General features: G+C 43.4%; 1 protein-coding gene across 3 annotated transcripts; it reads left to right on the top strand.

The window, feature by feature from the left end:
- Positions 1-13,539: 13,539 nt before the first annotated feature.
- LOC119651677 lies at positions 13,540-66,824 on the top strand. Of its 3 annotated transcripts, none has more exons than XM_038055374.1 (2): positions 13,540-13,616; positions 65,984-66,822. In XM_038055374.1, exon 2 carries the CDS (start codon positions 66,002-66,004, stop codon positions 66,473-66,475), a length of 474 nt encoding a protein of 157 aa, XP_037911302.1. In that variant the 5' UTR covers positions 13,540-13,616; positions 65,984-66,001; the 3' UTR covers positions 66,476-66,822. The 3 variants fall into 3 exon arrangements, with proteins under 3 accessions (XP_037911302.1, XP_037911301.1, XP_037911300.1); XM_038055373.1 differs by lacking the exon at positions 13,540-13,616 and adding an exon at positions 47,490-47,655 and having other exon boundaries at positions 65,984-66,814; XM_038055372.1 differs by lacking the exon at positions 13,540-13,616 and adding an exon at positions 47,687-47,891 and having other exon boundaries at positions 65,984-66,824.
- The last annotated feature ends 5,265 nt before the right edge of the window (positions 66,825-72,089 follow it).

Here is a 72,089-nt window from a genome sequence, read left to right as displayed (position 1 = left end):
GCTTCAGGGTAACTACATATCTTCTACCAAACAGATGTATGGGGACACGAGAATCGGAAGGCATTGTAAGAACTGGATTCAGTCCTCCCAGTAACTCTTCCAATGCTCTGTGCCCCCCACATCCGTTGTTTTCCCATAGATCTAATCGAATTAGCCTATGAGCTGCTCTCATTGCAGCGCTTTGAATAAATATATCCAGGGGCTGCAAATTGAGTAGTGCATTCAGAGCTGCGCCGGATGTCGTGCTCATGGCACCAGTGATACCCAAACAAACAGTTCTTTGCAGTGCGTCTAGTTTACGGTGAAAACCTTTTTGTCTCACCTTAACCCACCACACTACGGCCTAATGATGGCAACATATATCCACATTACCACATGAGGCCTGAGTCCCCATGTCGAGGCAAAGGTCCGTTTGCACAGCCCATAAGCTGTGAGAGCTCGTTTCATCTTTACCTCTACATGTTTGTTCCAAAGAAGTTTTTTATCTACAGTGACCCCCAGATAATTCACTTCTTCGGAGAGTTGAAAGGTAGTACCCCTCATCTCAGGGAGACAAAGTCCATCCAGTTTTCTCCTATTTGTGAATAAAACCATTGTGGTTTTATTTGGATTAACTGACAAACCATGTCTAAGGCACCAGCTGTCTATCAAATCAACGGCACGCTGTATATTCCTACACACCGTTCCAAGATCCCGCTCAACAGCAAGTACAGCCACGTCATCAGCATAAGCTTGAGCGTGTATTGGAAAATTTTGCAGTTCGCATAGCAGTGAGTCGATCAGCATACTCCACAGAAGCGGCGAAAGCACACCTCCTTGGGGGCAGCCCTTCGTTGCTTCCGTAGTCAGGTAGCGATCGACCCCTACCTCAGCGCACAGCAATCTTTCCGTTAGCATAGTATGGATCCACTTAATTAAAACATCATCAGCACCATGCGCTCTGGCGGCATCACAAAGTTTTTGACAAGGCGCACAGTCAAAAGCCCCTTCAATGTCCACGAACACTCCCATCGCGTACTCACCATTCAAAGTTGCATCCTCTATCTTTGTGACCAAAGAATGAAGAGCAGACTCACAGGACTTTCCACGTTGGTAAGCATGTTGGTTTTCACTAAGTGGGTGTGACCTAAGTGCGTTTCCACGAATGTGACGCTCCACCAGTCTCTCCAAACCTTTCAGCAAGAATGAAGTCAAGCTGATCTGTCTGAAGTTCTTTGGATTAGAATAGTCATCTTTCCCAGGTTTCGGTATGAAATCTACCTTAACCTGTTGCCAAGAAGAAGGTGCGTAGCCCAGAGCAAGACATCCTCGAAAAATATTTCTTAGAGGTCGCTCTAAATGCTCCATGCCCTCCTTTAGCATTGTCGGATAGCTGCCATCCATGCCAAGTGCTTTGAAATGTTCAAAGGACAGTATGGCAGCGCTTACCTTTTCATGGGTGACAACCGCTTTCGCAGTGTTCCAGTTCCCCTTGCAACGCTTGCGTGTTGAAGGGGTTGCAAGAACCGTCAACTCTCCCGCTACCACTTCCCTCACCCGTTCTCCCTGGTGGTGTACTGCCAGGAGGGTCTGTACTGAGTCCTGTCTGGAGCTCGCGAAAGTACCGTCGGGTTTTCTAAGAGAATCCAACTTGGCCGACTCATCCCTTTTGAGGACTCTGACAGCCTTGAAGTCTCCCTTTCGCCTTCCAGTTCCTCACAGTACGCTCTAAAGGAGTCTCGTTTCGAACACCTCACGAGCCTCTTATATTCACGTTGTGAGTTCCTGAAATTTAACCAGTCTTCGTTTTTATTACTTTTGCAAGCACGATTTAGAAGTCGCCTGGTTGATTTCCTGAGTTTTTGCAGTTCTCGGTTCCACCAAGGAACCGTTTTACCGCTTTGGCCTCGGGAAATAGAACAAGCCTCTTCATAGCACTCTAAAAGTGTGCAATTCAGAGTTTTCAATTCATCTTCCAGCACCAAAGGGGTCCTTAGTCGCCTAGGGAACTGTACTTTATTTCCATGAAGTTCATTGAACTTTGCCCAATCCGTTTTCCTAGGGTTCCGTCTTTGTACTGCAGACTGTTCGCCCGCAATAGTCAGATTGAATTCTAGATATCGGTGATCTGACAGTGAGACCTCGTCTAGTACTCGTCAGTGTGTAATCAACTCTAACAATTTTGGGGTACAGATTGTTAGGTGAATTACTTCGCTTCTTCTCGGTCCCACGAACGTAGGGGCGCACCCTACGTTTGCAGTTATAAGAACAGCTGAAGTGATGAAATCAAATAGCTTCTTTCCTCTTGGATTGCATTTGCTATTGCCCCAACAAATATGTAGAGCATTCGCATCGCAACCTATTAAGAGTTCGAGACCACTTGATTCTGCATACGCCACCAGATCCCTAAGTTCTTGCGTCGGTGGAGGATACAAAGAATCATAGGGTAAATAAGCGGAAGCAACTATGATGTTTTCCTTCTCGCCATTTATCTGGTATTGTATGATGACCGTAGCTAAGTCCTGGGAACAATATTGTCCCAGCATAGTTGCCTCTAACCGTCTTGACATCAGGACGCAAGCTCTCGGTCTTATGGATCTTTCGTCGTAGAAGATCCTAGCCCCCTTTACTGATCCAATGCTACAGATTCTGTTAAATCGAACCCACGGTTCTTGCACCAGAAAGATATAGGGGAAACCCTGTAGCTTTGTCATTCTCGCTGCCAACAGGTAGGAGGAAGCTTTGGCATGCTGCAGGTTGATCTGACTTATCTTTATGTTTTTCGACATAAACTTAGTCTATTGTCTTATGGAAAACAGTTAGAAGCGTATGCGGCAGTCCGCGTATGACGGGGTTTCCCCCACACCGTACCGCCAGAGACTCGATCCCCTCGTGATTGATTTCTCTGAGAAAAGCCGTACTTGGAAGTACCGCAATTCCCATGTTCTCATCCACGAAAGATCTCATCTCATCCCGCAGAGCATTCGTCTGTTTTCCACTTAGCACCTTACTCACTCGAATTGGCATCAAGTCAGTTCCGTTCACGTCTCTGGCTTCCCTTACTTCCGCCTGTTCCTTGGAAGGTGTAGGAGAAGTTACAAGCAGTTAGGATTCACTCTGTAGTCCCTTCCCCAGTGCGAGCCCCCATACGGGGGGCTTCTTGCGCGCATTACCGCTGACAGAAGAGTCTGGTGCGTTCAGTGTGGATCTTACCGGGGTTTCCAGTTTATCCCCACCTTCCGCTGGAGGTTCCGCTTCTTTGCGTCTGATTTCTCTGGGCGTTTTCGCGCCTAGTGGTACAGCCACGTCCATGTCCTCATTCCCAAAGTGCTTCATCCTCCTTCGCAGTGCTCTCTTCTGCCGTCGGCTTAGGGCCTTTCCAGGTTCACGGTGTCCGGACCGCTTGGATCCATTTCCACACATCGGCGTTAAACCAGTAGCGTCCACGCCACCAGCTTCCCGTTCTTCCGCTCTTCCCGGTAAGGATGAAGAAGAAGGTTCTGACGGGCAGGATTCAGCCTGTAGTCCCCCCTCCTTAGTGGCCGAAGTTCCCTTCCGCCGGGCCTTCCTCTTCCGCTTGCGGGTAGATTTGGGCTGTAGTATTGCGGACGAGCCGGCCGTAGTCGGATTTCCAGTTTCTCCCAATTTGAGAGTTTCCGTACTTTCCTTTTTGGCTAACTTCGCCGTAGGCACTAAGTGCAAACTTTCCACTGAGTCTTAAAGCCTGCCTTCTACAGATTGATCTGTAGGCGAATATGAATGTGGTGAGGCCTCCAAAATCCGCGCCTCGGCCGCGACATGATTGCTCATGGTCGCGGGTGGATTCGAAGTCTGTGATTTCCTACCACTTGGAGAATTTAAATGCATCGTTTCCATATTCATATTTTTGGACACCCGGACCACGACAAGGTGGTGTCCGAGGGGGAGCACATTACATCTACTCAAAAGTGAAAACCCACCACCCTTACTATAGCAATTAGGTAGGGTAGTAGACATTATAAAGGGACAAGATCACAAGGTTGGGGTTGTGAACGTCAAAACATCTGGTGGCATCTTTCGAAGAGCGACTCCCATAGTTAGTCTTCGAGCAGCAGCACAGTCACCAGCAATTCATAAAATAGACGATGACGAAATCACATCGGAAGCAAATTCTTATGGAGAAATTGTGCCTGTGGATCCACAACTACTATTAGCCGGAATAAAAAACTCCAACCAGTCAGAGAGAGGTATTTAGGAGCCTCCAACAAAACGTGGAAGAACGAATTTCTTGCAAACACTGTTTTGTATTCTTCTAATTCTATTAGGTTTCAAAGAGTCAAAGGCGCAAGGGATACCTCTATTGAACCAGTCGAAATTAATCCCTTCAGAACTAACCCTGGGATCCTTTTTGAAGAAGTTGTACAAATTAAATTAACATACACAAAGCTGGAATATAATCTCGTACTATGACCTCCCAACCTGCATCAATAAATTAATGAGGGTCTGTTCAATGCAAGAAAAGTTACTACACGTAAATCAATATTGTAATGCATTGACAGCACAATTCCACCACTTACCTAGGAATATTCAATAGAAAAACGAATTATTTGATCAACATGATCTAAGAACAAGCAGATCACCACGTAATATCTTTAGATCGGTTGCTCATTTTCTATTTGGAACATTTGATGATGAATCCGCACAAAAATATGAAAGTGATATCAGGAAGATTTTCAAGAAAGATCACATCAATCATCAGTTTGCATTCGCTGAAAGTCAGTTCAACAGATTGTAAAATACAACAAAAGTAGGCTAGACTTCTTCAGATTCAGAAATTAAACCATGAATCTAACGGAATAAATAAACTGACGTGCCTAGATTGCGAGTAGAGCTATATAGGACAAACGAAAAGACTGGTTTCGATACGCTGGGGAGAATACGAGAGAGAAGCAGAAAGAGCTGGGAAAAAGAAGAAGAAGAGTGCAACGCTGAAGTCCATGATAGCATGGCACATTATACAGAAAGGACGTAGCATCACATGGGACCACGTACAAGTCATCACGTGCAATCAAAGTGGCTAACGAGCAGCAAATTTCGAAATTTTATTGCTACCGAAACACTCGCTTCAGATGGGCTTATGATTTGTTTGTGAAATGTGTGCCCGACGGTTCCGGTTAAGGAGCATCACAGCGCTGTTCAGAATTGTATAGCGCATCTCGAAAGAATTTGCATGTGGTCGCAAATCTTTCGACGGCCTTTTGATGAGCAGAAGAGGTGAAAGGATCACTTCACCACGGTTCTTAACCGTATCACATCCGGTGAAGTTTCCCTTCTTGTGGATGAAACGACTAATAGTCGTAACTGGCGAATACGGACGACTCTACCAAACAGAAGAAAAATCATCCCGGTGAACAATGGATTCAATTGGAGTAAAGCCGCTGGCTTGATGGTCCCACCCGCAGAATAATTCATCGCTACACATCCAGTTCCTGAAAATCTACTACTTTCACTCAAATGGAAATCCCGAAATTGCGTGATTTTTCCGGCGGAATGCAAGAAGGGAATGATCGGTTACATTTCAAAGAAGGGCACCCGTTTTGAATTCGAAATTGGAGGCGTATCTGCGTATACCCTGCACCGCAATGATAGATAATCCTGGAACAAAACTTTTACCGACAGAAAATAGGCAATTGACCACATCAACACGTATGTGGAGTTTAGGTTTTCACTTCACCTGGTCTTCATTGATCTCGAGAAACCTTTCGCCAGGGAGTGTATTTGGCTGGCAACACCATGCAGTGGAACGCACCCTTCCAAAATGGCCGACGAGTACGTCGCCCCAAGAGCACTTGGCGCAGAACAGTAGAGCAGCAGTGGAAGGAGTACAAGCGTGGTCCTGGGAGGAGTGGAAGCGCATTTGAGTGGAATGTGTAAAGTCTTCCACATTAATACTGAAGTCTCTCTGGTTCATCTTTTCATCCTTCGTAAGGGCTAGGAGTATTAGAGTTCAGAGAAATACGGTCTAATCGGGAGTTACCTCGACCAAGCCTGAACATAATTAATTCAACGGTGACATGGGATACTTTATGATTCATAAGACTGTGCCCTTCATATGCTCCTAACCCGTCGTTGTATTCTATGCCGTTATCAGGCTGTTCGCTCCAACGTTGTTATTATAAGGAAACAAGGGGTAGTTTAAACGGCGCTTGGTCGCTCAACGCATAAATTTCTTAGGACTTTTGATAGTGTTTAATCCGCATTCCTTACTTATGTCTCTTTAGGGCGGGGTTGGTTATTCTATATTCGCAGCTATACATACTAATAACACAGGCGGTCTTTTCGATCTTCTGGGGACGTTTCAAATCTCAAACTCAAAGTGTGACAAACCAGGGGGCAAACCAGAACTAGAATACGAGATGTGGTTCCAAGTTGATTTGGGCTGTTCTTTGCGATTTGTTTGCAGGTGGGTAGTTTGATTCATATTCCGCTTCTTGGGGTTGCCTAAGTTCGGTAGCGAATAAGCCACAGCCTAGAAGCCGAAAAGCCGGTATGGTTCAATTTGTATTGAGCGATGTTAGGATCGTTGGCTGTTGCGTTTTCACCCTATTTTCCGCTTATTAACCTCTCGCACAATAAGGCAGGTTACAGCATCTGGTGGCAGCATCGAAACGGGTGCCTAGAAGCGCACGTTCTCTGTTTGTCCTGTGTTTCTTCGTGAGGAGCTATCTTTATTTTGTTTTCGACTGCTCTCTCTTCTTATGTGGTAACCAGTATCTATTGTGGGGCTTGATCTTGAGGATAAGCGAGGATATCCTTATAAGGAAAGAACATGCAAGAGCATTTTTTTCTCCTTTAAATCTTTAGATCGATTTTGATTTGGAAGCGCTACTTCCGGTTTAATTGCGTTAAACAAAAATTCCAGGTGTTCGTGCTAGACGATATTTGAAATAGTGCATGGACCGGAAACAAGGCAAGCTATGTTGTCTTCAGAAGATCCATTGGAAATGGTTGTCATTGGAGATGGTGGCCTGGCGTTATTGGAGCAGTTATTTCCGCTGCATTATTGTTTTATCCCTCCCATTTGGATTCTTATTGGCTCAGACAGATAGACAGGCAGCCGATAGCGGATTGATTTAAATATTTTTTTTTCACAAAATTGTTGATATTGATATAGTTGACACCTGTGCTGTCAGACATAGTTAAATGTATTTTCGCATAATATTGGCATGTTTTGCCCAGTCTAGTTAGCTTAGAACATTTTCAGATTATTGCACCTGCACCACATATAGCAAAGATAGGTTAGAATATCTATCCCAGCGCCTAGATCTGCTTTTCCCGCATAGGAACATCTTAAACGCTATCATATTCGCTAGACGTTTGTACTATATCATTGTGTTTCCGACAGGTGTACTTTATGATAAGCTGCTGCTCCCTTCGCTTGTATGACTTAGATATATTTCACTAGATACACCTTCACGTATCTAATGTACATGTCATGCACACAGCAATGGCTGGGTAATAGTTAGAGTCTTTACTCAAATTAGGAGTCATTAGACAATAATAATTGCGTTGGAAGGTAGATATTATTGCATGGCAAAAGGAAATGCCACAACACATTACCCATGCATTAAGCAGGTAATAAATTTAGAGCGTGGATTTTACGGACAACTATTCAACCTAAATCATGGAATTATGTGTAGATAACAAAGTTGTTTATCGTCTTAATCGTCCACAAATGCTATAAGAAATTATGGCTGTGGTTAGGTGCTATTTGATGTGAAAAAGCTGAATAATGGCTTCGCAGGATATTATATCTGGAATTTAGTTATGCTTACCGAGTGGGCCACTAGAGATGATGATTTAAACCGGAAAACAGGAAATGAGACGATGCTTGATACTATACTTGCATTGGAACACGATCATGTTGTTTACTTGTTTTCTTGATTCTTGTTTTCATTGCTATGAATCAGCAAATAAGATAGCGTAGATTCTGTTAATCAGATGCACCATAAATTATTACAGAAGCTGCTGATTTTCAAGATTTGTTTGCTAAGTAGGTGTTAAGACAATGTTTACAAAGAAACGTGTTGAATATATTTGGTATTTGCTAATTTTGAATATATTTGGTATTTGAATTTTGAGATTGGATGTAGCGGAAGGCTACTTCGAACATTTCCAGATAATCTTCGCGGTTTTGGCAATTAACAAATATAATAACAATAACGTTTACCAGACGAGTGGAAAGGTCTTGTGTAAATAGCACAGTTTGAAAAGTAGTTAGTAACCCTTAAGTACGAAACTCCGCCATGCTATTAACATAGTATGCTGGTCCAAAGCCCAGGAAAAGGAGGAGGGTTTGAGACAACTATCCTCAAAAATAAAATGCTGAGATCAGGGAAAGAGCTAAATAAAGTACAGGGTGCGGCAGCATAACTTCCTTTTTAAGGTTTTGTGTAAACACAAAACCTTATTAAAATCGGTTTACCGTCTGTCTGTCTGTCTGTCCGTCTGTCTGTCTGTCTGCCTGTCTGTCTGTCTGTCTGTCCGTCACACGCATTTTTCTCGGAGACGGTTATAGCGACTGACACCAAATTTGGTAGAAAGGTGGGAACTGTGAACGCTCACATATACAGTGAGTTACATCCTTTTACGTCGAATTTAAGGGGGGTCCCCATACATGCAAAAGGGGGGTGTACAATTTTTTTTCATCAAATATAGTCATGTGGGGTATCAAATGGAAAGTCTCGATTAGTACTTTTCGTAGCCGGTCTTAGTTTTGACATTTCTTGGAAACATGGGGAGTGCGGGGGGTTGAAAGTGATCATTTCTTTAAGGGGGCCATTCTCAGAAACTACTAAACCGAAAAATCTGAAAAAAATCAGGAAGCTGCCACTATATGGTACCTTGGCTCCGAAATACCTTTCATACCGATATCTGTTCAAAGAAAGTTAATAATAGTATATTACTATAATTTTTTGTAATTGGCTGGAGACCCCCTTAAATTCATCCTAGCGGCACTAAATTCTGCAGTGGTATAGGTTATAATCTGGAGCATGATCATACCAAGTTTGATGGAAATCGCACTACTACTAACAAATTTATAATACGTCGAAGTTGTTGCTTCTTTGAAAATTGAAGACTATCAATGTCAATATCACCCGAAAGTGGACATATGCATATATTACGTGCTACGTACTAAGAAATACACAAAACCTTTCGTACCTGAAGCGTCCAGCTTCCGGTTTCTCGACTTGTTTCAAAACTCAATACAAACTATTGTATGCATCGAAAAATATTTATTTATTTTTTATAATGTAGGTACATGTCTAAAGTCTTTATTTACATTGTTTTGAAGATCAAATCTGTTAGGTGAAGTCCCCCATTCTCCATACATTGCGTAAACCGATTTCTTTGTCTGATTGGCGTTTGTCATGACTCTTGTTAGCATAGCAGGTGTTATGTTGGCAATTTCTTCTTGGATGTTGGTCTTCAAATCTTGTAGGGTTCTTGGACGGTTCACATAAACACGGGATTTCAAAAAACCCCATAGAAAAAAATCATAAGGGGACAGTTCCGGCCATTCCAAATCGCCTCTAATTGAGATAAGGCGGTCTGGAAAGTGTTCCCTCAAAACAGCCATCGATGCTCTTGAAGTGTGTGCTGTTGCACCGTCTTGTTGGAACCAAGTGTCCCCCAAATCCAAATTTTCTAGCCGTGGGAAAAAAAATTCTGTAGCATGTTTACATACCTGTCCGAATTCACTGTCACTGTAACCTCATTTTCCTCAAAAAACCAAGGACCAATAATTCCAGCTGAGGAAATTGCACACCACACTGTGACTTTGGGTGAATGCAAAGGCTTTTGATGCAATTCACGAGGGTTTGTGTCAGCCCAGTAGCGCATGTTTTGTTTGTTAACTGACAAATGAAAATGGGCTTCATCGCTAAAAAAAACAATAGCACCCTCGGGAACGACATAAAGAAGAAGCTCACACGCGTTCATCCGAGAATTGAAGTCACGTTCTGAAAGTTCCTGCACTATCGCCATCTTATAGGGATGAAAATGAAGATCATCACGAAGAATTCTTCTTACAGAACGATCGGATAGTCCAAGGGCAGATGCGTGTTTGCGCGCAGAACGCCGTGGCGATCGCAACATTGACGCTCTCACTGCTTCAATGTTCTCAGGTGATCTAACGGGCCGAGGGATTCCAGTTCTTCCTTTTGTCGCACTTGCAGTTTGTCTGAATGTAGTGACCCATGTAACAATTGATTTGCGGTCTGGGACGGGAGCCAACGGGGCTAAATTAAAGCGATTCGAAATGCACGCTGTGTTGCAATAACCGAACATCCGCTTGAAAGTAAACCTCAACGGCAAAGGCACGCTCCTCACTATTCCGACGCATTATGGCGGCTGAACTGTGTCGGGAGAAAACTTTACAGTATCCCCTCTTGAACGAGACCACTAGCGCTCCGCTATGACATCAACTAACTGAGTGGCGCGCATTTTAAAAAAGGAAGTTATGCTGCCGCACCCTGTATAATTCGAATTATTCCACTATGCCAAAATCCTGCCTGATCTCTTTTGATGACAGGTCCCTCGATAGGCTGACTACGAAAATGCATACAATGTCGTTGAAAACAAGATGATCGGTATGAGTAGTAAGCCTCGGAAAAATTTAAGGGTCTCCACCTCAGAGGACGGAAAAATGTTGTGTGCGGTGAACTCCGCAATCAAAAGAATACAGGAGGAACTTGGAAGGGTGGAGCGCGCAAGGAGAATACGAAGAACAGAAGGCTAGGTCGCTTAAAGCGCAGTCAATTCCACGAAGTAATGCTTTGCGGCGGTTCCGCGGGAAGGAAGAAGGAGAAAGTGGGGTGGTTTTAGTTTGTGAGAATCCCACCCCTGCTGCAACCTGGCGCGGCAGTGTCTCTGTAAGGTTTCCACCTCCATCGATAAAATTTTAGAAAAAGAAAAAGAAAAGAAAGACAGACAGACACCGACTCGATGCTAATAAGGTTTTTTTCACTCTCTCACTTTACATAAGTGAGCACATTTTGACTTCTTACTCGCTCACTTTACAGTTTACGTCAAAACGAATATCAGTTTCGGGAAGTACTAATCGTATCGTAATCGCATACATATTATGAAAACATTTTTTGCAACCCCCTTTGCAGGTATGTGTGTCATATATTCAATAAAGTTAGTTCGGATTGGTTTAGCTGTTTTGGAGCAAAGTGCTTGTGGTTGACAGAAAGATAGACGGAAAGATAGGGAGTGAATCGATTTGAATAAGATAGGAGCTGAAGACTAGAATTTTTGAGCAACAGTGGTGGCCACTTTCCATATGATACTCCCACACAGCACTACAGAGAGAGGTAATGTCAAACTACGAAGATGGACTCAGCGTTGTTAGCACGTCGACTAATTTCAAGTTCGGCAGAAATGACGCCTCCGATACAAAATGAACATCGCCTTCGATATTCTGCCCGTTAACGCAAATATGAAGAGTGTGATGACCTGGCAGTGTGAGAACTGTGGTTTTAGTGATGTTTATCTTCAGTCCAACTCCACTAGCCTCCTTCTTTAAATCCAAATTGGGTCATGACACGGGGAGGGAATAAGTGGAAAGATGTTATGGTCACTTAGAAATCCTTCCTCTCCTATCGTCCATATCGTCCAGGCAAGGTAGCATGCACAATGTCCAGAAGCAATAAAATCGGGTATATAACGCACTTTTGGTGGACTCTGCTTTGGGCTTCAAATTTCACTGAGATTTTACTTCGATGTTACATGACATTTTGTGCCACCACATAATAATAGCTACTCGTTTTCCTGGAATACCAATCCTCTTTGTCAAGCCCTCCATATACTCTCGTGTTGACGTTGAAAGCTGTCTCGCATTCGTTTAGAAACTTTCTTGTCACTAAAACGTTATCTATATTGCAGATAAGAACGGACTTATGTGGTAATAACGACAGAATTTACGTACTCTTCTCGATGATGGTATCGACTTCAGCAGAAAGATTACGTGTCTAAATTTGAGTTAGATTTTGAGCGTTACATGCTGGATATCGTGCAGTGAAGCAGCTTTCACGCTCGCCATTATTCCATAAATTCGGTTGGGTTTCAATCGACGGGTAACGTTCGAGCAATCAGCTATCTGGCTGATCGGACTGCAAATCTCTTAACTAATCCGCCTGAGAATATTGATGAGCATTGGACCGCCATTAGAATATAGTTTTCTCGGCCGCTACTTAGGTCGCCAGTCACATTTCGAAGAGGCATCATAAGATCTGGCTGACTGTGCAGTCGTGTAAGCGGCGGATTGATGAACGTAAGGGATTGGAAAATCTATTAGTCGCTTATCCACAGCTAGGAGGCTGAAGGCGTGGAAGGACCACTTCACTACGGCTCTTAGCCGATAATTGCAGCAGAATTTTAGGAAAGGAATCCGAATTCGTATTCGACAGTTTAAACAAAGATAAATTCTTTCGACTAATTAGGACAAACCGTCATCATTCTGTTAAATATTACTCTGTAAGACCGGTGATGTTATCTTATTATGATTTGACAATCTAAAGTTTGTAAACCGAGATAACGTAATACAGTGGAGATTCGCAGATAAGGTTGGTCCATTTGATGAAAACTTACCTTTTTGAGAAGTAATATGTGTCAGCACGCATCTAGACTTCGGTAATAGTCATATTTAAGACAATTGCGGAAAAAGTAATATCTAATTGCTTCTAAGGGTTAATCTTAGTTTCAATGTCACTATGATAAGGAGCTATTTTTGAAGCAGGCATTTCTCGTTCTATTAACTGCAACTCATTATGCATCTGGTATTTTATTTTGGACGCACAACATTTTTGGAATGAGCACGATTTCTTTTACCAAACACTATAATGGCCGCGGACAAATATCTGAATTGCAGGAAAATTTTACTATAAGAAATCCCAAACGTCTTCTTTTGCAAGTAGATTTCTTCTTTCGTCCACAGATTTCCGACAGTTGAAAAATACAGTGAAGTGAAGTTTGCAATTTAAATCTATAGAAGTTCTGGCGGTTTTCTCTATCCGTCGGGAGAAATAAGGTGAGATTATAATTGAATTCCATATGCCTGTTTTGTTGCTGGGGCGTTAGTCGTTATCAGGGCATTCAGTACACAGCCCCGTGGTACACTCAACGGAGCTACTCTTTCTCTTTGTCACCATTTTCTGTCATTATTGAATCGACTCGCCGTCTTATTTTCACTAATGACGGAAATCACTTCTACTCAATCTAGCAAAACTCTCAAATAGAGTTTTTGGAAAAAAAACTCTCTGTTTGAAATTATCAGCATCTTAAATTTCAATCAAATTCAAACACAGTGAAAAGCCCGCGCCTTGTTGTGTGACGTCACAACTCGACCCAAGAAGCCCCAGTAGCCCGGCAACTAACAGTTACTCATAAAAATATAAAAATGTCAATATTAATTTCTCGCGTGAAATGCTAAGTTGGACGATGAAATATTGCTTGTGCTTTGATACACAAATAACTGCATTAAATCCGCAGAAAGATTTTGGCTGTCCCAAAAGGAGAGAGGAGAGTGGGTCGCCAGCATCTGACGGAATGCTGTTCCTTTGGAGTCAGGTTTAAAATGTGAGGATCAGTTCAATATGAGTAATTATTTAAACTTTAACTCCAATCTTAATTGATAATATACGATTGTGTTGGAATTTTCATTAAAATTCAAATCAAGTCACAAGAGAAGAGATACCCCAGAATATTCAACGTGCCTCAAGTTCGAATCCTGCTCAGTGCAAATCCATTTTTTACGGCCTGTGAATCTTTTAGAAACGTACGTTTTATTGCCGTTCAGGTAAAAATGTCTGAGTTTGCTATATCGATTGTTATCATTACTGGCGAAACGTAAAGTAACTTGAAGGATTGCCCATTCAGCATCAATTTCCCAATTCACTGTTAAAAACTGATTGATTACTTCAAAAGTAACAAGTAACAAACACTAAATCGGATGCCTTCACGTAGATAAGATTCAAATTGCTCGCTCGATGACGTCATCACGTTTTTTCTGTTCGTCCTTGTGGGAATTCAATTTCTAAACCATTATAATTAAGAAATGAGCGTTCCGAATTGGTTTTTTTAACGGATATGGTAATTTGGAAGGTGAAGCTACTATTTTGGCGTAGAAAAACATGTAGTCATTTTCTAAAACGGGGAGTCTATTCTCCTTTTTTCCAAAGAGTTGTCGACACTAGCGGCGGGTTAAGTGGGCATCAGTATCAGCTTACACTGCTGCCTCTCTGGCACGCACGCTTTGAAAAACTCAGTACACATTTTGTTTGGGAAACGAGGCATCCGGTTCAATTGGAAAGTATCTTACTCTCAATTTTTTGGTCCATGGATCCCTATATTGGGCGTAGCGCCCAAGGACTCCAAAACAAGTCGGAACGCCGGAAGTTGGGCGCCTCGAATATGAAGTTGTTCATCGTATGTGAGAAACTCTCTACGTATGATTTTCGATTCATACATAGCTAAGAATACAAAATAATCTGTCATGTTTAGTCAAAGATACACATGTGTATATATATATTAACAACATAGTGGTGGTGGTCAAAGGGTAGTATAGGTCCCAGGGCGAAACGTGGATTGGTACCCACGATGGAGCATAAAACCTGGGAAATGCCTGCTGAACCAACACCAACAGCTCTACTACCAAACCCTATCTCCACCTCCACGTGGTGACCGCTGGGAGCTCTTTCTTAACGAAAAGCTGCAGACGGAGAAGGATAAAGGCGAGTCTCCCGCGCCTAAAAACGGGACAAATTGTACCAACTGGTCCTCCAGGTTGGGGGTTGGGTAGCGCTGACAACCCTACACGGAAAACAACTTGTTACGAAGCCACAACAGGAGCCTCGGACAGGACGGATTTTAAAACGACGGACCCCGCAACGAACACGGAATAAAGATTTGCGCATTTTCTCATGGAACGTGCGCTTCCTGTACAGAGATGAAGCTGACCAGCAGTTAGCCGATATCCTGTCCCAATATAGGGCTGATATAACAACGTTGCAAGAGATGCGATGGACAGGGACCGGTTTCCTGGAGAAGAGCCACTACACCATATATTATAGCGGTCATCCAGTAAACCATGTGCTCGGAGTAGGTTTCTTAGTCAGCCAAAAAATGAAACCTGCTGTTATCGGCTTTGAAAACATAAGCGAACGGCTATGCACTCTGTGCCTGCGAGGCAAGTTTAGAAATATAAGCCTCATAAACGTTCACGCCCCTACAGAGGAGACTGCAGAGTCGGAGAAGGATACCTTCTACGAGGCAGTAGAACGCACCCTCGAAGCCTGTCCCAAATATGATATCAAAATCATACTTGGGGATTTTAACAGCCAAGTAGGGAAGGAGCCCGTATTCAGGCGATACGCTGGCTCCCATAGCTTACACGAAAAAACAAATGATAACGGACTGCGGACTATTCAATTAGCAAGGTCACACGAAATGGTTGTTGGAAGTACCTGGTTTGCGCGGAAACCGGTCCACAAACATACGTGGGCCTCTCCAGACGGGACCACTTTCAACCAAATTGACCACCTGTTGATCGAACGCCGCTACCTCTCAGCCTTGATGAATGTCAGAACATATAGGTTGGCCAATATAGACTCGGATCACTATCTCGTTGGCATGGTGCTCCGAGCTCGAATAACAATACCACCTAGAATCCCCTCTGACAATCAGGTGAGAGTGAACACTGAAGCCATCCACAACACAACCCTCCGCGACACATATAAGAGGGAAATGGATGCCGCAATAACCGCAGTCAACAGAGGACCTGGAGATGAAGCATCAACAAATGATCTTCACAATCACCTGAAGAACGTTATCATGGATACAGCCACAAACATACTTGGCCCCAGCCGCAAAAGGAGTCGGAACGGCTGGTTTGACGATGAATGTAAGCTAGCAACGGAACGGAAGAATGTCGCATACCGAGTAATGTTGCATTCTCAACGAACGCGGGCACGCGCAGAGACTTATCACGAACTCCGTCGAGTGGAGAAGCGACTTCACAGACGGAAAAAGGAAGCCTGCGAGAATCAACAAGTCTATGAACTAGAAAAGTACAGGGAGCAACCGCACCAGGCGCGGAAGTTTTACCAACAAGTCAGCAGGATGAAATCTTATACACCTCGATGCTCATCCTGCCGAGACAAAGAGGGAAACCTGATTTCCGACAGAATGGGCAACAACCAGAGCATCGGCGAGTTGGAGGACCCGCCAACTGAAGACGACGGACAAATACTGCCACCACCAAGTATAGGAGAAACAGTCCGTGCAATTCATCGGCTCAAAAATCATAAGTCGCCAGGAGCCGATGGAATTACAGCCGAATTGGTTAAATATGGAGGCGACCAGTTACATCAAGTGGTTCATCAACTTGTGCTCAAGGTATGGGACAGCGAATCAATGCCTGACGATTGGCAACGAGGCATTATCTGTCTCACACATAAAAAGGGAGATATCACACAGTGCAGCAATTATAGAGGTATCACGTTCCTGAGTACCATCTATATGATATTCTCCACTATCTTACTAGGCCGGATAGCCCCATATGCCCAGAACATCATTGGCCCATACCAAAGAGGCTTCACTCCAGGCAAATCAGCAACAGATCAGATTTTCTCTGTGCGGCAAGCGATGGAAAAACTGTTGGAATATGGACAACATGAACACCATCTGTTCATCGACTTTAAAGCCGCCTATGATAGCATAGCCAGGGTAAAACTGTACACGGCCATGAGAGAATTCGGTATCCCGACGAAATTAATAAGACTGACAACGCTGACCCTGACCAATGTGCGAGGCCAGATAAAAGCAGCAGGATCACTCTCAAGACCATTCGACATCAACAACGGTCTACGACATGGGGATGCGCTATCATGCGTCCTCTTTAACCTGGCCCTGGAGAAAGTGATCCGTGATGCTGAGGTAAATGCGACGGGGTAGGATCCTCTTTAAGTGCACTCAACTACTGGTCTATGCTGACAATATCGACATCATGGGAAGAACCACCCGAGACGTACAAACTGCCTTCATCCAGATCGAGCAGGCGGCGCGAGATCTTGGGCTGCACATCAATGAAGGCAAGACAAAATATATGATGGCAACGTCAGCACCGAAGACGAATCAATCAACAACATCAAACCGCACTGGTCAAACACAAACACGAAGAAAAATAAGGATAGGAGAATACAACTTTGAGACCGTTGACAATTTCTCCCATCTAGGGTCGAAATTCACAACCGATAACAACTACGATGATGAAATCCGCGCACGGTTGTTGTCAGCCAACAGAGCCTATTTCAGCTTACAAAGACTGTTCCGCTCGAAACGTCTCACCATAGGGTCAAAGCTCTTACTGTACAAGACTATGATCTTGCCAGTCCTCATGTATTCCTCAGAAACTTGGGTTCTTAGCAAGAAAAATTGCGAACTCTTGGCCGCGTTCGAGAGAAGAATCCTCCGAAGAATTTTTGGCCCCCTACATGAGGATGGACGATTCCGTAGGCTACACAATGACGAAATTTATGAGCGATACCATCACCGTCCCGTTGTGGATAAAATCCGGCTCAATAGGTTACGGTGGGCGGGTTACTTAATCCGTATGGATGAGGATGATCTCACCCGGAAAGTCTATAAGGGCAATATGTATGGTAGAAAAAGAAGACGAGGCAGACCCTGCTTAAGATGGAGCGATGGCGTAGGTCAGGACGCCAGACAGCTTTTAGGGATATCGAATTGGTGGACCTCGGCGCAAAACCGGGATGTCTGGAGTTCCTTATTAAGGCAGGTCTAGACCGGATATCGGTTGTTGCGCCGTTGATGATGATGATGAACATAAATACTGTGTCCATCCTAAATAAACAAACATTGCCAATTACCGCATTGATAAATGCTTTAGATCACATTTTCAAGCATTTGCACTTTAAGCGGGAAACATAATTAAGATGTGTGCGTAGAGCACACGGGAGGCAAGCTCCGATCTGCACGCAGCTTCAAAGTACAATGAAAATTTTAGGTAGGCAAGTTTACTCCACTTCAGCAAGGTTCGTTCTGATGACAGATTACGTCATTTGCAATTTGGCGGTGCTTTTCTTTTTCGATAGTTACTTTTGAATGTAAATAATTTAAACGAATTCGTTTTGTGAACTGCGGAAGGCACTATTTGAGATGTAGGTGCTAATAATTGATGCCACTTGCACTGGTACCGTCGCTTCCATTCATAAAATTTGAATTTAAGTCGGATGTATGCGCTTTCTTAATTGCATTTAATTTTATGATTTTCACAACATACTCTGACTTTCTATAACTTTGTTAATAAAAGTTGGATTGCGTTCACACTTTTTAAAATTATGTCCTATATTATTGCCTCCGCTGATGCCTGTACTTCTGGATTGTATTTCGTACTTTTGGGATGAATTTAAGAGGGCTTACCCCCTAAATTTCTAAAACATGGTAGTATACTTATATTATTAGGTTGTTGCAAATGAAATGGCCGTTTTGGTACTAAAATTTAAAACGACTGTAAAGTTTACAAAAAATTATTTATTGAGTCAAAATAGGTGCCAGTCGATTCAAAACACTTCTCCCAGCGAGATTCAAGAGCATGTATACCAGTTTCGTAGAAGTCCAACTGTCGGGTGTTGATAAATTCTTCGAAGGCAATTTTGACAGCCTCTTCGCTCCTAAATTGTTTTTCCGCCAAAAAATGATCCAAATGGTTAAAAAAGTGGTAGTCGGTTGGTGAAAGGTCCGGTGAATATCGTGGATGAGGCAGAGTCTCATACTGCAATTCGTTCAACTTTTTGGCAGTTGTTCTGGATACATGAGGGCGTGCATTCTCGTGAAGGAGTATCACACCATCTCTGTTGTCTCGGCCGTTGAATACTCAATTTTTGGTGCATTTCCTCAAGTTGGGCACAGTATTTCTGTGCATTTATCGTTCCTCCAAGTGCCAAAAAAGAATAGTGGATAATTACAGCTCTAGACCACCAAACAGTCACCATTACATTCTTCGGATGGAGGCTCCGTTTCGGCATATGCTTCGGTGGCTCATCCGCATCTAGCCATTGTGCTGATTGGCGACGATTGTCGTATAATATCCACTTTTCATCACATGTCACCATTCTGTGCAAAAAGGGATCGCTTCTGTTGCGGGGAGTAAAGAACTGCAAATTTCCATTCGAAGCGCTATGTTTTGCTCCGTAAGGGCATGCGCAACCCATTTGTCGAGCTTTTCCACCTTTCCAAGTTGTTGCAAGTCCCGGGAACCTGTCGAATAGTGTACGGCCAGTTTGTCTGCAATGTCTCTCCCAGACTGACGTTTGCCGGATCCGACTAGCAAACGCAGCTCGTCGTTGTCAATCGATGGTCCTGGATGTCCACGTGACTCACTTGGAAGGTTTACGTCGCCTGACCGTGTGGTTCGTTCGCTTACCGTATCAGCTCCAAATGCGCTGTTAATGTTCCTGGTCGCCTCCGCTACTTTATGACCGAGTTTGAACTCATACAGAAAAAGTATACGTTTTTGGTTCTTTTCCATCCTTTTTTCCTTTTTATTCACTGTTATCACAACGAAGGTCAAAACTGAAATGACTCATTGATTAAATGTAGGAGTATTTATACTTCATTATCCGACACCAACAGCGCCAACTGGTGGTAGTTTGATACAGCAAAATCGCACCTAATTTCACTTGATTGGCAAATCGGCCATTTCATTTTGAGACTTAAGAGTTCATATAGATGCATCACCGCAATTTTTTTCCTGGTTAGGTAGATTCTGAGAACGAGACTTGTTTCACTTTTTGGGGCATACATTTTGAGCCCTATTTCGTCTATGTTTTACCCAATATTAGAAATAAGATCAGTTTCACTCTTCAAGCCCTTGCATTTGATATCCTACATGATCATATTTTGTGAAAATCTACACACCCCATTCGCATGTAACCCTTTTCAAACTTAACGCCAAATGGTATCACTCGCTACATAAAAAGCGGCGCACAGACCACATGTTCTCACTAAATTTGACAATCGGTTTAGTCGTTTCCGAGTAAATCGGGTGTAATAGACTGACAGATAGATAGACAGGCGGTCTCCATGTCACAAAATACATCGACAAGGCAGGTGATGCATGAATTGGTCAGCCTGCCATCGAGCCAGACGAACGGCTCATAGTGTGGTAGGCAGGAGCGATCAGGGGTAAAAGTGCTTACAAGGTAGCCTGGAAAAACCTCCAGCTTGCCATTCAGCGGAGCAAGAAGGAATGCTTTAAGAAGCTTTACTCGGAAGCGGATCTGTGTGGGAGTGCTTATAGAATTGTGATGTGACGGTTGAGAGGGCGTTCATCCCCACAGGTCACGTGCCCTCCTCTCTTGTTGAAAATCATCCAAGGGTTATTTCTGCATCAAGAGGGGCACTGACACATTGCAGAGATCTCTGAACAGAGCTCTTAAGCTCGCCGTAAGATCCAGACCGGACATATTCGCTAAATTGTTCGAAGCGTGCATGTTCGAGGGGATATTCCCTACAGGATGGAAGCGACGGAAGTTGGTACTGCTTTCTAAGACTGGTAAACCTCCAGGTAAACCATCCTCTTATAAACCCAGATGTGTTCTGGACACTATAGGGAAAATGTTGGAGCGGGTAATTTACAACAGATTACTCCGGATGGTCGAGAGCCAGGGAGGCCTTTCAGATCGGTAGTATGGGTTCCGTAAAGCCATATTAACCATCGAAACCATCAAAATGCAATTCATGGAAGGGGCAGCACCAGCAAAATTTACGTCGTGGTGACCCTGGTCGTGAGGAATGTATTTAATTCGGCCATTTGGAACCTTATATGAAAGTGCCTGGCCACAATTGGTGTTCCCAATGTCACCGATGATGAACCCAAGAAGTACGTTGTCTCCGCGGGTATCCCACAGGGCTCCGTATTTGGACCACTACTGTAAAACATCATGTACAATGATGTACTTAACCTTCCAGTTTCGGAGGACGCCACGAGTTATGCCGATTAAATGGCATTGGTTATAGTTGCAAAGCATTTAGAGGATGCTGAGTTATACCCTAGCGAAGTAAACAGTCCTATTAAGGTCTGGTTAGAGAGGACTGGACTGGTACTTACAGAAGAAAAAAACGGAAGTGGTCCTCATCATAAAGCGTCGGCAAGTTACGCCTGAATTAAAATCGGCAATCACATTGTCACTTCTATGTCGGTCATCAAATAATCATCCATTTAGCAAAGGTCTATGACTTGGTGCGAAAGGAACCAGATGTCATCAGCGTAATCAAGGTGTTTGACAAAAGATATCATTGTGCACTGAAGTCCTCCATTTCCCTACAGCAAGGCAGCATGAAGAACGTTGCCGATAACCAGAAGAAATAATATCGGTGGGAAAATGCAATCCTGTCGGACTGCTGAATGTGAGCCTCAATTTCAGATCTCACCCCGGTGCGTAACGTGACATTTTGCGCCATTATATGTCATTCTGATAATAACTTTATTTATTAGTTTCTACGAAATGCTCCTCTTGCGTAGAGTATGCCAGAGAAATGATCCATAGGGTAGTGATGTGGTGAGCGTAGGAGGATTCGATCAAACTTTCGAGATGTTCGCTGATGCGTTCCAGGATTATTTAAGCTCTTATAGGCGATTATGGTAGACAGCAGGACAGATGCCCCTCAAATCTTTGCGGGGAGACAGTAAACCGAAAAGCTTCACTCCGTTTGAGTGCATTGATGACAGAAATGATTTTTCTTTTTCTTGAAGTCAGCCCATATACGCACGTTACGATGACTAGTCATCCCATCCACAAAAGGCGAAGCTTTACAGGATGTGATAAGATTAAGAAACGTGGTGAAGAGTTCCATCCACCTCTTCAGTTGTTCGTTATCATGGATGAGGAGTTGACTATCAACGTTTTTCAGACGACCATCGAGAGATTTGCTACCACATGAAAGTTCTTTCGTGATGCGGTGTATATCTCTGTAATCATTGCGTTCTGAGGAATCTTCTACTTTCCTGACGAGCACAACAACAAATTCCGTTTTCTCATAGTGGACACAACATTTAACTTCACGGGATTTCGCACAGTATCGGAATTCGAGTGCTTCAAGCCCACTATTACTTGCAACGGTACACGGAGCCTTCACTTGCTTCCGCTCTCCGATCAACTTTTACGATTCCGCGCCAGCTATATCATATCACGTCCTTCGGGATGTGGCCAGCGACCTGTGTGGCACCTAAGGAAAGAGGAATTGTGATGACGTTCCAGCGCTCATCGATATTCTCAGTGATTCTGATTCCACTGCGGATTGCAAAGTGATTAACCTGATTGTTGACCGACAGGTCACTTGAAATCCCTCTGACCGTATGGTAGGTGTAATACTTGAACAATATTCACAAACACCCACCCCGCGAACAAGGTATTGTCAGAGATGTATTCAGATCACGCAATGGAAATCCTTTGATGAACTGTGTGTAATCGCTCGCTTCTGCACTATGTAGGAACACTTCGTTGGTACATAGCACCGGACAATTGTGATGCTGCTTAGACTGGACTGGAATTTTGAAGTCAGAAGTCTACCAGAAACCGGCTCCCAAGTCAAGATAGTGCACCTTGCGGCAGCCGTCAAAAACAACTGGATACCGAATTCGTGTCTGCTACCACTCGGCTTTCGAGAGTGCAAATGCACATTGTCATTAGTGTGGCAAAAGAAAGAGGAGTACTCTACAGAGTCCCATTATCGTACTTTGTTTATACCCAGAATATCTAGCATATATCGTTGGAATTCTCGCACGAGTTGGAGTAAGCCAGTATTCTATGGGCCCCGTAGTGTGTTTCCGATAGTTAAAGGACTTCGGCGTGAGGTGAGATCTTATCCGAGGCGTTATTGACGTTTCGATAGCAGTAAAATTTCAAAATTTGCAGGTTCCTAATGAAAAAATGTATCCATTTTAGTCGTCTTTTACGGCAAGGAGGGAAGACTTTGACCGCATTCTTAAACCTCAACTCACAGGTGAACAATATCGCCCGCTTTTACCGTATATGCAGGAAGATCGACGAGGAACCATGAGGGCTTCCGTAATCTGGCATTCGAGCTTCACTTCCCAATATTATCGGTGCCTATTAGGAGACTGTCACTAAGAGTTTTCAGGCCTCACCATACTTACACTACTCAGTGAAGAAATCTACAAAAGGGACGCCCTCCATTAGAATGTTTCCATTTATGACCTACGATTTATGCAATCTTGATGAGAGAAGCTGAAAATCTGATTACAGCCGGCGCGTCTCCACCACCACTGCCTAAATCAACAGAAAGCTGGAAACGATGGCTCGACAGAAGGAAATTTCTTCAGGCGGAAAATAGGTAACACGTTAAGACTCACACTGTTTACAAGAAGCCTAAGGCTAATGCTTTGTTGTACTGAAAGAGCAACAGCAGCCTTGTTTCTGACCCCTGCTGTGCTGTGAGAGTTACCCCTAAAGACAGCAAAATACCATAGGGAAAATTTATCATTTTAAGGATGAGCCCTGGGAAAAATGGAAGCCAAAGTTTAATAATTAAGGTTTTCGTGATGACCTCCTCCGCTGAGATTGCACCGAATGAGGCCACAATAAAGTGGCTCCAAGGGGAAATCCCAACTACTTAGTTGCAGCGGTCAACCCAACTTTATTATTGTATAGAGAGAAATGAGGAGGGCAGAGCGTTTGAGAAGATGGACAACCGATTTTCGAAGGAAGGGAGGGAACATCACAGTCATGCTTCGTGAAGGCCACTGACATCGGGAGGCTGAAGGGTTAAATTTATGAATGCCAAGTTGGTGTTCGAATTGGACTAAAAGTTTTCCTGAAAAGGTTGAAATTCAATGATATCAGAAAACTGTGAAGTGTAATTTTGCTTTGGAAGGTGGAGAACGGTTATTGTCTCTGATTCATATAGAAGAGGGCTGACTGCAACATCACAAATGTGCTCCCCTATAATGGATTTGTCCATAGAGGAGTCTCTGTATGGAGGCTCGCACTGGCGAAGAAATTGCAGGCTAAATCCAATCTGTTAGAATCTTCCCCTACACCTCTAACGGGAAAAGCGGAAGGAAAAGAAGCTAGTGACGTAAATAAAACTGACTCAGTATCGGTTCGTTCACCGGCCACCGGACAACCAACGAAGGCGTTAAATTGAAAACAGGAGAATGCTTTGTGCCCAAAAACGAAACCCTTGTTGAATGAAGACATAGGTTCCGCTGCATCACCAAATACGATAATTCTCAGAGAAATTGATCCTGAAGGGACCAAGTCTTTGACGATAGAATGTGGGGTTAACTCGGGGGTGCACCGATTATGATATACGCTTCTAACCGATTATGATATACGCTTTATACATGACCATCCTTTTGTAAAAAGTATGAAATATCCATGGCTTCACAGCATGCATATCAATTCGTTCGCTTCCGTGAGGACTTGACCAGAAAATTCATTTGCTTTTATGCATCAAAATTTCAATTCTAATATATAGAAGGTCTCGAATATACAACAAGTCGGAATACCGGAAGCTCGTGCTTCGGGTATAAAGGTTTTGTGTTCATCTTATCTAAGAAATTTCAACGCACATTTTTCTACCCGTATACAGCTACAAAACTACGAGACATACGTACATATTACAGCTGTAGATGTTACACTCACCCTAAACAAACAAACTGCCTATTTTCGAATACTGTACACATATAGGCACGTATATAGATTGATCGTACCCATATTTCCGATTTACGTCTTACATATATCTATTTGAATTAGGCACTACCCGCAAAGTTCATTAGCAAACATATATTATATACCTACATACACACATGTCTGGCTGACAAATAACTAAAAAACTAAAACAAAATAATCCTTTTCCACCCAATTGATACGAACTTATTTCGTTGTGGTATTGACGAATTGATGTGATGATGACGTAATGCAGGTTGTAGAGTGCACGAAATTCACAAAAAATTGTAAAGTTTTACCCCCTATAACTTTGTTAATAATAATTGGATTTTCTTCAAACTTGACCAAATTGTGCATCATGTTCTTCATTATACGCACGCCAAATTTTGTACTTCTGCGATTAACATAAGGGGGATGCCGGGTAAATTTCTAAAATGTGGAAATATGCTATTATTAACTTTATTTGTGCAGATATCGGAACCGGATACATTTTGAGGCCTAGATTTCGTAGAGATGCACCACTGAGATTTTTTTCAGATTTTTCGGTTGGATAGGTTCTGAGAACGAGACCTGTTACACTTTTTGGGGGTCATATTTTGTGCCCTCACTCCCCTATGTTTCACCCATTATCAAATATTGAACCAGTTTCGAAAAGTACTAATTGAGACCTTTCATTTGATACCCACATGGCTACATTTGATGAAAAAAAATTTTGCACCCTCCTTTCACATGTATGGGGAGCCCCCCTTTAAACTTAACACAAAATAGCGTCAGTTGCTGCATGTAAAGGGAACGGCAGATCACATATTCCTACTAATTTTTGTGACAATCGGTTCAGCCGTTTCCGAATAAATCGGCTGTGACAGACAGACAGACAGACAGACAGACAGACGGACAGACAGACAGACAGACAGACAGACAGACAGACAGACAGACAGACGGACAGACAGACATCGAATCGATTCTAATAAGGTTTTGTTTCACACAAAACCTTAAAAATGATCATTAACCTTCACCTTTTGCTGTTGTTGTTGCATGATGAATTCATTGGATAGACCTGATCATGTTGAAATGCATTTTTAGCGTTTGTCTCATAAAATTGCGACTAATTTATGTATGTAATTTCTTATCGAGAGATATAACCGTCCCTAAATAAATTTGACAGGCGGGCAAACAGACGGGCAGAAAAAGAGTAAAGCGACATTTCAACAAGACCCTAGCATGCTGCAGATGTTTATGCAAATGAAGGGTTTGAACAGGGACGGGTATTCATTTGGTATGGTATAATTTCGAACATCAACCTGACAGCATAGGAGTCGAGAAAAAGTGTACACCAATAACGAGAAAAACAACAATAAGAATAATACAACAGCGTCGCTGCTTAATGCACATTTTGAAACTGAAGGGAAAAACAATTGTTTATTCCTTTTCCACTCGCCAGTCGATCCCTTGCAAAGTCGTCCCGTTTTCAAAATAGCTAACTCAAGATACGAATAGCAACTGTAGTCGCCAAATAAAGTAATAGATCAATTTTCAAATTACATTTCCACTACTTAACGTAAAAATCACTAAATAAATTGTAGCCCAGATAAATATTCTTCATTTTGATTAGCTAAATGGAAATTGTAAATATCTGGGATAGTCGCTGGAACTGGAGATTTCGCTAAGTTATTGCTACGTCGGTGAAGTATTTCGCGAGCTTATCCTTGACAGAGAAACTTATACTTTTCTACTTTTGCGCGATAATTTAAAAACTTTCCTGATACCTACGTATAAATATATGTGGTGGTGCGCATACATCCTGTATAAGGATATCTTTGGCTGTAAAGAATAGCATGGATGGTTTGTGCGATAGGGATCCACTGAAATAAATCTTTCACATATGATTAATTACAATTCGTGCTGCATCGTATTATATGTGTGTACGTGCTAAAATTGTCGCAGTAATTTCAGAATTTTTGCACTTTACAGGAACCTCATAAATTGGGTCCTTTTGAAATCGTATTTCAGCATTTCAGTTCGTGTGTGGCGAGTGCAATTGTTGCAACGTTGTTAGGTGAACCTTGAACAATGTGCGTTTGTTTTCAGTAAGAAATCAATTTATGGTCTATTTGTCTGTCTGTCATACTCTATTCGCTCCGAAACACTTGGACTTTTTGGCATGAATTCTGGCGGAAAGATAGAAATCGCGAAGTATCTTGCTTTGGAGTTAATAACAGGAGTTTGCTCACATCTAATTTTGATAACGGATAATAATAGCACTGGAAATCTAAAGTGCTGGCTGTGAAGATTGGTATTATGGATCAATTTGATGAGGATTATTTCTAAGGGCGGTCGACTCGTCGTGATTAATTACGCCATTTGGTCTTATTAAATGCCTAATTTGGATGCAATCGTGAGGCTTTCAAATCCCCATTCAGCGTATTAAGCTACCGTTGTTTCGGCCATCGACTTCAATGTTCAGACCAATCTTGGCAAGCGAATACTCGTTACCGTGAGTTACGTGACCATACCATCGAAAACGCCGGTCACGCAATTTTTCCACGATTGTCGCAACTCCATATTGATCGTGGAAATCCTGTGATCATAGCGTGTTACGCCACTAGTCCAACGCAACATCTTTGTCTCCATTACCGCAAGACATTGGGGTCAATTTTAGATTTGAAACATTCGTTGGATCATCCAGGCTCTAATGCGTGCAGCAATTTCTTAACGCAGTTCTCCATTGGCTGATAGCATTGACCCGAGATATTTATTCAGATTCAATCTGAGACCGCGTTGCATGAGGCTTCAGATCATTTATTGTTATTAGACTCGAGGAAAACATCATATGTTTAAGGCAGTGTATAGGGCGCTGGACGTTGGATGCCCCGTGTGACAGGCGCCTCCTTGATGGACACTAACAGAGACACGAAATGGTTGTGATACATCCGCTACACTTCGAACTTTACTCTCGATCGTGGTAGAGCAATTGAACTCAGCGCACGAGCGCTCCTGGTACTAAGTGTTGTCGTAGAGAATACCAGATGAGTTCATATGACACGCCTTATCTAGATCCAGAAGTGTAATGTAAAGAGGGCGATGCTTCTCACGGTGTTTGTCCATGAGTAACCGCGCAGCGTGCAATGCGTCAGTAGTTCCGCAGTTTTTGACAAATCCGGCTTAATTCACGGTTATTTCAACGATTTTGCGACTACGGTTCTGAAGAATCCGATTAAAAATTTTCAAGGTATGGAAAAGTAACCGGATCGGGTGGTCATTGTGCTACACTGCCTTTCTTTTTTCATATTGGAACTGTGGTACTTTCTTGCCAGTCAGATGGTGTTCTAACTTTTTGAATAACCCGATTGAAGAATTCACTGAGCCACAGTGTTGGGGGACAGCTTTTCGTTTCGTCGAATCCGATGTCGTTAGGTTCCTTTGCTTTTCTCGATTTCATTCGTTTTATTGTTTCCTCGACTTCAGTTGCGCTGACAGGTGGAACTGCTCCAAATGTCGGGAGTGATTGTGGAAGTGAAGGATGAACAAGTGCATCAGTTGAAATCTGCTCAAAATATTGTACTTATCTATCCGTCGCAGCTCGGCAAGCAGTACCGTGCTTAAGAATTGAAAAAATCAAAAATTTGACTGACGGTTTCGTCCAGGGCAGAGGCAACTCATCAGACGCTGCCTCACCTCTGCCCTGGGAGTACCGTGCTTGTCTTTCATGTAGCAGAAGTGTTCGATATCCTGTGTACGTTCGAGTCGGGTTTGGCAAGTCGATGCGGATCTTTCTCGCCATCTCAAGTGTCCAATTTATCGTAAAGATCTTTGTAATGGACCGTTCGCGTCATAGCAATCGCTTGGTATAATTTCTAACTTCCGGATGGCATTCCTATTGCCAATTAACCGTTGTGCTCATACAATGTGGTACCAATGAAGAAACGGAGGAAGCTGTTAAAATCCACAAACCTCCCACAATTATCGTTACGATTGGCAAGATAGAATAGAACCATAGCTACGCGCCATCGTTCCTAGTTACCTAAATTGTCCTTCAGTAACCCCCCACGACTTCCCGAGATGCTCGCATTCCTCCTCTACGGTTCTGCGCCGAGTGCCTCAAGTGCCCACTCTTTGGCGATTTTGAGAGCATGGAGTCCACTGCTTGCGTAGTCAGTAATGCAATTGTTGCCCCTCCTTAGTGTGTGACCTAACCACTGCCACCACCGTCTTCCGCTCACAGTGCGTATGATTGGCAATCTTGGTTTTGTGGGTGGTTATCTTCAGCTGTCTGTCAGCTGGGTTTTAAGTGTCGGACAACGTAAGAGCAGTCAGATTGACTATTTTGCGGTCAGTAGTAGTTTTAAAAGTTTTCCCTTGGATGTATGCAACAAGAGAGGCATTGTTATTGACCTTAAAAGGCTTATGTTTGCTTGGATGTTGCCTTCATCGCTTCTTGTACAGTTTGAGAGCTGCAACCTCCAATTTCAGCATCAGCCGTTCACTTGGCGCAGCTGTTGTTCAACAGTAGGAGAGCTATCTTACCGATCGGACGCCTGAGGATATCGAAGAGCACTGGACAGCCCTAAAAATGCTCTTTTCTGTATGCTTCACAGGTCGTTGGCCAAGACCAGAAGGAGCGTCATAGGATGTGGCTGCTCGGACTGGACTGTGGATTGATGGATGGAAGATATTGAAGGCTTCATTGATTACGTGACTGATGGCGTGCATGACACGCACGAACTGTATGAAGTGCCAGGAAGTTGAATGTAGAGTGGGCCATGGTAGAAGGAAATTTGTTATTGTGGTGTTCAGTGAGGCAGAAGATGTCGCATAATGCGAACGGAATAATGAACGGAAGGGCAGAAGAGAAAATTTGGCTATTAATGCACTTAAATGGAGTAAAGCCGCCGATCTTGAATATCTTCCCGCAGAGTTTTTTATCGTTGCACATGCAGTTACTGTAGAAGTAGAGGAAAGGAAGGAGGAAGGAGGAAAGTGGAAATAGAGGAGTCTTGAGTCTAATAATTGGAAGCGTATCCGTATGGTCTCCGCCGTCGCAACGATAATAACTCCGTTGGCAATGGCAACACAGTACGGATTATTTTGGAATTTATTTAGATCATCGCTTCAGCTGCTGTTTATCGATTTCGATACAGTTTTTGATAGCGAGAACAGCGAGTGGAGTGGGCATTACGGAGAAACTAACCAAGGCTGTCAGTAATTGCACTCTCCCTGTATTAATGGGCAGGCGCTGCTAATGTGATATCCAGTTTGGTGCCACCGTTGGCAAAAACCATGCTTCCTAGATATACAAGTTGGTGGACATCTTCGATCAATACCCAGATCAAGTCGAGACTGCTCTGTGATCATGTGCTTCCTGTGTTTCTGTATGGGAGTAGCACCTCGCCCCAAGAGAATTTGGCGCAAAAAAATTTGCTTGGGAGACTTGGAAAATATGTTAGTAGATTGAGTACAATGGATCGTAGGTCTTGTTGACGCACTACACCCAACCATAAACTGTCTTTTGAGGAGGGCACGCTTCTGGGAACCCTCGCGATTTATATGTAATTGCCTAGCTTTATATAGGGTGACTTTCCGAAGGAAAATAACTAAAAAATACCATACCGAGAAGCAAAAGTAGTTTCAAATATAAACTTCATTGATACTGTGTATATGGCCGTTATGGAAACACTGTGAAGGCATATCACGATAAGGAAGAGCTGGAAGAAATATGTACGAGAATTAATTACAATAAGGCTGCAAAACTAGGCAACAAAGGAAACGAAGTTTTTCAAATTGCTAGAGAAAACTAATCCTACTAATTCTCTTGACGAGCGGAAAAAGCAGGAATTTACCCTTAACAGAATAAGGCAGCACTAAGAGATCTTGCCTATTAGACAACACCTTAGCGCCCCTTGTTGCACCAAATTTTCGCCGAGTGTTTCTCACAATACACGCACGTGACTGTGCAGCTAGTCGCAGTACCGCTTTATAACTCGCAACGACACAATCCTGGCTATCATCAGGGAGTGTATTCGACTTGAGGTCATCTTGGAACGTTGTGGCCAAGGGTCGATGGAAGTATAGTCGATGGCATCAACAACACCACGACGTACTGCAGGCAATAGTTTTAGTGCTCGCAGAAGTACTCTTCTCCACCGTCCAGCTGAAGTCTCCGCTGAGATCCGAGACGAATTCCAAAGAACATGTATATAATTTTTGGAAATGGATCCTTTGCGGAGACCAGGTATTTCCAGGCTCCATGCATCTCCAAAAACGCGGAGAATTCTACTTCAAATCAATGATCAGATTGCATCTCAACAGCGTCCTGATATCTCGCTGCTGCAATCACTTGTGTGTTGTGGTACAGTTACTTTCGCGTTGTTGGTTTAAGTCAGCGAAGAGATCTACCATGGAAAATTCATCTAGAACGTCGGGAACTTGCTAAGGAAGGACATTTATTGGCTGATTCAAATCAGCATTCGTAATATCAGCAGACAGGTGAAAAAAAGGTGTAAACGGTTTACAGGAACTATGCCATCCCCAATGAGGTACGCATAGGCGGAATTCTGAATACTCTAAAGCAGAAATTTTCTCTTGTATGCATTCAGTTACGACGGTATGGCGAAATTTACTACCGACGTGTTTAGGACGCAAATTATGCGAGTAACCAGCGGAACTTCTTCAGATCACTTGGCGAATCCCAAAAGAGCGTCCAGCTAGTACAGTTTTCGGTAATGCAAGCGTCGATTTTTCAATCTTCTGAGTGGGTTGAAGTCACGCCACGAGCGGATCGATGAATGGAAGTCGAAGGCAATGGCAGCCATTTGTGAATTTGCATTTGTCGAATAGACTAATGGTTTGTGTGCTGGGGAGCTCTTTACTGAGACGGAAGAATTTATGTGAGGCATTCAGGCTGGCGGACTTATCACAAACTCCGTCGAGCGGAGAAGCGACTTCACAGACGGAAAAAGGAAGCATGGGAGAACCAACAAGTCTGTGAACTAGAAAAGTACAGGGCGCAACCGCACCAGGCGCGGAAGTTTTATCAACGAGTCAACAGGATGAAGCCTTATACACCTCGAAGTTCATCCTGCCGAGACAAAGAGGGAAATCTGATTTCCGACAGAATGGGCATATTAGAGCGATGGGTTGAGTACATTGATGAGCTACTGAACAACCAGAACATCGGCGAGTTGGAGGCGCCGCCAACTGAAGACGACGGACAAACACTGCCACCATCAAGCATAGAAGAAACAGTCCGTGCAATTCATCGGCTTAAAAACCATAAGTCGCCAGGAACCGATGGAATTACAGCCGAATTGGTTAAATATGGAGGCGACCAGTTACGTGGTGTGGTGGTGGTTCATCAACTTGTGCTCAAGGTATGGGACAGCGAATCAATGCCTGACGATTGGAAACGAGGCATTATCTGTCTCTTACATAAAAAGAAAGATATCACACAGTGCAGCAATTATAGAGGTATCACGTTGCTGAGTACCATCTATAAGATATTCTCCACTATCTTGCTAGGCCGGATAGCCCCATACGCCCAGAACATCATTGGCCCATACCAGAAAGGCTTCACTCCAGGCAAATCAGCAACAGATCAGATTTTCTCTCTGCGGCAGGCGATGGAAAAACTGTTGGAATATGGACAACAGTTGCACCATCTGTTCATCGACTTTAAAGCCGCCTACGATAGCATAGCCAGGGTAAAACTGTACACGGCCATGGGAGAATTCGGTATCCCGACGAAATTAATAAGACTGACTAGGCTGACCCTGACCAATGTGCGAGGCCAGATAAAAGCAGCAGAATTAGTCTCAAGACCATTCGACATCAACAACGGTCTACGACAAGGGGATGCCCTATCATGCGTCCTCTTTAATCTGGCCGTCGAGGAAGTGATCCATGATGCTGAGGTAAATGCAAGAGGTGCGATCCTCTTCAAGTCCACCCAACTACTGGCCTATGCTGACGATATCGACATCATGGGAAGAACCACCCGAGACGTACAAACTGCCTTTATCCAGATCGAGCAGGCGGCGCGAGATCTTGGACTGCACATCAATGGGTTACGGTGGGCGGGTCACTTAATTCGTATGGATGAGGATGATCCAGCCCGGAAAGTGTATAAGAGCAATATCTATGGTAGAAAAAGAAGACGAGGCAGACCCTGCCTAAGATGGAGCGATGGCGTAGGTCAGGACGCCAGACAGCTTTTAGGGATATCGAATTGGTGGACCTCGGCGCAAAACCGGGATGTCTGGAGTTCCTTATTAAGGCAGGCCTAGACCGGATACCGGTTGTTGCGCCGTTGATGATGATGATTCAGGCCGGCGTGGTCGCCACTCGAGTTAATAAAAAGCTCATCATTCAATCATCTCATTTCTGGCTGTATTGTCATGGCACCGGTGCAATACACCAACAGGCATAATACTGTATGTAATGTGATTCAACAAAACCTGGCATACAAACATGGGGGGAGGGAGTTGGGTTGAGCATATTCGGTTTACCGATATAAGCGGCGGGTACTACTTGATAGTTCTGCTTACAGCGTATATTGGGATCTGTAAGCTCTAACTGATCGCCACATATCACGCAGCAACCTTGACGGGCTGTTAGTTGGCAAGCCGGGTCGCTCTGCGTATATTATTGGTGTTGTTATCCCCGATAATGGCAACATGGGATGGGGATACATAGAGAAGATCAACTGGCTCGGGAAATCTGGGAAATTTGGCGTCCTGATCGGGTGTTTATAGTTCCATCATATTGTCAATTACATGTATTGTATCTGAATCCCTTTCGGCTTCCCTTGATGTTCTGGGACTCTGACAGTCTGCTTGAAACCATGCAGAAATATACAATTCTGTATACGTGCTCTATGTTGCAGGGATTTCTAGACAGATTCCCCCATTAACCTACCACGAGCGCCCCTTTATCTTTCAAGTAGGTAGGATCATCCCAGCGTAAATGCTAAATCCATTTAGTAGTAGGTAAACTGCGTTCCTTGCATTGCACTTGCCAACAATCTCCACCTACTTTTCAGAGCTAGCTATTTGTAGGTCATACTGGCTGAAGGTAATCCTCCATTTTTTCTAGCGAGGTTCGCGGTTGGTTTTCGGCCTTTTTAGATAAAGTTCAAATTCTCCACAAAGTTTTCTTGAGGATTTGTCGCATATACTCAAGATATTGCGGGGTGAGATATTGTAACAATATATAAACACAATGCCTTCTGATCCCCCAAAAACAGGAAGGAATGAATTGTGTTTTTATTTCGTCAACTTAAATATTGTCTAAAATGCTAATTCAGATTTTTGGGTACAACGTATACGGCAAAAGTATGTACCAATTTTTCTACATGACAGTCTTATCTTCAGATATAATTTTCATAAGGAAAATATTTCATTACAAGTGGGAATATCAAATTAACCTAAGAAATAATTCTTCACTACTTCCCAGTGATACAAACCGTAATTACATATTGCATTAGGTAATATCATGGAGTTGATCCTTAGGATGGGTCCTCTTTCTTTACTCGATGTTATATTATGGCTTTCTCCATTATTTTGGGTACCATCGGACAGCAACCATTCCTTTGAGACTGACTAACTAAAAAATGCCATTATCCACCATGCAACCAACTTCAGAAACCTTACATTCCTGGAATCTGATTTCTGAGTTTTTTCGCTTTCTCAATTTTGTTCTCATTGTCCAACAGAATCCGAAACTACCATTGAGACTTTCGTTCAAGGCAACATCACCGCACAGCTCTGATCCTGTTATATTTTCCCTCAGCAATATGACTATCTTGTCCAAGTTTTCTGTACATATCCAAAAAAACATCAAGTCAAAAAAAGACCCTTCCCACATGGTTTGTTCACTTCCATTCCGCTCTGGTGGTAGCTCCTGAACAAAGCAGTAACTGGCAAAAAGGACATCTGCAGCACATACTTCTTAAGCTCTCTAGTGGATAAAATAACCCCCTTTGTACATTCGAATTTGATACCATAATTTGGAGAATAATCCCAAGCAAAAATTAAACCAAAAGCTCACTCCTGCTCTCCTTCGCAACGTAATAACGGTTCCCCTGTCATTGTGATTTTGCAATGTCCTCAGTTTTTTCTTAATTTAAGGTAGAAGCGAACAAATGAAAGGAAATAAAATCCCAAAATGACTTTCATTCCTAATGTAAACAATTCAATCACCTCCGGGATACGGAGTCGTAATATAATTTTTAGGATGTTGTAATTAAATTGTAAATTCGAGGATTTCCGAGTGTAAAATGTGCTTTTTTAATCAGGACCGGGTAGTGCACATGCTTTGTAAAGAATTCCACGAGAAAGTAAAGTACATTTAAAGGACTTGGAAATAAAATTGATGTTTGTTGTAAAAAATAATTACGTCTGTTTCTCGCTGAGAAAATTTTACTCGCACTGACATAATTTGAAAATACACGTTACCTTTCCAGGACTGGAATCCCGTGGAACTATGGTGGAGGAATTTCAAGGACGAAGCGAATTCGTACATTAGAGTCTTGACAACCGACAGACAGAACAACGACATTATACAGGTTCCACCAAATGAGTGCCACCTAATTTTAGTAATGGTTGGCGACCGATATTGTGGGAAAATACACGAGAAAATTGTCCCGTGTGAACATTTACCACAAGATTAGGATTCACAGTGCAAATATTGGTCTGATAAGAAAAGGAAAACTACCTGGTAATGCAATCATCTTTGGGCGAAATAAAAGGCTACACTTCTGTGTGAGAGGATCTCGGAACGTTGCGAAGTTTGTGTAAACTTTGCACATCGTAACGTGACGATTTGCTTTGCAGACACTGAGTTAGTGGAGTATCCTCGTAGCTTATTCAAAAAATCAGGGCTTCTCATAGCCGTATTACAATATTTCTTTCACTGCCCTAATAACTAATCGGAGTCCTTAAAAAAGGAAATTTTAAAATTCTTGATCTGTTTTATCTGCAAGATTTGGTTTAGGTTAGGTTGAGGGAATTGTAGCTACAAAAATACAGGCTGCATACATTGAGCTTAGTGCATTTTTCCATTCGTCTGAGTGAGTTATCGCCATTTCCCCTTCGGGGTTGATATAATTCTAGATGGCTTCACGATAAAAAGAATATAGTCGTACTATTGTGGAGCTACATTCATAGTTGGGAAATCTGTCAACTTCAGTCAGGCTTGATTATCACCTCTTCCAAACCACCTCTTCCAACAATTCTAAAATCGTTTGAGAAAGGAGGGGTGGGTAAGGATAGTCTGAATGGCTGTGTAGTGCCGAAGGGTCCCAAGGAGTACGTGGGAAAATTTCATGTGGCTTATACCCTACCTAAATACTGCCTCCCCTTTCCGTGACCCTACAGGAGCAAAACCTCTCGTCTACCTTGCACAAGGTGACACTACTATTAACAAAATGCTACGCATCTACACTGCGTAGTCGAAAAACACCTTCTTTCCTTCCCCAATACAGAGTATTATGCGAACCGTGCCCATTGAATAGTTTGCAATTCGAGGTAACAGAATGTATTAGAGCGGAGTTTTACTGATACATGGTGGACCTTACGGCGCTACACTGAGCTATGCACTACGGAACTCATAACCACCATTACACTGGACCTAATACAAATATAAATAAAAATAACTGCAACACTAAACAAGTGGGATCCCATACACAAACTAGTCCATCAGGCGGAGGCATATCTCCGCAGCCTAAGAGCCTGGTGATAGTACTCAAGAAGGGAAGACCTGGGAAGTCAAGCAGCGACGCCAACTTCATAATCGGAACGTTGTACAGACTACAACCAATTAAGGTCCAGGGACTGCGTTTATTCGCAGCACGAAAATGCGCCGTTCGCCCCAGCGCCCAGCGAAGGACGCAACAAGGGCTCAAATACCCGACGAGACATCGGGACGCGCAGACGGAGAGAAAGGCTCGGAAAGTGATGCAGCACCTGCAACACAGATAGGAGGAACCCAGACCATACAGCACAGTGCTGTAATTGGGGAAAGAGGCACAGTGGAAACTGCCGAAACTAATAAAATGGTTTCGAATATAAGCCGAGTGGGAGGACTGTCGATTACTCTGGCACAAGCGGAAGAGGAAAGACTTATTAAAAAATGCACAGCAATTGTGAAGCACATGCGATCTTCGACGTTCCTTCAGAAAAACGTCGGTAAGGGAGTGAAAAACGGGCTAATGGAACTGGCAGAGCTCCTGGACAGGATTTCATATTATAGGCGAACATGGAAAGTAAGACAAAATCCGCAGGAAGCAGAAACAACCGCGCTTCCCGAGGAGAACACCACGAGTACCAAACGGATCGCTGACAGCCCATTGCAGAGTGAACTTGGTAAAAAACGAAAGGAGGAAGGGACATCTGAAGGAGACTTCACTCAGGTACTCTCCAGGGCTGGAAAGAAGAAGGCGAAGAGGATCAAAAGACAACAACACGTCGCGCCATCAGAAAAACCTCTGCCTAAAACTAAAGCGGACACGAAGGATGGAGTGTCAAAAGAAAAGGTGGGGAGACGAAGGAGGACTAGACCGCCAGCTTTGCTTATTAAGCCGACGGAAGGCAAGACTTTTGCGGAAGTCCTCAGCGAAATCCGTTACAAAATCAAACCCGAAGACAACGGAGCGGAGGTGTCTTCCATACGTAAAACGAAGGGTGGTGGAGTCTTAGTCGAACTAGGCCCGAAGACTATAAATAAAGTCACGTTCTGTGAAGCAGTCAAGGGGCTTCTAGGAGAAAAAGCTTTGGTTTCTAGCCTGGAACCCACGTGTGCTTTAGAAATACGAGACCTTGACTGTCTCACGGAAAAGAACGAGGTAGAAGAGGCCATCAAACGCGAATGCCCGGAGGTAACCAATGTCCGGATTGGTATCACCTCCGCAAACTCACGAGGCCAAAAACTCGCTGTGGTGGAAGTTGCCGAGCACTACGCGAGGAAGCTTCTAAACAGCGGGAAAATAAGAATTGGTTGGGTAGTGTGTAGGATACGAATTCGGGCCGCCCCAACCAAATGTTACAGATGTTTGGATTATGGGCACACATCTGCAAACTGTCGGGGACCTGACAGAAGGGCAACATGCCGTAAATGCGGTCAGGCAGGCCATAAAGCGAACAGCTGCAATGAAAAGGAAAGCTGCGTTCTATGCAAGGACCGTGGCGCGACTGATGAGAGCATTGCGCACACTGCGGGATCGGGGCGGTGTCCAGTTTTCAGAGCAGAACTGGAAAGAGCTAGGATACGGTCAACATGATTCGCATCCTACAAATCAATATGCACCGGAGTGCAACCGCTCACGAGTTGCTAGCGCAGTTCGCTGCGGAGACCAAAGCTGATTTAGTACTCATCAGTGAGCAGTACCGAAACAAGGGCCCAGTTTCATGGCACCCAGACATATCAGGTACCGCTGCCATCTGGGTTCGGGACGGCACCCTCCTGGGGGTTCTTGCCCAAGGCCGAGGGGACGGCTTTGTTTGGATTCGGTGTTCAGGGATAACGTTTTTTAGTGTCTATCTTACGCCGAATGAGACGATGCCGGACTTTCGTCGGAGGCTTGAGGCATTGGAGGACGCTATCTTAAGCACGGATGGGCGGATCCTGGTCGGAGGTGACTTCAATGCTAGGGCACTTGAATGGGGCATGCCTCACACAGATTCCAGAGGGAAACGAATTTTGGAAATGGCGGCGAGAACAGGACTGGTAGTTCTAAACACCGGATCCACCCCAACGTTCCGGCGCCCGGGCTGCGAAGGAAGCATTCCAGACGTAACCTTCGCATCGGAATCACTGGTGTCGCTGGTGGACGGGTGGCGAGTTCTGGAAGAGTTTTCGGCCAGTGACCACCAATACATTGCTTTTGAAGTGGTGGACACAAACTCTCAGTGTGCGCCACCCCAGCGATCTTTCTGTGTATGGAACGTCGCGAAGGTGAACACCGGGAAGTTTGTCGAAACTCTGGGAACGGGTGGGGCCACGCTGAAGGGTACTCCTGGGGGCGGTGGCGCCGCTGCTGACACTGTCGTAAATTCAGTTATGAACCTGATAACGACGGTCTGCGGAGCCTCCATGCCCAGGAAGACATCGAGGCGCGGCAAACCTTCCATGTATTGGTGGACAGTGGAAATCGCAGAGCTCCGGAAGGAATGTCACAGGCTCCGCCGCTTAACACAACGTCTAGGCGACCGGGAAGAGGCATGTACCATAATGATGGAGTACAAATCAGCCAAAAGGAGACTCCGCAGCGCAATAAACAAGAGCAAAGCTCGCTGCTGGCAAGATCTGATCGACGAGGTGAACGGGGATCCGTGGGGACTCGGTTACAAACTTGTAACCCGAAAAATCGGGGCTCTGCGGAAACCCTGTTCACTTAAGGCCGAGCAGATGGACCGCATTGTGAGGGCACTCTTCCCTGCACACCCCGTATGGGATGGTGACGTCGGCGCGGAGAGCGCAGAGGACTGTCCACTTTTCTCTGTAAAAGAGTTGGAACAGGCAGTCCTCTCTATGAAAAACAAGAAGGCGCCAGGACCCGATGGTATTCCAGCAGAGGTGTACAAACTGGTATTCCAACACCGGCCAGGCCTACTGCTCGGTGCATTCAACGCTTGCCTGAAAGAGGGCATTTTCCCTGCTCGTTGGAAAGTTGCGAGGCTTGCGCTGATCCCTAAAGGGAAAGGCGATCCCGAACTGCCGTCTTCATACCGCCCGCTATGTATGCTTGATACTGCTGGGAAAGTGCTCGAAAAGCTCATCAGAAGTAGACTCGCTGAAGCGATACGCGCTGCCGGAGATTTATCTCCCCGGCAGTTTGGTTTTAGGGCAGGGAGATCGACAATTGATGCTGTCATGCAGGTCGTGGACGCCGTTCAACGAGCAGAGGCACATAGCCGCCGAACTCGACGGGTGGTGCTCCTCGTAACGCTTGACGTCAGAAACGCCTTCAATTCCGTAAGATGGAAAGACATTCTAGGCACACTAGACAATACCTTCAACGTGCCGAACTATCTCTTACGGATTTTGAGGGACTATCTGAGGAATCGCTCCCTGCTCTATGAAACACTAGAGGGTCAAAGGTGGATGGAGGTCACGTCGGGGGTAGCACAGGGATCCATCCTAGGGCCGGACCTCTGGAACGCTACCTATGACAGTCTGCTTAAACTCGACATGCCAGAAGAATCGCGCCTGGTCGGCTACGCAGATGATGTTGCAGCGCTTGTTGCTGGACGCACTGTCGAACAGGCGCAAAGCAGACTCGGCATATTGATGCGACGGGTAAGCGGATGGATGACTACTCATGGTTTCAACCTTGCACTGGAAAAAACCGAAGTAGTCATCCTGACTAAGAAGAGAATTCCGACCCTGTGTCCCATATCGTTCGGCGAGTCGATAATCGAGTCAAAATCAGCGGTAAAGTACCTCGGGTTGACTCTTGACTCAAAGATGAGCTTTTCTGAGCAAATCCAAGCAGCAGCGAACAAGGCTGCGGTTGGAGTTTCGGCGTTAAGTAGGCTAATGGCAAACATTGGGGGTCCTACGTCTAGTAGGCGACGTCTCCTGATGAGCTCAACGCAGTCTGCCCTGCTCTACGGCGCAGAGGTATGGGCTGGCGCTCTTAACAAGGAGGTATATCGTAGACGCCTCGCGCAAGTACAGAGACGGGGAGCTTTACGAGTGGCGTCTGCGTACCGCACAGTCTCTGAACCGGCCGTGATGGTGATCGCGGGAGTTATCCCCGTTGCCCTTCTTGCTAGGGAGCGTCAGGCCATATACAAGCGCAAGGGAGATGAGCCAAGGGAGGTGGTTGCTCGCGAAGAACGGCAACACACTCTAGACGAGTGGCAGCTCTCTTGGCAAAATGAAACTAGAGGCAGATGGACTGCGCGGCTCATCGGCAACCTAGGTGCGTGGCTGAATCGGAAGCATGGCGAGACTGACTATTTCCTTACCCAATTTTTAAGTGGGCATGGAAGTTTTCAGTCTTACCTGCACAAGATTGGAAAGGCGCATTCTCCGGACTGTGTGTTTTGCAATGGAGTTGTGGACGATGCCCACCACACTTTTTTTTCTTGTGGAAGGTGGGATGGGGTTCGTCAGCAGCTCTATTTAAACACAGGGGATCTCTCTCCAGACAACATTGTGGAAGAGATGCTGAGGACTGCTGACAGCTGGAACCGTGTTGCCCATTACGTTCGGGCCCTTCTCGTTGCTAAGAAGATAGAACTCGACCGTTGGAGGAGCCGGATGGCAGGGAGTTCCTTGAACTGTCAGTTCCCTTCCTCCTCTCCCCTCCCGTTGGTGAAAGGAATTCCCTGATTTGAAGGCTCCGCAAGGCGGGAGAGATCGGGGGCTGGCCCGAAGTAATGTGACAAACGGTTCCAGGCTAGCTCTCTGACGATGGGGAGGTGTTTAGTTGGTAGTCCGACGATGTACCGAATCGGGAGTCCAACACTGTGTGCGTAAATGCATTCACCTACCCTACCCAAAAAAAAAAAAAAAAAAAAAAAAAAAAAAAAAAAAAAAAAAGGTCCAGGGACTAGAGAGCGACCAGAGGAGATGGGAGTACCAGGGAATAACCCAAACGGGGGAAATGCTCCCAAGAAATTTAATCCTGAACCCAAGAAGGAGAAGTTAGGATACTTGGCGTTAGCTACGGTAGCACAGTGAAGAGCATCCGACTGTTCATTCTCCCTCAATTTTTCACGGAGCCAATACCCATTAGTGACGAGTCGGAAATCATCATCATCAGCGGCTCTACAAACGCTATCCGGTCTTGGACTGAGTTAGTAAGAACTCCAGATATCCGGGTTTTGCACCGAGGATTACAAATTTAATGTTTCTAAAAGCTGTCTGGCTCCCTGGCCTACGCTATCGCGCTATTTGAGGCAGAGTCTTCCAAATCTTTTTTCCGATCATAGATGTTGTCCTTGTAGACACACAGGGATTAAGTGACCTGCCTACCGCAATATATTGCATCGAATATTATCTACAACGATACAGTTTTGGTAACACGCTGGTCTATGTGTGCGGGGTAGAGTGCAAAGCTTGTGTTCAACAGCATACGCTTTTGACCAGGTTTTATCCTGGAAGACTGCGCGACAGAGGACATCGCCAAATAGTTTAGGGCCATAGTCCTTATATTGACAAGTTACAAGGCTGCAGGATTGTCGATATGTGTTGGGGATGCTATAGCAGGAGTAGTTTTAGGAACCTCTTTATTTCCAAAATAATGGTGTCTACTCACTGCTGGGAAGAATATTCACAAGCTTATGGAGAAGCCAAATCCAAGTTTCTCCCGATCAAGGTCGACGACGGATCCTTGGAATTGTTCAAAAGTTATATAACTACAGGTTCCGCCACATCAGGCTGCATCTGTACAAGGGGAAACCAGAGAAGGATATTCTGACACACATATCCGATGGAAAACCTACCGAGATCCTCAAAAGAATCGCGGAGGTTGCAAGGGCCGAAAGGTAGGATCGAGTAAGAGGGTGGATCTGCTTCCTATTAAAGAGGAGAGGCTGGATGACTTACACCTGGTTTTCTCAACGCTAAGGCAGACAACCAGTCACAGGAGAGTGCTTTTCGTCGGAGGAGGACAATACCCCAATTTTGGAGGGTTGCTCTAACCATTAATAGAGCCAATTGTTAGCAGTTCAGCTTATCTACACCTTGCAACGGATTCCTCTGTGTGATTGCAAGGGCAAGCTCCAAGAATGGCATTGGAACAGTATGCAGGGAGTTTAGGACGCCTCTTATGCAAAACCAAGAGCTCGCATTATTCTTAGATCTGAATTAAAACATATAGTTTTGAGTCGAAATCTCGAGGTTCTCGAACAACTTGAGACGGAGTCGTATCATCGGAACAAGGCCGTCGGACTGATAAAGTACTGTGAGAGAAAGGCGCTACACTTTTCCTCGGCTGCGATACCAACGCACATAATGAGCTCTGGAGAAGCGGCGACACCAATCGGAGCAGTGATACCTTTTTGAGTTTATCCTTTACAATGGGTTAGAAATAATAAAATATTAACGTTTGTGACTAGCACCAGGTAAGATATCATAGACATAGCACTAGGGAATATTCTTATTAAAGGCCTACCGCAACATAAAGAGGTAGGGCGTATCCACTTCTCAATTCTTATTTCACGGGATCCTATCCCACGGCGGAGGATAATTAAATTCTGTCTGATATTCCAAAAAAAGGAAGGAAAAAAAGGGAAATTGGTCAATAGCAAAAGAAGTATGCTCGGAAGCTTGAGTAAGATGGGCAATGTGAACATGTGAGCCACTAAAATGACCTGGGGTGGATGGGCTTTTCCCAGTTCTGCTCCAGAGGGGTCCCGCAGTCATTTTAGGCTTCATACTAAGGGTCATGGGGTGCAGTGTAGCATTGGTACAGGGAAGGGGGGTGAAAGTGATCTTCATTCCGGAGCGGGTAGGAAGAATCCTTTTCTCTTAAAACTGTTAGACTAATTTCCCTTTTATCTTCCGCGCTGAAAAAAGTAGAGAAAGTGTTAGACAATTACATGAGAACTAACGCTCTAATGCGAAATCTCAATACATAAATAAAATGCTTGCCAAGAGTGATGGTCAACTTAACTGGATAACCCCTATCTTTCTGAGTAGATAAAGCGTTAAAAAATAGGCAAGTAACAGTTCCAACAGGTTGCAGTTCTATTATCAATGACATTGCGTATGTGGAATATTATAGTTGATGAGCGCGTGGTCCAGATTTACGCTGGTAATATTATATTAATTAGTAGGGGTAAGTGTGAGGACACTTTCCGTGATGGAATGGCTTTTTATTTTTCGCTGGTGTAGATAATTATTCTTGCAAATACCGATATTTCGGGAACCGCTTGTTCCCTTCATCAGTGTTAACAAGTCTGGTCCTCAGTAGGTTTATTAGTTGTATTTATACTAATCTAAATCTATACTATAATATATACTATACTATTCTAATTATGGCTAAATTAGATTTTTAGAAAGACTTATATCTAGATCCTGTAAATGAATAAATATTAAATTACATTTTAATGACTAGAATAGATAACTAATTCTGTAAGAAGAAGAGGTTTATTTAATTAGTTTTTTAAAAAAGTTTTTCAAATAAGGGGGGAATAGCAAGTGCCTAGATCTGAATTCAACCTAGTGTCTACTGCTTTGCTAATGCAGCTGGTTAATTTTCCTTACCTGTTTTAACACTTTCAAATCAACGGCGCTTATTTTATGGCCGTATTCCACCATATGTTTAGCCACCATAGATTTTGTGGGTTTTCGGGAGTACTTGACAACCAACTCTGCCTCCTTCGTTTTGTTTTTGTTTTTAAAATCATTTTTATTTTTAAGAAATAGGTAACAATAGTATATAGATTGGAAAAATGAACAATAAAAAACAATCTTTTAAAATAACAAAAATAACTTAAATCTAATGGCCACTGTGGGCTCTCAAAATTTTTGAATAACGATTTACAGACAGAGAAGAGAAACAGTAAGAAATGAAAATCTAATTTTACAATAAGTTGTCGGGAAATGGTCAAAAACCCGACAGAATTCACTTGGCCTTAGTGGCAAATAAAGAAATATGCCTCCTTCGTATGCTCCCTAAATCTGATCGTTACCAGTCTTTTCGTTTGTCCGATATACACTCGACACGATGTCCGATATACACGCCTCCTAACAATTCCACTTACAGAGCAAGACTACCAATGGATCCCGCCATGATTAGTTTCTGGAATGTGCGCATGCTCCTCAATGACGGTAACGAGAGTTTTCAGAATGCTTGCTTTCTCCATCTTGAGCAGAAGTTCCAGCGATATAAGCTGGACATTCTGGATCTAAAGGAAGTAAAATAATGGGACCCTGGAGAGTTCTCCTTTCGCTCATGCGACAATGTGGTTTTGTACTCTGGACAGCCAAGCGGTAGCGGACGCTAATCAGGTGTCGGGTTGCTTCTCACGGCTATCGTAAGGCGCCCTCTCTTGACCTGGGAGCCGGTTTCTGACAAATTTCTAACTTCAAAAACACGGTGTTTGCGACGGTAACGAAAAGGTGGGAGGTTCATGAATTCCTGCAAATTCCATTGCCTTATCATTAGTAATTCATTATTCGAGTACAGAGCATACCACGCCGTGCGAGCAATCAGATCGACCACTACGCGATCAGCAGTAGATTTAAAAGTTGTCGTCTGGATGTCCCTCGGAAGGGATCACCGTCTGATATTCGCTTACGTTCGTTTGCGTGTTGCATCCACCACTTCCCGCAGGGTTGGGTGGCTGCGACCCTTTAAGTTCAACATCGACCGCTTGTATGATCCAACTATCGCTCCGCAATGGAAAGGATATCTTGCTTATCGGACGGCATTGGATTGCCATCAAAAATGCTTCGTTTCTCGGGTGCTACACATGTCATCGGCGCCATTCCCAAGGAGCAACATTTGATGTGGTTGACGGCAGAATCGTAGAAGTGGATCGATAGATGGAAGGGGTTGGAGGCTCTATTGACCATTGCGAGCGACTACGGGCGTGATGCGGTCCGATATCGAGCGAAATCCCGAGAAGTTCCGAGTAGTGTACGCTGTGACACGAGAGAATTGCATTGGAAAATCCCGCAGAACGCAATGATTTCGGAAGTATAGTCCATGGTCCTGTGAAGGACGTAAAGGGTCGACTTCTCATTCACGATGACGAGTAACTGAAGAGGTGGAAAAACCACTTCACCATGGTCCTTAACCGTATGACTGCTTTCCTAACATGCCGATACAGACAGTTCCTCAAAGCATAAGAGAAATCGTTTCGGCCATCAATGCATTCAAACGAAGTAAAGCAGCTTGGCTTGACGGTCTTCCAGCAGAAATATTTATCTTTGCACCTGTAGTTAATGCAGATCTGCTGCTTCTACTCATATGGAAATCTTGGAAGTTCGAGACCGTGCCCACAAGGGGGTGATGGTTAACATTCGAAAGAAGAGGACCCATATCGGTAGTGACAATTGATGCGTGCTCTCTCCCGTCGCAAAGGTAATAGTTTAAATAATTCTGTGGAACGCATCAAAATTTATATCGAAAGCTTGATCGATAGAGAGCAGGCTAGTTTCTGTTCTAGATTTTCCTGCATTGACCACAGCAACACCCTAAGGATCATTTTGGAGAAGTGCGTGGAGTTTAGAACTTCCTTTCACTTACTCTTCATTGATTTGGAGAAAGCATTCGATAGTGTGAACAGGCAGTGTATCTGGGACGATGTGCGTAGATTGGGCATTCCGGTAATGCAGGTAGCTATTAGTAGAGCGACATATGCGCAAAACGTCACGTGCTGCATTGATGTAAAATTTTTAAGGCTTTTCAGATCCAAAGCCGAGTTCGATATTATTTCTCTGTATTATCCGTGACTTTCTCCATGTTTTCTTGTCCGCAGGACGTGGAGAAATTCAATGCATTACGACATCTTTCCTCAAATACCTCGACTACGCTGATTACATTTGTTTGCTCTCTCACCGGGTCATGGACCTAGGTCAAATGGCCCTGGGTTTGGAAAGAGAAGGAAGTAGAGTCGGACTGAAGATAAACACCAACAAAAGTAAGGTTTTCATTCTGACAGGTTAAAACACTCTCGTTATCTGCATTAATGGAGGATAAATTTTCGTATTTAGAAAGCGTGGTTTCTGCTGTCGTTAGAAACGAACTGGACATAACTGGACGCATTAGCAGCGCTAGATTCGTTTTCACTGCCTTGTCTAAAATCTGGAAATGCAGTTTCTAAGTCCCAGGGGGAGGTGAAACGTATTTCTGTGAACCGCGAGCAATGGCAGGTGTGGTCGACGCACTATACCCCACCAAGGGGTAAATGGCAACCGTTCACATATATACCAGATCAGAGTGATTTTGTTTGCACCAGTCGATGGTAAAACTGCTGGGATAACGGGTGTAAAGATAGGTGGTTTTAAAGTCTATAGTATAGTCGAAAAAATTATCTCATTAATTTGTGATAGATGAGAGCGAAGGTTGAAAGGACAATGAGGTAGACAAATGTGTGCTGCCGATATTTTTCAAAGTCCAGTTTAGTCCAATTTCCAAGAACGTTCCCTTTTCAATAGCCATAAAATGTCTGAGATACTTGGAGATAAGTTCGGTTAAGACTGTACTTTTGGAATTGAGTAGGAAATATTGTTTAAGTCTTAAGCTATTCTTATGCTTCCTGAAAGAATATAAATTGCAATGAGATGTGTATTTGCCAATCTTCAGCTTTTATACCAGCTAAGCTACCAATTTACCCAGTTATTTTCTATTCTTAGAGTGCAGACTTATTGTTGGCCAACTGTAATTCTTCAAAAAGTATACTTAGCCCACTTTCGAAGTAATGTGGCACCTCATCTTGCCAACATATTTATTTATACTTCTCTACCTTATCTAATAGTTTTTCCGCCTTGGAAATATGTTTCTCTAATTTGCGAAAGATTTCTCTTGATTCCAAAGACAAAACAAAAGATTTTTTTCTAAACGTTCTTCTTGGATTACTTTTGAAAGGGGAAGTTTTTGGTAGGATATTACTTTAGGCCGTAAGTAAATATCTTCAATACCTTAAACAGTTGCTGGGACTTAGAACTGAATTGCGAAGGTTGTTCACCCTTGTCGCTATCGAATGTTTGCATGTATTTTTGATCCCTGACTTAGAGGCTCTTAGGCTATAATAATATTAATTATATAAAAATGCCTCCAATGATATTGCTTCAACAGTACTAACCACGTTGAAAGTGTGAAGTGATGACACTGAGGTTTTAGAAGTTATATCAGTTGGAAGCATACAGTAGTTGACAAGGACCGTGTCATTGCGCTGCATTAATATTTGTAAAGATGGCAAAGGTGTCAGTATTTATAACCATACTTGTCCTATTCATCATAGTGAAGGTAATTGTGAGTTGACTTAGTGGCTGTTAGTGAATAAATTCAGGAGACTAAATGTTTGTGTGAATGTTTCCGATTATAGCAAGGATACTTATAAATCAGTAGAGTTTTCTGAGTACATTATTTGGATATTTTCATTTTCGAACACTGTGCTGTTGAGTGGTCTCTACTGCTTTATGAGATGTGATCACCACAATGACAACCCCTTGCTTAAGGTAGGCGTCGGATCTAGAGTGAGGGTAAGACAAATTCTCACTCACTAAGTACCACTCTTCTCTCCCCAGCACCTTATTCAGACTGGATTCTGGGCGAAGGGACGGCATTTGTTCAGGGCTTTCGGTGGGCTACCATGTGTAGGGCAATTTGGGAAATCATGCTTTTCTTTCGCTGGTCCTTCGACATATTTTATGGAATTCCACTACAACGTAAGTTAATGCCCCCTCTCCAAATACTGCCGTCAGTTGCTTTTCTGGACTTTTCCTAATGAAGTATTTGTCGACAGGATATCTTACGCGATCAATGCACTTGAAGTCTTTTCATTGTTCTATAAAGTTATTCCCTGGAGATTATGTCACCCTCCAGAACGGGCTGCTAAACACAACTACTTTGCTTCTCCTTGTCTTTTCCAAGTTGCGTAGCTGCTGCTAATTAGAATACTATTACTCAACACAACAATTACCTTTCACGAAAGTAACTTTGCGTGGCCTATTATGGTATAGTCGTAAGTTGCACTTTTTGGCATCGAATTCTACCTTGATCTATTGAGTAATTTGAATGACTTTTTCTGTAGAAATTTTAATCCCCATCAGTCACAAAAGCTTCGAAAAACGTATCACATACTTGCTTTGAAAGATCAGCGAGGCATGTTGTTTGTATATTGTGAGTATTTTTTTGTCAACTGATTAAGCTCCAATCTGAATACAGATTGTTATTTGGTCGTTGGTGAGGGGCCTTTTCTTGAAAGCGCACCCATTGCCAAATTGGTTACGAATACCAAATGTAATTTCTCAAGCGCTTGGTGGAAATGTTCTTACTGTAGGAAAATCACAGAATGTGGATTTCAGTTAATATCCTTTTGCGCCCATCACTAATGCATACAGCACCCCATCATATTTTGGATGTGTTGCACTAGGAGGGTTATAAAAGTTGTTGATTTTAATTGTAAATTAGGTATGATTCTAAGAAGGATACCCGTCTCGAGTGGAACAATTGAAAGAGTGTCTGCATACTCCATTGCAAAAATAATAGTTAAAATACTCCTAGAACCTATCGAGGAATATTTAGTAAGTTTAATCAGCAGAAAACCGGCTGGTTTTCGCTTAGGAAACTCCTGAATTGAAATCATCAACACTCCGCTTCATCTGCCCTTCACAAATTTCGACAAGGCTTTCGACAGGGTGAAGAGGCAGCGTATCTGGGGTCCTCTATTTACGGAGAAATTAATAGCTATTATCAGACCGACATATCATGGCGCAAAATGTGATGTGCCGCTAGGGGTTCATCTTGCCGCCGATATTTCTTTTGTTATGTTGTGGGTAATGTTCTTCATACTGTCCTGTGCTCGTCTTCAATGATTACGCTGACGACATCTGTTTGGTCTTTCATAGAGAAACTTTCAAAACGAAAGTTGGACTAGGGTGAGTACATCGACGGCCAACTGTCGAAGGCGTTGATCAATTTGTACACCTAGGAAGCGTGTTTGATGTTTACCGACGCATTAACAGCCCTGGATTCGTTTTCCCTGCCTTGTATAAAATTTTGAAGTACAGTTATCTTAATATCAACTCCAAGTTGAACTCCTTCTGTGCTAATATTGCTTCTGTATTGCTGTAAGGGAATAGCAAATGAAAAGTGACGCCTACTGGTTCTCAAAATCCGCAAGCCTTCGTTAATCCTTATCTGCGATGTGCCATCGAAGTGTGCTGCGCTGACATTATTTCCAAACAAGTCGGGAAACCGGAAGCTGGACGCTTCAGGTACGAAGGGTTTTGTGTATTTCTTAGTACGTAGCACGTAATATATCCATATATTATGTGAGAGTATCCGCTTTCGGGTGATATTGACATTGATAGTCTTCAATTTTCAAAGAAGCAACAACTTTGACGTATTATAACTTTGTTAGTAATAGTGCGATTTCAATCAAACTTGGTATGATCATGCTCTATATTACAGCCTACATCACTGCATCGTGCCGCTAGGATGAATTTAAGGGGGGTTTTCAGCCAATTACAAAAAATTATAGTAATATACTATTATTAACTTTATTTGAACAGATATCGGTATGGAAGGTATTTCGGAGCCAAGGCACCATATAGTGGCAGCCCCCTGATTTTTTTCAGATTTTTCGGTTTGGTAGTTTCTGAGAATGGCCCCCTTAAAGAAATGATCACTTTCAACCCCCTGCACTCCACACCTTTCCAACAAATGTCAAAACTAAGACCGGCTTCAAAAAGTACTAATTGAGACCTTTAATTTGTTACCCCATATGACTATATTTGATGAAAAAAAATTTTACACCCCGCTTTTGCATGTATGGGGACCCCCCCTTAAATTCAACGGAAAAGGATGTAACTCACTGTATGTGTGAGCGTTCACAGTTCCCACCTTTCTACCAAATTTGGTGTCAATCGCTATAACCGTCTCCGAGAAAAATGCGTGTGACGGACAGACAGACAGACAGACAGACAGACAGACGGACAGACAGACAGACAGACAGACAGACATACGGTAAACCGATTTTAATAAGGTTTTGTGTTTACACAAAGCCTTAAAAAGAACTCCATCGTCGCATATACCAGTTACAAACCAGGACGAGTTGACCAGAAGGCGACAGTGGTAATGGATAGTTTGAAATAATTAAAAGTTGTTCTTTCTTTTTCGTTGGCGTGAATATTTATTATTCCCTTCATCAGTGCTAACAACGTTGTTAGTACTGATGAAGGGCACAAGTGGATCCCGAAATATCAGTATTTGCAAGAATAAATATTCACACCAACGAGAAAGAAACAACAAGTTGTTATTATTTCAAATAATTAATCGTTGGAGACACCGCATAATTTCACTCAGGTAATGGATAGTTCACATATTAGGGAGCCTCTCCTACAATTCTATTGCCATACAGTTCCATTCTCCCAAGATGGTTTCGATTTGAAGCCTGTGAAACAAAACCTTACCAAAATCGGTTCAATGTTTGTCTGTCCGGCACACGAGATTTACTTAGAAACGGCTGGACCTGTCTTCACGAAATTTGGTGAGAATATGTGAGCTGTGAACCGTTATACGTGCAAAGAATGATATCATTTTGTGTTGGATTCGAGGAGGACTCCCCATACAAGCGAAAGAGGGGAGCATTTTTTTCACAGGATATGGTTGTGTGGAGTATCAAATGAAAGAGTTCAATTAGTAGTTTTCAATAACAGGCTTATTTCGAAAATTGGGCGAAGCGCAGCGGAGTAATGACCCAAGATTTGCTATCCAAAAAGTGAAGTAGGTTTCGTTTTCAGAACCTATCCAACCGAAATGTCGGAAAAAAAATCGTAGTGATGAACCTATATAAAATCTAGGCTTCAAAATACATCCCTTCCCGATATATGGTAAAATAAATAATAGTAGCATATTACTATATTTTAGAAATTTACTTTAATACCCCCCTCAAATTTACTTTAGATACCCACAATTTTGCAGTAACAAGCTGATTATATATCGCATTATACTGGCAGGTTTCACGGTAATCATATTAAAATCAACAAAATTATAGTACATCAAATTAGTACTTTTCATGACAGAATTACTAATTACTATACATCCATTACCAATTGGACATAGACACCTTACATCATAAATTATTCCATTATATTATCAACTGCTGACACAGTTCTCCCATCTGCAAATGGGTTTGGTATGTAAGACGCCCGGTTGCCTTAACCATTTTTTGCTAGTTGTAGTATTTTGATGGAGGACCTGTGGAATATAGGATTTTTTTAAGGTTTTGTGTGAAACAAAACCTTATTAGAATCGATTCGATGTCTGTCCGTCCGTCTGCCTGTCTGTCTTCTTTTTTTTTTTGAGGAGGTGGAAATCTTCAAAAGACACTGGTCTGGACACACCAGCGTGTGGGATTTGTACTCACTAAAACCACCCCCGACTCCCTCCCTGCCCAACGGAACCCCCATAAGGTATTACATCACGGGGCGGAGTCAGCTCACTCTAGCTTAATCCCATTTCTTCTATACGCGGCGCACGTGACCGCGCTTTTCTCCTTTCCTCTGCCTTTCGCAGTTTATCTTGAATAAATGCGATCATGGAGTTGACCGCATCCCAATTTTCTTCATGTGCTAGCATTTTCGGCACCAGATTTTCTGGTACCAGCACCTCTCCTAGAGCCTCCTCTAGATTCCTCCTTTGTTCCACAAATCTCGGACAGTGGAAGAATACATGCTCTGGGTCCTCTGGGACTCCATCACAATTTGGACAGTCGGATGAGGTCTCCAATTTAAACCTGTGAAGGTATAGGAAATATCCTCCATGTCCCATGAGAAACTGGGTGAGGTTATAGTTAATCTCACCGTGTCGTCTCTCCAGCCACTCCTTGATGGCAGGAATAAGCCTGTGAGTCCACCGACCCTTTCCCGAGCGTTCCCACCGCTCTTGCCATCTATTTATGGATCTCTCCCTTTCAGCGTTCTTCGTCTGCAATAAGGGAGAGATTGACTTCGCATGGTATATATTCGTCATCTCATCTGCCAAGATGTCAATCGGCATCATTCCAGAGATGACGAATGCTACATCATCTGAGGATACCCTCAGAGCTGTCCCCCTGTAGACTGCATTCAGTTTGCTAGTATTAACTGATATCCGCAACGCCTCGCTCCAAACTGGGGTCGCATAGAGCATGGTTGAGGTCACCACCCTGGCTATAAGCAACCTAAAGGTATGCCGTGGCCATCCCACGTTCGGCATCATCCTCGCCAGCCCCATACTGGCAGTGGATGATTTATCACAAACATACTGTATGTGTTGCTTAAAGCTGAGCTTCCTGTCTATCATCACCCCCAAGTATTTGATGGTCGGCTTGGATGTGATAATATGATTCCCGATTCTTACACAGGCGTAATTTCTCTTCCGGCGCTTCGCGATGAGGACCGCTTCTGTTTTTTCCTCCGCAAGCATCAGACCAGAGCTCTCTAACCAGCATTTGACAGCACTGATTGCCTCGCTTGAGTATAACTCAGCATCTTCGGGATGCTTTGCAACAACAACCAATGATATGTCGTCAGCGTAACCCACCACTGTGACTTCCTCCGGAAGGGGAAGATTAAGTACATCGTTGTACATGATGTTCCACAGTAGTGGGTCCAATACGGAGCCCTGCGGGACACCCGCGGAAACAACGTACTCCTGGGGCCCGTCATCGGTGTCATACCAGAGCCTCCTTTCAGTTAAATAACTATCGACGATAGCGGTGAGATAGGCGGGAATACCAACCTTCGCTAAAGATTTCCGTATTAGATTCCAATTAGCCGAATTGAATGCATTTTTCACATCCAGGGTTACCACCACGCAATATTTGCTGGTACTACCCTTTCCGTGAATTGCATCTTCGGCCAAGCCAGTAACCAATTTGATGGCATCAATGGTTGATCTGGCTTTACGGAGGATTTTGGGGGCTGCCTTATAGGCGCACTCTTTCTGCCCTTGTTCGACTCTACCTACCGCCCTCTGAGCCGCTCTTCTGGCTCGGTGGCAGGCTGATCGAAGACCGGTCAGTTCATCGTTCCACCAGTAGTTTGGTCTTCTACGGGGGAATGCGCACCTCCTAGGCATGGACGCGTCACATGCTTTGGCAATGCATTGGGCCGGATGGACGGCTCCTTCCGTCGAGGTGCTTTATCAGGTTGATCTAACCACACCTCTATGAAGGTTTGCTCATCCAAAGATTTTGCAGACCAGCCTGAAATCTTTTTCGGCTTCGGGCATGATAACTCTTTGCCCTGTGGCTCGACACATGTCTCAAAGAAGATTGCCTGGTGATCGCTGTGGGTGTAGCGTTCGCTGACGCACCAGGACATACCACGCGCCAGCGAAGGGCTGACAAAGGTCAGGTCTACAACTGAGCCTCACTCTCCTTTCTGGAAGGTGTTCACAGCACCTACGTTAGCCAAAACCATATCCATCTGCGCGAAAGCTTCTATTATACTGCGGGCCCTAGCATTCGATTTTCTGCTACCCCATTCTAGAGCCCAAGCATTGAAATCACCAGCAATCACCTTTGGACGTCCCCTTGCGTCGAGAACAAGATTATCAAGCATTTGCTCGAATTCAGACAGTGTCAAACTTGGTGGGGCGTAGCAGCTGTATACATATGCACCACTTATTTTCGCCCATACAAAGCCACTGGCTGCCTGACTTGCAGTACATTGTATGGGCTGTCGACCACAAGCCCATATCGCCGCTCCACCAGTCGAATCTGTGACCCATACACCACCATGACGGTTTCTGTACGGCTCACTTATGATGGCGATTTCCATCTCAGATTCGAACGTGGTCTGCTCAAGTAAATCCTGAGCGACCCTGCAATGATTGAGGTTTATTTGAATAAACCTCATTTTCTTATTGCGTCTTCCTAAATTCCGGACATTTACTATAATACTTCCGGCAATATGCCTGGTATCCTGTCCCTCTTTCACCTCGCACAATAGGCATTTGGGGTCCCTATTGCACTCCCTGGTAATATGGCCTTTCTCCCCACACCTTCTGCATCGATCGGATCGATCAATGCTGCTGGTGCATGCCTTCGCGAAGTGCCCAAACATGAGGCATTTAAAGCACCTCTTTAGTGAAGTCTGCTCCCTTAACCGGCAGACAACCCATCCAATCCGAACTTTTCCGGCTGCTAACAGCTTCTGCGCTGTCTCCGCTGGTATTCGTATTGTGGCCGCTTGAGTACCGCCATAGGCTTTTCGTAAACTCACAACAGACTCCTCGGCAAGGTCTTGCAACTTGAATTGCTCCTTCAGAGCAGCACAAATTTCTGCTTTTGATGTTATTTCATCGAGATCCTTACATTGTATGTAGATCTCATGTTTTTGGGCACGCACTGCGGCATTCTCCCCAAGTGAGTCCTTCACCCGAGTGCGAAAGTCATCAGCCTTGCCCACGCTGGATCTTTTCAGCTCGAACATGAGATCCCCTCTCTGGGTTCTTCGGATTCGATTCACATTTCCGCTCAGATCTATTAGGTCGGGATCCCTTTTGACCTTTCTGAGTATCTCCGCGTAGGACAGATAGCCCTTACTGGAGATAACAATCGCATCTGGACGGGTTCGCACTTTTGCTTTTCCTTTCGCTTTTTTGTTGGTAACTTTAGTCCATCCATTGTTTTCGTTCGTCTTGGGCTTCGCAACGCTGGTCGACTTTTCTACATTCTCTGTATGCTTTCCTCCTTCTGCGCTGTTGGTGTTGGTTTTCAGGATGTCCTGTCCGCCTTTTTTTCTCTTAGGCGCCTGCTGATTATTTACAGGATCCGCCTCTTCTTCACGTACTCGCTTATTTCGCTGCCTGTCTGTCTGTCTGTCTATCTGTCCGTCTGTCTGTCTGTCTGTCACAGCCGATTTATTCAGAAACGGCTGTAGCGATTGTCACGAAAATTAGTAAGTGTGTATGATCTGTTGTTCCCTTTACATGCATCATGTGGCGCCATTTTGTGTTAAGTTTAAGGGGGGCTCCCCATACATGTGAATGGAGGGTGCAACCTTTTTTTTCATAAAATGTGCGCATGTGGGATATCAAATTAAAGGGCTCAATTAGTACTTTTCGAAACTGGTTCCATATTTGATATTAGGTGAAACATAGGGGAGTGACGGTTCAAAATGTGACCCCCAAAAAGTGAGACAGGTGTCGTTCTCAGAACCTATCCAACCAAAATATCTGAAAAAAATCACAGCAGTGCATCTCTACAAAATCTAGGCCTCAAAATATATCCGGTTCCGATATCTGCACAAATAAAGTTAATAATAGTATATTTCCACATTTTAGAAATTGACCCGGCAACCCCCCTTATATTCATCCCAGAATTATAAAATTTGGCATAGGTATAACGAAGACCATAGTGCATAAGTTGGTCAAGTTTGAAGAAAATCAAACTATTATTAACAAAGTTGTAGGGTGTGAAACTTTGACATTTTTTGTGAATTTCGTGCACTTTACAACTTGTATGACTTCATCATTACATATCAATTCATCTTATGAATGGGGTCGCAAAGAATTATTTTGTTTTAGTTATCATATTTAGTCACAATTACTTCAGAGATGTACGTATGTAGGTATAAACTATATGCGTGCTGATGAAGTTTGCGGGTAGTAGATATTTGTACAATAAACCAGCGGTATTTAATATACGTACTATATATGTACATATGAACGCTTTTGTGCACAAAGTAAATCGGAAATATGGGTACGATCAATTTATATACGTGCATATATGTGTACAGTATTCGGAAATAGGCAGTTTGTTTGTTTAGGGTGAGCGTAATATCTATGGCTGTAATATGTACGTATGTCTCGTAGGAAAAATATGCAGGATTATGTTGGATTTGTAGCTATATATGGATAGAAAAATGTGCGTTGAAATTTTTTACATAAGATGAACACAAAACCTTTATACCCGAAGCGCGAGCTTCCGGTATTCCGACTTGTTTTATTTTATTGAAAAATTTCCTTAAAACGCTTTCAAAGGAAAACAATTTACTAAATGTATTAATTACCGATTACCTACTAATGCTAATCAGATTATGAGATACTGAAAAACTGAGGATTAGTTTGGTTGATACTGGATGTAAGGTTAACGGATCTCGTAATCACAATGGTAAAACGTTGAACGGACCAGATGAGAATTCCGAAATAAGATATGTTTTAAGGTTTTTGTGTGAAACGAAACCTAATTAGAATCGAATTGAGGTCTGTCTATCACACCTGATTTATTCGGAAACGTCTGGACCGATTGTCACGAAATTTGCTGAGAATGTCTGGTCCATGAATCCTTTGCATGTAGCAAGTGTGAAAGAGTATCTAAATGAAATCTAGGCCTCAAAATACATCCCATTCCGAAATCTTCAGAAATAAAGGTTATAATAGCTTATAGTTGAAGATGTTGCGTTGGACTAGTGGTGTGACACGTTTTGATCACATCCGAAATGAGGATATCCGCGATCGTTATGGGGTTTTACCGAACGTGAAAAAATTACGAGAGAGGCGTTTTCGATGGTATGGTCATGCAATTCGTCCCAATGAGAATTCACTTGCCAAGATTGGTCTGAACATCGAAGTCGATGGTAAACGACCAAAAGGCCGGCCGAAAAAGCGGTGGCTTGATACGCTGGATAGGGATTTAGAAGCCTCGAGATCAGGCATTCGATAGAGCCAAATGGAGAAACCGATCACGATGAGTCACCCCGAATTTCAAACATTCTGAAAAGTGTATGACGTCATTATACTATACTATTATTAGCAAAGTTGTTGAGCGTAACGGTTTTGTATTTTATATGAATTGATTGCCATCTAAGACGTGTTTGACGTCTTGTTCATATAAGGTAGGCTCATCTGAACAATAGGAAGCACGTGAATGTGTTATTTTTATCTTTTTAAGATTTTGTCTAAAACAAAACCTTATTAAAATCAGTTTACTGTCTGTCTGACACGGAAACGGTTATAGCGATTGTCACCAGATTTGATGGAAAGGTGGGAACTGTGAGCGCTCACGCATACAGTGAGTTATATCATTCTACGTCGAATTTAAAGGGAGGCTCCCGTACATGCACAAGGGAGTGTAAATTTTTTTTCATCAAATATGGTCATGTGGGATACCAAACTGAAGGGGTCGGTTAGTACTTTTCGAAACTGCTGTTAGTTTTGACCTTGGCTGGAAAGGTGGGGAATGTGGGGGGTCGGAAGTGATATTTTTATTCATGGATCCATTCTTAAAAAGTACAACACTGAAAAATCTGAAATAAATCAAGAAGCTGCTGCTATATGGTGCCTAGACTCCGAAATCCCCTTCATACCGATATCTGTTCAAAGAAAGTTACTAATAGTATATTACTTTAATTTTTAGTAATTGGTTGTAAAACCCTCCTCCCTCCCCTCCTCATGACGAAATTTTGCAGCAGTCTAGGCTGTAACATAGAGCATGATCCTACCGAATTTGGTGGAAATCGAACTATTACTAACGAGTTTCCGGTATTTCGACTTGTTTGTATCTGTTGAAGGTAAACTTTTTATCATTTCCTAATAATACTTACTTCAATGAATCTCTAACAGTGTAAGAATATGTGCTTTGCATGCTCCGGCACTCTATTGCAGTTTGGAAAAGAGATAAAGGGTCCAATTCAAACCTATACCAGTGTTAACAATATTTTCTGTGCCCCGTGAGAAACTAGATGAGATTCTAATGTATGGTGGCGGCAGAACGGAGACATGATCCATAACTGCATTGCCGTAGTGTATTCGCCTCCGCCGACGCGCGGCACTGCCACCGCTGGATTGTGCTGTCGTTGCCACGGCTGGCGACTTGACACGAGGTCGGTGCGCAAACTACCTTCCTTCTGGATTGGACTGCTAGCGTGAACGACTGAAATTTAAAGAGAAGAAAACGCTTCCGGCCGCAATCCTCTCAATTTGCCAGTCCAAACTGAAATTTATTTGTGAGATATGTAACGCCGGTCCCCACCATCTCCAACACCTCCTACCATTACATTACATTACATCTACTATACAATATTCTCAGATGACCGCTTCTCCGGTTTCTCCGGTGCATAGTAAACCTGGGGCAATCAAACAGAACATGCTCCACGATTCAGTCATATTGACGCATCTTGGGCAGCATGGCGAATCGTCGTACCCAAATCGATGTAGGTACGCACGATATCCGTGATAGACCGCTCAAGAATTGTGCCAGTTCGTGGTTTAATTCCCCGTAGTTTTGTCCCATCCATCTTCGAATGTCGATTTATTCGAGAACGAATGTGGGGTGTACTTGTTTTTTTTACAAAATATGGCCATCTAGGGTATAAAATGAATGGGCTCCATTAGTACTTTTTGAAAATAATCTTCTTTATGACATTCGGTGAAATATAGAGAAATGGGTGCCCAAAATGTGGTCCCGAAAAACTGAAACAGGTCTCGTTCTCAGAACTAATCCAACCAAAAAATCTGAAAAAAATTATAACGGTGCACCTATATATTTAGATCTCAAAATGCATCCCATTCCGTTATCTGCTTAAATAAACTTAATAACCGTATATTACTATATTTTACAAATTTGCCCGAAACCCCCTTAAGTTCGTACTAGAGGTAGAAAATTTGGTGGACATATGAGGGCTATAATTGACATTTCATTGAAATATCAAAATTCTATTCATGAAGAATCTACTTCTCCCCAATTCTTTTTAAGATTTTGTTTGTACAACAAAACCTTATTAAAATCGGTCCAATGTCGGTATTTCTGCCTGTTTGTCTGTCTGCCTGTCTGTCACACGTACTTTTTTCAGAAACGGCCATACTGACTGGCACGAAATCTGGTAGGAAGATGGGAAATGTGAACCCCCACACATGGAGTAAGTTACATCTTTTTACGTTTAGTTGAAAGGGAGGGGGGGGGGGGGTCCTCATACATGCAAAAGGGGGGTGTACAATTTTGTGGTGTGCCCGTCTTCTGCTACATGTGCAGTACATTATTCTTCCTTTCCAAACACAATCTTAAAAGGGCATGCATTTGATAACATACAATATTCACCCCTTTTCTTCCTCTTCTTACTTTTCCAATATATTTCTCTCAATTTTCTTTTTCCCATTCCCGACATCCATTTACATTAATAATTTAAAATTTTAGAAAATAACCATTTTATTTCATTTATCCAAAACTTACCACCAGTTATCTTCCGCTAAAATTTCTTAAACTCATTTATATATTTATATACAAATTGTTAATTTGTACCTAATGACAATGTTCGAATATTATATAATCGGTTGAAAATGAACATTGACCTTATAACTTGACTGCGTCATAAAGTGTGAAATGCAGGCCTTACGGTTGCCCTGGTTGAGACGATTGAAAATGCATTTGGCACGAAAGGACCGGCCGATCGATTGACAATTGGACCGGCAATTTTAAATGTTAAAGGGATTCTCGGACAGTAAAGTATATTTTCAAAGAAAGAACGGGAGGGATTGGATATTTTCGCTAGCGATGCAAAAATTTCACATATCAGTGAATCACCGATCGATTTGTACATTAGAATGTCGGTTACCAATCGAACAAATGATTACCGTCGAAAAGAGAGATCATTTACAAGGGGTTATATAGATTGATCATCGAATAGCATCCCTAAGCGCAAGGCCACCACTGTAATATTCAGATCCTCAGAAGACAGTTTTTAGCAATGATTCGCGAATTTTGTTCACGGCTTAGTCATTACAATTCATTTTCACCAAAGATAGTCATGCCGGGTATGAAATGAAAGCTCTCGATTAGTACTTTTCAACGCTAGTCTTAGTTTTAATATTTATTGGAAAGCTGAGGAGTGCGGAAGTCAAAGTGATGAATTCTTTGACGGACCATTTTCAGAAACTACTAGCTGTCTCTATGCAGTGTACAGTGCTCAAAATTCTCTCCTTGTCGATTTTTACTCAAATTTAGTTAATAATAGTAAATTACTATGTATTTGGGGAAAACCCCCTTTACGTTTATCGTAGAATTACAAACATTTGTAGTAATATAGATTATAATATGAAACTTGATATTCCTAATTTTGATCATAATCGTTCTATTACTAATGAAATTACAGTAGCTCAAAATTGTCTTTTCTGTATAAATTTACTGCAACCAAAAATAATAAATCTGTATGAATATAAAGGGAACCACAATTAAGATGTGTGCATAATGCGCACGAGAGAAGGTTCGATCCGCACGCAGTTTCAATGTATGATACAATCAAGATTTTAGGTCGGTAAAGCTCCACGCCGGCAAGGTTGGTTGTGATGGCAAATTACGCCATTTGCAATTTGGCGGCGCTTTTCGTTTTCGGCTGTTATTTTTGAATGTAAGAGTGCACATACCTCAGGCTTAATGCAAGTAAAATTAATAATTAGCACTTACAATGCATATAATGCCTTCTGCAGTCCTCATTCAAATTAATTGCATTAAAAAGTAACAGTCGAAAACGAAAAGTGCCGTGAAATTGCAAATGACGTGAAGTGTCAATAAGCTATTGTCTGTCACCCATCGCAAATGTTCAATTTTTCGAGCTTTTCTGCGTGCCGCATTGCGCATCGGACTTGTTGTATATTGCTTCATACAAGTCGTGCAATGAATCTGACTGCAACTCTTCTCATGTGTAAATCTTCGGATAAAATTCTCTGAACTGAACTCCCTGTCAGTCCCGACATCTCACAGAGTTGATCAATGGTTCGGCGAATGAGGGCATTGATTTCGTCGACGTTTTCATCAGTTCTTCACGTTGAGGGGCGTCCTGAACGAAATTGGTCTTCCGTAGACATTTCTCCCTTTTTGAAAACGTGAAAATCAATCGTAAAGTCTGGTTTTACTTAAGGCAGCATCTCCATAAGCAGTCTTAAGCATTACAATAGTTTCCGCGGCCGATTTTCCCAACAACTCCTCGTATATGCATTAAGACATCAACAAGTATTCTATGTATTATTCACCACCTGGGGTGGTGCATCTGATGGGAAATGTAGCAATTCGTCATCCTAAGCTATTATATTGTAGAATATCAGTCCCACATTGAAGGGGATCACTCTGTTTAATATATATATTCTGTTCCTGCGCGAGTGAAGTCCATTTATTAAGCAACTTTAAAAGTACCAATGTTGCGCCTTACTGGCATCTGACCTAACATTGCAGAAACTACACTCACATTAGATTAGCAATTACAGGAAAGAAGTCTAATTTGGTTGAAAGAAAAAAAAAACAGTCCCGTTCAATCCAGATTAAGTATTGCTGGGATGGGAATGGATATCTAGACAGACAAAAAGCAGGAATATTATATTTGCTTAGCTTTCGTAGGTCCGTGTCCGACTGCCCGTTGTCTGTCTGTCTGTCACACCCGATTTATTCAGAAACGGATGAACCGTGTGACACGAAATTCGGTGAGAACGTGGGATTTGTGAATCCCTTTACCCCCCCCCCCCCCCCCCCACCCAAAATTTTGTGTTGGGTTGAAGGGGGGGGCGGGGGGCTCCCTATACATGTAGAAGGGGTGCACAGAATATGGCTTATGGGATATCAAATGAAAGGGTTCAGTTATTACTTTTCGAAACTGATTATTTGAAATTGATTGAAAATAGTTCGAGCGAGGGTTCAAAATATGAAACAGTGTAACAGGTCTCGTTCTCAGAATCTATCCAACCGAAAAATCCGAAAAAAATCCCAGTGGTGTATCTAAACGAAACTTTTGTATTTTATGTGAATTTTGTGCATTCTACAATGTGTATGACATTAGCGATAGTTTGACTCTATGTGAATTGTCACCTGTGGACAGAATATTCTCCGACAAAGGACGTTCGGTCATAAAAATCTGCTCCTTCTATCACCAGAATATTAATTGCGATCATCCCTGGGTTCGATTTTATTCAGAAAGCAGTTCAGTTCAGTTCTGATTGCACCTTGTTTACTGGTTTATCGGTGCATTTGCCCATACTATAACTGCATGTAGTAAGATCGACCTAACTACCCTTGAGATGAGGAGTTGACGGCCTGATCTTGGACCACCTATTTTTGACAGTATTCTCTCGATCAGTACCCTAGTATATATTGTCTTAGTTGCTGCACCGTTTACATGTACTTTCAGGTTAATCAGTTTATGGCTTGTGTTCAAACTATAATCTTCACCAATCAGTACTGCTTTCATCTTAAGTTCTGCGAGGAATAGAACATCGTTCTTCAGCCAGGAGTTCATGTCATAAACTGTTCTATCAGCGTAAATCTCAATTTCGACTTCCTCCAGGAGACGTGCAACAGCCCTAAGTGCAATGCTGGCCGGAAAACTAACAGTGGCCACACCAGTATGGAAGTCCAGCGCAAGTCTAGCAACATTTCAAGTTGGGTTTGAGGAGGATTTTCGTATAACGCCAAATGTTGTTCAATAAGAATCCTTCATCTCAACTGCAGCAAGAAGACGAAGAGACGAACTCAGCAATAAAACCACGCAATCCCGGTACTTCATCCCGCTTGGCTATGATCTGGAGTATGTTTTTTCATTGTTCAGAATCGGAGGCGTTATTCAAGTCGTCCGTCATCCAGCATTTTTTTTCGGAAACGGTTCCCCCTTTGTCCCAGAGCTTGGATAGGCTAACATTGTGACCTCATGCATGCGGTAAGTGACATCATGTTATGCTGTGGTGCCCGTACACGCAAACGGGGCTGTACATATTTTCTTCACCGGATCTGTGACTATACTGGGTACCAAATATTGTGAAGAAAATGGAATGAGGAGCGAAAAAGCGCAGCTATAAATCACGAGTCTATTCTTAGAAACTTAAAAATCTAAACAAAATAATAAAGCTGCTCCCATATTACTATCAGGCACCAAAATAAGTTCTGTTCAAATAAAGCTAATAATAGTATATTACTACAGTCGCTGGAAATTGACTGGAAACTCCCCTTATCATAGAATAAAAATAAATCTGTCCAGATAGCTGATTGGTTAAAGCACAATTCAGATGTACGGAAATTTGTGGTTCAAATCTCACTGGTGGCAGTGAGTCAAATCAGGGTAATAATCTCGGACGAGCACAATGCTTACCACACAAAAAAAAACCTTACTGTAATCGATCCGATGTCTGTCTGCTGTCATACCTGATTTACTCGGAAACGACTAAACCAATTGTCACGAAATTTGGTGAGAATCTGTGGTTTGTGAATCTCTTTACAAGCAACGGGTGGCAATACATGTGATAAGGAGGTGTACATTTTTTTCATAGAATATGGCCGTGTAGGATATCAAATAAAAGGGCTCGATGAGTACTTTTCGAAACTGATGATGTTTTTGATAGCGGCTGAAACGTAGGGCAGTGAGGCCTCCAAATGTATGCCCCAAAAAATGTAACAGGTCTCGTTTTCAGAATCTATGCAGCTGGGCACGCGCAGAGACTTACTACGAACTACGTCGAGCGGAGAAGCGACTTCACAGATGGAAAAAGGAAGCCTGGGATAACCAACAAGTCTGTGAACAGAAACGGCGTAACAACCGGTATCCGGTCTAAGCCTGCCTTAATAAGGAACTCCAGACATCCCGGTTTTGCGCCGAGGTCCACCAATTCGATATCCTTAAAAGCTGTCTGGCGTCCTGACCTACGTCATCGCTCCATCTTAGGCAGGGTCTGCCTCGTCTTCTTTTTCTACCATAGATATTGCCTTTATAGACTTTGCGGGTGGGATCATCCTCATCCATATGGATTAAGTGACCCGCCCACCGTAACCTATTCAGCCGGATTTTATCCACAACCGGACGGTCATGGTATCCCTCATAGATTTCGTCATTGTGTACGCTACGGAATCGTCCATCCTCTTGTAGGGGGCCAAAAATTCTTCGGAGGATTCTTCTCTCGAACGCGCCCAAGAGTTCGCAATTTTTCTTGCTAAGAACCCAAGTTTCTGAGGAATACATGAGGACTGGCAAGATCATAGTCTTGTACAGCAAGAGCGTTGACCCTATGGTGAGACTTTTCGAGCAGAACAGTCTTTGTAAGCTGAAATAGGCTCTATTGGCTGACAACAACCATGCGCGAATTTCATCATCGTAGCTGTTATCGGTTGTAATTTTCGACCCTAGATAGGAGAAATTATCAACGGTCTCAAAGTTGTATTCTCCTATCCTTATTCTTCTTCGTGTTTGACCACTGCGGTTGGATGTTGTTGGTTGATTCGTCTTCGGTGCTGACGTTGTCACCATCATCCGTGCAATTCATCGGCTAAAAAACCATAAGTCACCTGGAGCCGATGGAATTACAGCCGAATTCGTTGAATATGGAGGCGACCAATTACACCAAGTCGTTCATCAACTTGTACTCAAGGTATGGGACAGCGAATCAATGCCTGACGATTGGCAACGATTCACTATCTGTCTCATACATAAAAAGGGAGGTATCACACAATGCAGCAATTATAGAGGTATCACGTTGCTGAGTACCATCGATAAGATATTCTCCGCTATCTTGCTAGGCCGGATAGCCCTATACGCCCAGAACATCATTGGCCCATGCCAAAGAGACTTCACTCCAGGGAAGTCAGCAACAGATCAGGTTTTCTCTGTGCGGCAAGCGATGGAAAAACTGTTGGAATATGGACAACAGTTGCACCATCTATTCATCGACTTTAAAGCCGCCTATGATAGCATAGCCAGGGTAAAGCTTTACACGGCCATGAGAGAATTCGGTATCCCGACGAAACTAATAAGACTGACTAGGCTGACCCTGACCAATGTGGGAGGCCAGATAAAAGCGGCAGGATCACTCTCAAGACAATTCGACATCAAAAACGGTCTACGACAAGGGATACCCTATCATCCGTCTTCTTTCACTTCCTACTCCTCTAGGGTCGAAAATCACAACCGATAACAGCTACGATGATGATATTCGCGCACGGTTGTTGTCAGCCAACAGAGCCTATTTCAGCTTACAAAAACTGTTCCGCTCGAAACGTCTCACCATAGGGTCAAAGCTCTTGCTGTACAAGACAATGATCTTGCCAGTCCTCATGTATTCCTCGGAAACTTGGGTTCTTAGTAAGAAAAATTGCGAACTTTTGGCCGCGTTCGAGAGAAGAATCCTCCGAAGAATTTTTGGCCCCCTACATGAGGATGGACAATTCCGTAGCCGACATAACGACGAAATCTATGAGCGATACCATGACCGTCCGGTTGTGGATAAAATCCGTCTGAATAGGTTAGCAATGGTCAAGATTAAATTAATGCGTAATTTTTAAATTCACGATACTGAAAATCGGAAATGCGATTCGAAATTCAAAACATGAAAAAATGTACAGCCTTACAATTGATAGAGGATTCCCTTCAAGTTAATAAAAGCTAGAAATCGAATTTTACGGTTCGATAATAATTGTTTGAAACCAAATATTTCAAAAGTTCTGTTCGGGAAACTACATTCCGAAACTAAATTTATTAGTTTGAAACTCACATCCTGATCGAATATCCAAATGCGTGTCTCCGACTTGCATTCGAAACTTTCACATGCTCTTTCCGATTTACATTTTATTATTCCAGCGCAGAATAACTCTATTTGAAACTATCTCCAAAAATTACAGGGTCAGAAAGCAACTACTATGGATGCAAACCACATTACACCTGCACCAGCTGCAACTCCAGCACCAACTTCCACGAAAAGTTCCAGCGATTCGGAAGTAATAACTACTCTTGCACCCCCGATAATGTTCCAAAGCATTATGTCAACACTTGCTGAACGGCTGGAGACAACCATGGAAAAGCCAATTTTGAAAGTTGAACGGGAAAAGATTATGGAAAAAACGAGAAAAGGGTTGGACCAATGCAAGGAAAAGTTTCGATTGACAAACCGCCGGTCACGATATCGATATTGTGTGGACAAGCAAGTGCAGTACGCCCTGAAGCGGGCAAGGATTCTTGAATCTGGAACAAGTGCAACATTATTAGATGATCTACTTCCGGAGGAAGAAAATCGTCAAGTTGTTTCAGCTCTTCATGCGGCTAAAAAGGCGGGAGATGTTTTAGGGCGTAAGAAAGTTTTACAGTTTCCTGGCAGGCTTGAAGGCTCTTCATAAAGAAAATTGTTTCATTTTCGAAAATAAATCTAATTTGGTATAAGTAGTTTAATAAAATCTTATAAATAATCAATGAATTATTGGAAAAAAATAGATTTTTCTCCAGTTCTTTTAGGTATGTGCTTCCTGATTTAAAAAATTCCGTCACTTCCCACTGAACTTTCGTCAATATAATACAGAGATACGTCAGTATTTTCATAGCACAGCATCTTCTATGGAGACATTATGGTCCTGTGAAAATAAGGGACATGAAAAAATTTAGGGACAGCGTAAAACCTAGAATGCCTTTTCGTTAAATCAACTTGTTTTTTAGAAATAACACTTTTATTCATAAATGATGGACATCACAACCTAAGTTACCCTGGCAGCTAATATATGTAGAACTAATGAAATCTTATGATGTTGTTTATACGCAGATGTGTAGCATGTGAAGCACTTAGAGGAAAAATTACAGAAAAAACTCCAATCATTGTAGTTGGATTCAATGTTTAGGTTTCAGGATTAGAAAGGAGAGGGATGGGACAGTATCATGTTAGTTTAACGCACTAGTTTACCTTCTCTGTCGAATAGACTATTATCACTGTCATAGGGAATGAGGATTTGCGGGGATTGATTTTTGTGAAGAAAATTTTCTCCGCTGACCTTAATCTCTAGACATATTTTAATTTATGGGTTAGGGTATGACTGAGCTTTATGGGAATTTTACTTCATGTCTGGCCATGACCGCAGAGGATCTGGTTTAATATGTGCTTAGTGCCAGTCCTCGGACTTGTCTTTCCTTGAGGCGTGGTCTCTCTATGCGCCTGGAGGAGATGTTTGACCAGGAAATGAATCCGAAAATTACCACAGGCCTGATTAAGTAGTTGTAGCAGCTTTCTGTGAGGTGAGTAAATTAAAGCAGACGATGCGGTGTTGGCATATTGGGTAATCTTGATGAGATTGTTCTTAGAAGCAGATTTAAAGAGTGAGAAGAAGGTTCCGAAAGTACCGAGCCTTCTGGGATTTTAACAGGACGGGGAGAAGGAGAGAAGAGCGGTTGCTGAAGTTTCGCTTGGGATTTCCGGCCTTCTGGAAAGCAAAATTAGCCCCCTCGGAGACCAACTTGAAGTGTTGGGGGAGCCTGTAGTAGTTTACTACTACACTAAGGATGCCCAAAAACAAGTGGAGATGGAAGCAATGGATTGTAACTCTCCAAGTGGTAAGGAGTCACGGGTTTTGAATCCACCCGCGAGTTGGAGAAATCAGCTCGTGGTCGGGACCCGGACTTTACAGGGCTCACCAAAATCGGTGGAATTGGATTTGTAAAGGGAACTAGGATCTTCGCTGAGAGATCCTCAAGAACGAGAGCCTGCGTCCTAATGCCAAAATTATTAGAGGCAACCATGCTGATACAATTCTGATCCCAGAGCCTAGTGGCGGTTAACTTACAACGTCAGATTAATGGCAACAGGAGAAACGTCATAGTTGACTCTTCTCACTTACTCTGTGATTCTTTGTGTCCTACGATTCCGATTCAAGAACTAAGGGATCTGATAGTGTATGTAGAATCAAGTGACCATGAACTTTCAATAGGTTTTGATGGGAACGTTCAGCGTATTTGTTGGTTAAAGTTAAGGTTAGCTATTTAAATTTATACACTCAGCTGATCTTATGACCGTGAACGTAGGGTGCGGACCTACGTCCGTGGGGCCAAGAAGAGGTCAAGTAATTGACGCAACAATTTGCACTAAAAGGCTATTAGAGTTAAGTAGCGGCTGGGGAGTACTAGATAAAGTCTCACTCTCAGATCGCTCTTAATCAGAATTTATCGTGACTGCTGCAGGTCGCAAGTCTTTAATACAACACGGAAAATGGATTGGACAAAGTTCAGTGAACTTCTTGGCAACAAAGAGCACCCTATCGAAAGTACACCACCCGAGAGAACAGGTCTCAGAAGTTGAAGGGAGAGAATTAGCGGTTTATGGAAACCTTTCAACAAGAACAAGGGGGTAACAAGAGGAATTGGGACACTGCGAGCGCGATTGTTACCAATGAAAAGGCCGAACTTCTAAGTAATATTTTTCAAGGGTATTGTTAATTAATTAATTGAATTTTAGTTGTTCAATGTAATTCTTTAACTAATTAACTATTTTTATTTTACATTCCTTTGTAATTAACACGCATAATTTCTATATTATATATTTAGAATATTTAAATAAATAATCGACGAGGTCAACGGTGTCACTAAATATATTCAATTATTTTTATAATACAATATAATATAATAATTTATAATACATTTACAAATCAGTTGACAAGGCCTACTACGCCACGGAGACCACCGGTGGTGGCATCTGTCTGCCGCGGCCAAAAAATGTTTCTTGCTAAGAACCCAAGTTTCCGAGGAATATATGAGGACTGGTAAAATCATTGTCTTGTACAGTAAGAGCTTTGATCCTAGGGTGAGACGTTTCGAGCGAAATAGTTTTTGTAAGCTGAAATAGGCTCTTTTGGCTAGCAACAGCTGTGCGCAGATTTCATCGTCGTAACTGTTTTCGGTTGTGATTTTCGACCCTAGATAGAAGAAATTATCATGAGTCTCAAAGTTGTATTCCCGTTTGACCAGTGCGATTTGATGTTTTTGTTTGATTGGTTTTTGGTGCTGACATTGCCACTGTACATCTTGTCTTGCATTCGTTGATGTGCAGCCCAAGATCTCGCGCCAATTGCCGCCTGCTCGATCTGGATGAAGGCAGTTTGTACGTCTCGGATCGTTCTTCCCAAGATGCTGATATCGTCAATATAGACCAGCAGCTGGGTGGATTTAAGGAGGGTCGTACTCTTCGCATTTCCAGCTAGGACACGCATCCTACATATCAATATACACCGAAGTGCAACCGCTCACGAGTTGCTAGCGCAGTTCGCTGTGGAGACCAAAGCTGATTTAGTACTCATCGGTGAGCAGTACCGAAAAAAGGGCCCAGTTTCATGGCACCCAGACATATCAGGTACCGCTGCCATCTGGGTTCGGGACGGCACCCTTCTGGGGGTTCTTGCCCAAAGCCGAGGGGACGGCTTTGTCTGGATTCGATGTTCAGGGATAACATTTTTCAATGTCTTACGACGAATGAGACGATACCGGACTTTCGTCGGAGGCTTGATGCTTTGGAGGACGCTATCTTAAGCACGGATGGGCGGATCCTGGTCGGGGTGACTTCAATGCTAGGGCACTTGAATGGGGCATGCTTCACAACGATTCCAGAGGGAAACGAATTCTGGAAACGGCGGCGAGAACAGAACAGGTAGTTCTAAACACTGGATCCACCCCAACGTTCCGGCGCCCGGGCTGCGAAGTAAGCATTCCAGACGTAACCTTCGCGTCGGAATCACTGGTGTCCCTGGTGGACGGGTGGCGAGTTCTGGAAGACTTCTCGGCAAGTGACCACCAATACATTGCTTTCGAAGTGGTGGACAGAAACTCTCGGTGTGCGCCACCACGGCGATCTTTCTGTGATGGAGCGTCGCGAAAGTGAACACCGGGAAGTTTGTCGAAACTCTGGGAAAAGGTGGGGTCACGCTGGAGGGTACTCCTGGGCGCGGTGGCGTCGCAGCTGACACTGTCGTAAATTCAGTTATGAACCTGATAACGAGGGTCTCCATGCCCAAGAAGACATCGAGGCGCGGCAAACCTTCCATGTATTGGTGGACAGTGGAAATCGGAGAGCGACCGGGGGGGGGGTCATGTCCCATAATGATGGAGTACAAATCAGCCAAAAGGAGTGGAGAGGAGGACACTCCGCAGTGCAATAAACAAGAATAAAGCTCGCTGTCGGCAAGATCTGGTCGACGAGGTGAATGGGGATCCGTGGGGGCTGGGTTACAAACTGGTAACCCGAAAAATCGGGACTCTGCGGAAACCCTATTCACTTAAGGCCGAGCAGATGGACCGCATTGTGGGGCACTCTTCCCTGCGCACCCCGTATGGGATGATGACGTCGGCGCGGAGAGCGCAGAGGATTGTCCACTTTTCTCTATAAAAGAGTTGGAACAGGCAGTCCTCCTATGAAAAAGAAGAAGGCGCCAAGACCCGATGGTATTCCAGCAGAGGTATACAAACTGGTATTCCAACACCGGCCAGACCTACTGCTCGGCGCATTCAACGCTTGCCTGAAAGAGGGCATTTTCCCTGCTCGATGGAAGGTTGCGAGGCTTGCGCTGATCTATAAAGGGAAAGACGTCCACTTTGTATGCTTGACACTGCTGGGAAAGTGCCCGAAAAGCTCATCAGGAGTAGACTCGCTCAAGCGATATGCACTGCCGGAGATTTATTTCCCCGGGCAGTATGGTTTTAGAGCAGGGAGATTGGTGCTGTCATGCAAGTCGTGGACGCCGTTTGACGAGCAGAGGCACATAGCTACCGAATTCGACGGGTGGTGCTCCTCGTAACACTTGACGTCAGAAACGCCTTTAATTCCGTAAGATGGAAAGACATTCTAGGCACACTAGACAATACTTTCAAAGTGCCGAACTATCTCTTACGGATATTAAGGGACTATCTGAGGAACCGCTCCCTGCTCTATGAAACACTAGAGGGTCAAAGGTGGTGGATGTCACGTCGGGGGTAGCACAGGGATCCATCCTAGGGCCGGACCTCTGGAACGCTATCTATGACAGTCTACTTAAACTCGACATGTCAGAAGAGTCGCGCCTGGTTGGTTATGCAGATGATGTCGGAGCGCTGTCGAACAGGCGCAAAGCAGATTCGGCATATTGATGCGACGGGTAAGCGGATGGATGACTGCTCATGGTTTTAACCTTGCACTGGACAAAACCGAAGTAGTCATCCTGACTAAAAAGAGAATTCCGACCCTGCGTCCCATATCGTTCGACGAATCGATAATCGAGTCAAAATCAGCGGTAAAGTAACTCGGGTTGGACTTTGACTCAAAGATGAGCTTTTCTGAGCAAATCAAAACAGCAGCGAACAAGGCTGCGGCTGGAGTTTCTGCGTTAAATAGGTTAATGGCATACATTGGGGGTCCTACGTCTAGCAGGCGATGTCTCCTGATGAGTTCAACATGGTCTGTCTTGCTCTACGGCGCAGAGGTATGGGTTGGCGCTCTTAACAAGGAGGTATATCGTAAACGTCTCGCGCAGGTACAGAGACGGTGGGCTTGCGGGTGGCGTCTGTGTACCGCACAGTCTCTGAACCGGCCGTAATGGTGATCGCCGGAGTGATCCCCGTTGCCCTTCTTGCTAGGGAGCGTCAGGCCATATACAAGCGCAAGGGAGATGAGCCAAGGGAGGTGGTTGCTCGCGAAGAACGGCAACACACTCTAGACGAGTGGCAGCTCTCGTGGCAAAATTAAACTAGAGGCAGATGGACTGCGCGGCTCATCGGCCACTTAGGTGCGTGGCTGAATCAGAAGCATGATGAGACTGACTATTTCCTTACCCAATTTTTAAGTGGGCATGCAGGCTTTCAGTCTTACCTGCACAAGATTGGAAAGGGGCGTTCTCCGGATTGTGTGTTTTGCGATGGAGTTGTGGACGACGCCCCCCCACACTATTTTTTCTTGTGGAAGGTGGGATTGGGTTCGTCAGCAGCTCTATTTAAACACAGGAGATCTCTCTC

The sequence above is a fragment of the Hermetia illucens genome, chromosome 3 (assembly GCF_905115235.1).
Source record: "Hermetia illucens chromosome 3, iHerIll2.2.curated.20191125, whole genome shotgun sequence".
Classification (NCBI taxonomy): domain Eukaryota; kingdom Metazoa; phylum Arthropoda; class Insecta; order Diptera; family Stratiomyidae; genus Hermetia; species Hermetia illucens.
This window is presented reverse-complemented; position numbering and strand designations above follow the sequence as displayed.

Coding starts and splice junctions, on each gene's coding strand:
- LOC119651677 (XM_038055372.1), top strand. CDS start 47,829: ATGAGATGTGATCACCACAATGACAACCCCTTGCTTAAGGTAGGCGTC. Junction 47,892..65,983: donor GCGTCGGATCTAGAGTGAGG/GTAAGACAAATT, acceptor CAAAAATTACAG/GGTCAGAAAGCAACTACTAT.